Source organism: Marmota monax, unplaced genomic scaffold (assembly GCF_021218885.2).
Source record: "Marmota monax isolate L192 unplaced genomic scaffold, Marmota_monax_Labrador192_F-V1.1 WCK01_AAM20220418_F8-fsc00223, whole genome shotgun sequence".
Taxonomy (NCBI): Eukaryota; Metazoa; Chordata; class Mammalia; order Rodentia; family Sciuridae; genus Marmota; species Marmota monax.
Window position 1 is genome coordinate 366333 of NW_026692990.1, and position 72089 is coordinate 438421.

General features: G+C 42.4%; 1 protein-coding gene and 1 long non-coding RNA gene across 5 annotated transcripts; one reads left to right on the forward strand and one right to left on the reverse strand.

The window, feature by feature from the left end:
* The first annotated feature begins 5958 nt into the window (after window positions 1–5958).
* On the forward strand, window positions 5959–16984 carry LOC124098051 (protein FAM104A). Of its 3 annotated transcripts, none has more exons than XM_046452609.2 (5): window positions 5959–6154; window positions 8019–8185; window positions 10050–10149; window positions 14840–14899; window positions 16580–16984. In XM_046452609.2, the coding sequence occupies exons 2-5, from the start codon at window positions 8028–8030 to the stop codon at window positions 16805–16807; spliced, it is 546 nt and encodes a 181-aa protein (XP_046308565.1). In that variant the 5' UTR covers window positions 5959–6154; window positions 8019–8027; the 3' UTR covers window positions 16808–16984. The 3 variants fall into 3 exon arrangements, with proteins under 3 accessions (XP_046308565.1, XP_046308567.1, XP_046308566.1); XM_046452611.2 differs by having other exon boundaries at window positions 14840–14892; window positions 16580–16793; XM_046452610.2 differs by lacking the exon at window positions 14840–14899.
* Window positions 16985–30743: 13759 nt separating this feature from the next.
* On the reverse strand, window positions 30744–54635 carry LOC124098023 (uncharacterized). 2 transcript variants are annotated; one of them, XR_006853420.1, is made up of 4 exons: window positions 54571–54635; window positions 53361–53437; window positions 32616–32737; window positions 30744–30844 (listed from the first exon to the last, which is right to left on the reverse strand). It is a non-coding gene; the product is annotated as an uncharacterized LOC124098023 (long non-coding RNA). The 2 variants fall into 2 exon arrangements; XR_009227546.1 differs by having other exon boundaries at window positions 32616–32794.
* Window positions 54636–72089: the final 17454 nt, after the last annotated feature.

Sequence of the window (72089 nt, forward strand, 5' to 3'; positions counted from 1 at the left end):
AGATGTTGTGTCCGCCAATAACTAAAAATAAATAAATATTAAAAATTCTCTCTCTCTCTCCCTCTCTCACTCTCTCTTTAAAAAGAAAAAAGAAAATGCACTCTCAATATTTGTCAGTCCTTTTTCTCTGGACTCATTTTAACATTATTTTCTCAATATGTACAGCTTTTCGCTGAGCTCTATGAGGTGCCACACCACCTCACCCAGTATAATACTAATTATTATAAGTTCAACTTGAGGTAATGGGGCTTGTTCTATCAAACTAGTCTCATTACTTTGCAAGTAATCACCAAGAGCAGTATCTTTTTGTGACCACAAGGTTACTTCTGGGGCAGCAAAGGGCTGCTCCACAAATTTCCCTTTTCTTAGGATATCATCACTGACAAGCTGTCCCAGAGCATGCAAACTAAGGGTATCGCCCCCACTGTGAAGCAAGAGCTCCATGGGCACCCCCTTATTATACTTTTAAGAGTTGCAGAATCAGGAGTGATATTCCTTGGCACTGGGGATTGGAACCATCTGTTTCATATATTTTTTTCCATCTTGCTAAAGGATTATCTGTTTAAGTTACAGTTTTGAAAATAACATTTGTTTCTTTGATTTTTCCCTATAGTTTCTATATCTTCAATTTGAAATCCTAATATTTATTATTACCATTCTTGTGACTTCTATTTCTTCTTCTTTTTCTAGTTTCTTAAGGTGGAAACTTAAGAATTACTAACTAATTAAGAATTAACTTAAGATTACTAACATAAGAACTTAAATTTATAAATTTCTCTTTCATCATTGCTTCAGCTATATCCCAAACATTTTGATGTGTTATAGTTTTATTTTAATTCTGTTTCTTTATTGTTTTATTTCCTTTGACATATTCTCCTTGAGCCATGGGTTATATATACATATGTTGTTTCATTTCTACGTGTTTAGATTTCTCACTTGGTTCTATTATGGTCAGAGAACATGATATCAAACTTTTTGTTGTGGTGATGGTGGTGGGAATTGAACCCAGGGCCTTTTGCATGCTAGTCAAGCACTCTGCTATTGAGTTGAATCCCTAACTCATGTTATTTATTTATTTTGAAACAGAGAATTTGTAAGTTGCCTGGGCTGGCCCAAACATATGATCCTCCTGTCTCAGCTTGTCAAATTGCTGGGATTACATGTGTGTACCACCTCACCCAGTATAATACTAATTATTTTCAAACTTGTTCAGGTTTGTTTTATAGCTCAGTATGAGTCTGTGTTAGTGAATCTTCCATGAATACATTAAAAATAAGTTTTTTGCTGTTACTGACTGGAATGTTCTATATATGTTGATTAGACTCAGATGTTCTATACATGGCATCTAGATCTTGTTGGTTGATTGTGTTTTTCAGAGCTTAAATATCGTCTTGATATTCTATTTAGTAGTTTTATAAGTTTCTCAGAAGGATTTGTTGAATCCTGTAATTATAATTGTGAATTTGTCTAATTCTCCATTGAGGACTTCACTTCCCTGCAACCCTTCTGGTGTGGGACAGTACTGCATGATTCTGAAGGGCTAAGGGTTAATTTGCTAAGGCCCTGGGTAAATACTCGCATTTTCCAAGATAGTGGATTCTACTCTTTAGAGTTTGCAGAAATATACTTCTTATCCTATGGATCTATGGAAGTAATGACATTTCCATCCATTCTTTATCTTGTAAGGAAAAGAAATAAGTTGCTATATGTGATTGAGGGTTTTCTGCTCCAAACTTCCCATGCTTTGTTCTGAGAGAATGCTAACCTTTCCTATTGTCTCTCTTGTTGTATTGTCTTATCTTTGTACTGCTGTTGAAGCAGTCTTTCTGGTAGTGGAGTGAAAAAATTGTTTACTCCTAGGACTAGGGTTGAAGTTATTATGGTCTGTCTTTTGCATTTTGGAAAATGATGTTTGGGAGTTTGATGTAACCCCTGGAATATTTCTTTACTTGAACTCAGGAAGGAACAAAAATTCAAATTTGTTGCAACTCTTTTTAAAATTTTTTAATTGTAGATGGACGTAATACCTTTATTTATTTATATGTGGTGCTGAGGATCAAACCCAATGTCTCACACGTGCAATGCCAGTGCTCTACCACTGAGCCACAACCCCAGCCCCTGTCGCAACTCTTTATGGTGGATCCATGGAGGTATAGTCTGAGCTAGAAGCTCACTGTGGATCTTTAGGGATAGCCACAAAATCAAAGCTCAAATTTTTCAAATTGCTTGAATTCATAACAATTTAATAACTGCCTTCTAAGATGTTTAGTTATTTATGGATCCACTCATAAACTGGTATGATTTGGATCTAGCACATCCCTGAGTGCTATCAAACTAAAGGAGATTTTCAGGGGTCCTGACATACTCCCCCTCCTCACTAATATGTAATTCACATAGGAAGGAGTTAATGGGTTCTCCTAGATCATAACTAAGCAGTTTGTATCATCAGATTTCCCATAGTGGGGAGAATAAGAGGAGTAGAGTTGTGCTACATGGCCCTATCATCTCAAAATATATGGCATACTAGGTGCTACGATAAAGTCCATGACCAGAATTCAAAACTTGTCTAGGACTCCTTATACTTCATGCCTCTCAAATAGGTATCATGAAACTAGTTTACTGAAAACTATAGTAACTTGTCTATGATCACATATTTTGTAAGGCTTAGAACTGTGATATTACTTCAGATCCACTTTTCCTCAAAGCCAGAGCTCTTAGCATCTGTGCAATGAGACCTATTGTAGAACAGGTAGGAAGCCCTATAAATCAAAACATTCTCCTGATTGGTCTGAGGCATGTTTGGAGTTTCAAGACAAGGAATGCTTCAGGTATAATTATATAGTTGTTATTGTGCAGAGAATATTTTTATATCAAATCTGCTAACTGCTTTACTTCTTTTTAAAATTTGTGTTAAATAAAATACATAAACCACAAAATTTTTGATATTGAAAAAATAATTTAATTAATCTAAACATATTATGACTGGTGAATATAGCTTTCTTTGTGTTTCACTTTTAACTTTTGTACTTGACTTCTTTATATTTTCCTAGTTTTGTTATACATAAAATAATTTACAATCTTACTTTTCTTCAACTTGTTGGAGGTAGACACCTTATTCTAATTCTATTTTGGATACTTCTTAATTTTAAAACAATGCAGAGGTGCTGGGGTTGAGGCTCAGTGGTAGTGCACTTGCCTGCCATGTGTGAGGCACTGGGTTCAATTCTCAGCACCACATATTAATAAATAAAATAAAGATATATCAACAACTAAAAATAATTTTTTTAATTTAAAAAAATAAAGCAGAACCCAGAGTATGAAGTCTTGCCTCATTGACTCCTCAAAGTGATATTAAAAAGTTATATGCGTTTACTTCTTTCATTTCCTTCCAAATCAAATTTAGGTGAGATCCCAGATGTCAAGGACTATGAGTCATTCTTATTTAATTTGCCATTTCCAGAATATTCCTTGAAACATGGTGGGCATCACTATATGCTTCCTGACTTAATTTATTCACCTTTTGTAATGATCCTGATAGAAATAAATAGTAATCCAGAGTTTATCTATTTAGGCATCAAATGTGAGAGGTTTTTTTTGTTTTTGTTTTTGTTTTTTGGTATCAGGCACTAGACAGACTTGCACTGAGTCATCAATATATTGCATGACCAAAACTTTGACTGACATATTTGCTTTGCCACCACACACAGAGGCAATCACAGTTTTCAGTACCAAAAATATATTTAGGGGAGCATATTCCAGCCTTTAATCATATAAAATCCATCTTCATTAATAAGTGACTAAAAATCCTCTGTACTCAATCTACTTAGTTTCAAGCAACGTACAAAATACATGATGTCATTATAGACTAATTACCAGCTTGTCTATAGTTCCCTTGAAGACATTGACCATGATGCATCTTTCTTATGTACCTTTGACATTCAGTAAAATGTCAAGCACCTTGTAGGTACTCAAGTAGCATTTGTTGACTCATTTAGTAGGGCTTTCTGTATGTCTTTAAAAATAGACCCTGTGGGATTATTCTTCCAGTAAGAGTAGTATGAAGAGTTTGGAAAATTCATTTCCACAGGACAAAAGTGGAAAATTGTACAAAATTATTGAAAATAATCATTTTATGGAACTGCAGACAATAACTTGCGAAGTATTTCCTTATGGAAAACTGCTACTCTGTTGGGTAAAAGGGTAGGTTTGTGGCCTTTTAAATGAGAATTGTTTTCATGTCCATTCTCCAGTTCATATGGTGAAAATTTACAGCATTACTATGTGGAGGCAGTGAACTAGGTATGGGGATGTTAGCAGGCCAGTTAGAAGTTTTACAGGAGAAGTATTGAAGTAGAGTGATAAAAAGTAAGCAGTAGTTGTTCAACTCTCTATACCTTACACTCTGATTGCTAAGCTACTCATGTATAGGGGACATAAATATTCCAGTGAGCCAGGAATAACTGAAAGTCTGGAAAGACTTACAAAGCTGTCACCTTTGAATGTGTTCTTCAATTTTCATACAGCTTGAGTTGGCAAGCCAGTAAGGCCACCAGATTTAGCAAAGAAGACACAGGATGTTCAATTAAATTTGAATTTAAGATGCACTAAAAAATCATTATCTGAAATTGAAATTTGATTGGGCTTCCAGTATTTTATCTGACAACCACAGGCTTTATGTATCTGAACACACACTCTACTCAAATTACTGGCTGATGAAAAAAATAGAAAGGTGAAGGCAAGATTCCAGTATTCCAGTATGCAAAATGGCTGAATAGAGATAATGTTGTCTAGATTATAGAAGAGTCTGTTTTCTTAGTTTGAATACAGTTGGGGCCACAGTAATTCCCATCTAAAATGAAACTTAAAAACCCAACATCAAGAAAAATAAAACTGGGGCTAAAGATGTAGCTCAGTGGTAAAGCACTTGCCTCGCAGGCCCAAGGCCCTGGGTTTAATCCCTAGCACCACAAAAAGAAAGAAACAAAGAAAGAAAAACAAAACTAAAATGGAATTGCTACAACATGATATCTATAAGGTTCATCTTTCAAAATAAAGTAGTTACTAGAATTTCACTCTATGTGAGAGTAGATGTTGAATTTAGAAGATAGAGATTTTAATGCAACAAATTTAAGAAATAAATATTTAGTAAATTAAAGGAAAATATGTTGGAAATTAGTTAAAACTGGGAAACCTCCACAAATAAATAAAACCAGTGCTCCCTGGCTGATTAAGCCTCAAGCTCATCTCTGCTGGTATCTGCAGACCCCTCTGAATCTGGGTCTCATACTCCATCCTACCCCTGTCTAGAGTTATCTGCTCCACAGCCTCAGCTGTAGGGTCACCTAGCCCCTAGCCATCCTTCATGATAGCTCCCCTGGCTCCAATGTAACCCCTTGGGGTCTCACTACACAGCAGGAACCAAGATCTGCTCCAAAAAGCTAAATTCCTAAACACCGAACTGCTGGCTTTACAGATAATAGAATAATCCAGTACAGATGGATAGAGAACATGATAACAATGGAGAAAATTATAACTGCAAAAGTCCATCCCTTAAGAAGATGGAAATGCACAGGATCCTGGTGAAGGGCTTGACCTCAAATAAGATCAGGTCACTTCTTCCAGAGATTACAAATGCAGATTCAGTATTGTTGGAAGGCGGTAAGAGTTCCTATCTGGTTTTGTTTTCTCAAGGAAATATCAGAGAATATCATGAGAAGGGTTGCTGTTGGTAAAGTAGACAATAGAGAAGACACAGGCATGGTTGAGGCAGCCTGGCAGCAGATTCAAAACACCACCAGTCCTTCCTTTAACTGACAGTTAAGGACAGCACTAGGAAAGAAAATGGAGGCCAACCCAAAGCGAGAGACTGGCAACGACCTCACTGGGTTCCTACGCGCAGGCCCAGAACCCGCCAATCCTAGACTAGCTTCCCACCCCCCAACTCCCCCCACCCCACCCCGCGCTCCTCAACCGCCTTTGAGCTGCGTCTTTTTCTTGATGGTGTTGGTGTGGATACGAGGGTGATACTAGAGATGGCTTCTGCGCTGGGGTCAGGTTGCCTGACCCACTTCTGGCGATACTGGACCATCCTTTGGTCTCGCTTGGCTTCTTCAGCCAATGTCTCCGAGTTCTCGGAAGATAAACAGCGGAATAGGTGGGTTTTTTTCCTCCAAAGTTGGTGATAATTTTTCTCGCCGGCCTGGAGATGGCAGTGTTGTGTCGTGCACTGGCCCTGAGCGGCTCTTCCCCCTCCCTTCGTGCTTGAAAAAAAACGCCACGGAGCCTTTTTCTGTGAACAGGCTGATTTTTCCACTGTCTTGAGTCACACAGGACCTGAAGCTGTGAGTTGGTTGTGGCTTCTACTAGAGTCCCTCAGGAAAACTCACCATTTGGGAACAAAATCCTTTTGATTTTCAAATTAGCAATTCTCTGGAGGTTCTGTCTAGATTGTATTTCTCCTTCTCGGGTCTTCTCTCTTTCCAGGTTGTCTTGGGGTTTTATGAACCTTTATCAACATATTTTTCATCCTTTATTTGAGTCATTAAATCTTACTCTAGAACATTTGTTAGGCGGATAAAGAGTGTTAAAGAAAGCTAACCTTGTCCATGACTTATCACTAAGCCATAACCATTAATAATATCTTCTGATAAATTTGTTTAGAGGTTTCACATTCAGGAAGATGTATTTAAAACAAATAAAATTAATATTACATCGTGATTTCAAAACTCCACTTTATATATTCAGTTTTACGTTTTGAAAAATCATTTTCATATTATTGGTCACTTTTTTTTTAAAGAAATGCAACCTATTGTAAAATGTTGAGAGTTTCAGTAAAAACGAGTTCAAAACATTAAAATACTCAAAATATTATTATCCAAACACAGTCATCACCAGACAGCCCTGTGAGGGCAGGAGCTGTTTTGTGCGTGTGTGTGTGTGTGTGTGTGTGTGTACGTGTGTGTTTTCACTTTTTTATGGGGGGGGAGTAACTAGTTAAGTTGGTGATCAACAAACCTTGTGAAAGAAAATAATTAGCATTTCTATCGTATCATGTATATACATATATATGCACCTACATACATTTGTATGCATATGCATATACATATGTTAAGTAGCTAATCAGTCCTGAATGGGGGAGAAGGTGAAGGATGGAGGAGGACAACTGAAAACAAGATTACCTTATCTGACAGGCAAGCACCTGGAAGGTGGGGGCCTGATGTGTGGAAACCTCCCCAACCATAATTACATCCCATTAAGAAAAACCTTTGTTCTAAGATCATGTCACACTCTACCAGATAGCCTAGACCCGCTCATCACAAAATCTATCTGGATCCCCAATCACCCTGGCAACCAAAATATCAAGACCCTCACAAAGAAAGCTTGCTGAGGGCGATTCAATGGGAAATAACCCAAATAAGAGTGCAGGACATTGAGGCAAAAACAGGGGAACTCAATTCCTTTAAAATTTCAAATCTGTGAGCAACAAATCATTTCTGTCTTGGAGGTGATCCATGAAGTTCTTAGTCAAAAGTCAAAATATGGATGTGGGTGTGACTTTATGGGAAAGTCCCTGGGACCCCCAATAAAACTAGAGGGCAAAAGGGCACACCATCCTTCACTATCCTTCGCTATGAGAAGACCCACTGTCTCCCTTGAGAGTGTCCCTTTTCCTATGTTTTCTAATAAACTCATGCCTACTATCTGAGAGACACATCTGAAATGTTTCTGGCCTGATCTCAAAGAACCAGTGAAGAGAGGGCCTCAGGAACTGCCTCAGCTTTGAAGCAGGGCTAGTGCCCTGTAACACATGTATTCACGTCGATACAAATATATATAAAAATCGATTTTACTGGATTTAGCTGGTTCATTTGTCTTAGTGAAGGCCATTTTTTGACCATCTCGATGAAGATTAAATGAATAAGATATGTAGTATGTAACCCCCTTTGTAGATATGATAGATTTTTTTATTATTGCTCCATGTTTTGATCAGCTGTTAATACTGCATGTCTTTCCACAAGGATCCTGCCATGGCTCAAGTTGAAAGACCCGCCGATTCCCTGTCCAAGAAAGACGCACGAGGCACTGGCTGCAAAAGCAAGAGGCGATTTATTGATACACAGGCGCCTGCGGGTGCTCAGCGAAACCTCAGCCGGAGCTTCGGTGAACTGGCACACCGGGCTTTGGGGTACAGATCTTTTATAGGGTACAGTGGTCAGTTTTCCTCCTAGCACAGTAACAGGTATCTCATTGGCTCTTTTGAATCCAGCATATAGGTCACTTAAAGGGTAAACTTGTTTTTCACTATAGGTTCCTGGAAAAACCACACAAAAACCATTTGTTATTCATTGTATGGTTTTTCATTGTATGATCCCGTTTGCCCAACCGTGCCGGCTCCTTTCCCAACCATCCTGTCCTTTCTTAATCGTTTACACTTAACTGATTTTCTGAAAAATACATCTGACGTCTGTGCAGGTGCGGAAGCAAGCCCTAGTGATTTATTACTGGGCCTAAAGTTATTGGGCTGGGGTCTTTCAAAGTGAATTCATAAAACTGAGATTCGGTAAGATATCCTAACATTATTTAGTACAGTGGTAAAAAGCTAATAAACCTGACCTGCTGCATTGGCTTGTGTCATGTAATGAAGACCTTGGGATATGAAGAATACAGTAATTATGAATTTAGGAGCCAAATTATGAACATATTGGAATTAAGAACATGGTAATTTGACAGCAGACAGTATGTGTGAAGCAAGTATGCTCTGGCTGCAAAGGACTTTCACTTCCCAAGTCTAGTTAAAAGTGCCAGAACATCCTTTAGCATGGGGTGGGAGGACCCATGTGTACTATAAAAAATTTCCTTGGAAATAACATTGTAGACAAGTAATCTGAATGCATTTATACTGACAACTTCTTTATCATGTTTGATTTGGACATGCAGTCTTTTACCATTTTTCACATCCTGAAGGCTCACATGGAGGGTGTTGGGACAGGACTCAAGAGAACTTTCCTTCCAGTTTCAGTTCTACCAGCCTTACTTATTTTTGCTATCTGAGTCACTTTGTTTCTCTGATCTTGCTATTTCCTCAACTATAAGACAATAGGTCAGGCTTAATAAATGGATGGCAGGGAGGCAGATTCAGGCACAGGAACTCCTATATTTCCTATTATACATTGCTTTTCTTAAAAAGAAAAGATAAAATAAATGAGTTTAATTTAAAAAAAAAAAAGTTGAGATCATTGGACTACCTGAAATATAGTTTTCCACAGATGACAGTTAGTTGAAGAGTAAAGAAGTTATGAAAATGAGTTGTCTCAGCCACCCTCAGGAGTACCAAACAGTAAAAAGAAATGTCAAAGTAGATGGTAGGACAGAATGTGTGATGAGTTACAGGGTATTTACCAGAATTATGATGTAAAACACTGCAATCTGATTACTTACTGAGACTTCAGGCTAAAGATGTAATCTTACCAACCATTAAAAACATGTTGAAAAATGAATGTTTTAAAGATGTCATTAGCCACAATCTCATGGTAACAGTCAGTTGAAGTAACCACTATGTCATAATAGTTGCTGATATAGCAACGGTAGTATCTTAACAGCGCAAAGGGAATGTCTCTTTAGTATCTCTACACCATTTCATAAGAGCTTTAATAGCAAATAGACACTAGAAGCTACACAGTCTTAAGAGTTATCATATGGAGGGGGTTAAAATCATGTAACCTGGAACTGTAATTTCAGAGAATAAAGACAATGAATGTGTTTAGGTAAATTTTGAAAACTTGGCCATAAAACTCTTTGTGTGTTTATTTGCAAGCATCAGTGACTTCTGAAACTCATCTAGGGAAACTAAGAGCTTGAATATGCGTAATGTTCCTGTTTTGGGTTTTTCTTCTGTTTGCCTTGGGATCTATCTACAGCTGTAAATCTATTTAAGCAGCAGATACATAATTTCTCAGTCATGATGTAAAAAATATGTATTAGCAAAGGCTTACAATTTAGGTGTTCAAAAGATCAATATATTTTCCTCACCCTTTGCAATCTCTTTGCAGGAAAAGGAAAAGAGATGGAAACCAAGAAGACAACCATCACTGCTTCCATTCCAAAAGGACTCGGAGAAACCTTCTCTTTCAGGATTCTCAAGATAAAGAGGTAGGAAGTATGGTCAGATAGCCTCTCTCTATTTCATTCATTTCCTAAACTAAATGATTCAGTTTGATCTCTGCAATGAGAATATTATTTTTCCAAGAAAGCATTTTAGAAACATTGTTTCTTCAATGCAGAGGTTTCTGAGCCTCAGATTTTCAGCAATGATTATCAGTGTCCTACAGAAGGATGGAGAGGAAAAACAGATTTTGCTAAACGCAATCAGTAGGAATTAAGCCCTAGACATTTTTTCTACTCATATAAGACATAAAAATTTTACTGCCCTTATGTTAGATGGAAAATATATTTTCAAGCACATATGTTATTAAATAAAATATAATTCTTGATTCCTCCTAGGAAAAAAGTGAAAATGAAGTTGAGGGGTGGTTGTAGTGATTTTGCAAAATTTGAACAGTGCTGGAATTGAAGAGTTTGAATTTTAATTTCAGGAGACTTAACCTTAATGACTTGTGTTCATTAGTAAGGTTTTCCTTCAGTTGAGATATAGCTTACCAGTAAAGTATTAAAAGAGAATTTTAAAGATTTTCTCAATGAATCCTGTTAGTTTGTGACTAAGTATTGCTTACTTTTAGTGTTCATGAGAAAGAGATGAAAGGATTACTAATTCATGCCCTCCTCCTGGGACTTAGACACAGGTAGAGATATTTCCAGATCCTGGGCAGCCACTGGATGGGTAAAATTACATAAATCATGTGATTTATTCTCTTGGCTGATGGACTTATTACATATAGTGACGTGTATGAACAGTCCATTTTATTTTTAATGTTTACACCTTCAAACTTATAGCACCACTTTTTCAATAAATCTGTCTCTGAGGAGATCAGTATAAGATTTCTAGTAGTGCAAACAGGAAGACCCAAGTGTTTCTATATATTTCTGTCTTTCTTTCCAGGAATATTGATTTCATAGTGTTTTTCTGATTACTGAGTGGTACAAAACATTGAGAGTGAAAAATTATGTAGATATAAAAACCAGTGACTTACTGAACAGAGTGCCACCAAAAATGTTTGTCTCCTGCTGATATAGAAAAGGATTTGGTGTCCTAATGGGGGAATTCCAAGGAAGCAGCACAAATGAGAGAAAAATGAAAACAGGGCCCTGCACACAAAATAGAATCAGAGTTCTAGGAATCCTTGATTTTTCACAACTAGTAAACTGACTCCTGGTCAGTTCATTATTTAAGGTAGTATAAATTCAGAAGATAATAGAAACATTTGATGGGTTTTTGAAATCACTTTTCTATTGGATTTTTAGTAGTCATTCTCATCACCCTTGACTACATGCATTCCAAGAGAAAGAAGTGCTCTGGGAGATTTTGGGGATGGAGCTTTTGTTCAGTCAAAAAATGGGCTTTGATGAGCTGGTAAACACTTGGAATTCAATGTCTGGTCCAACATCTTCTTGTGAGAGAAACTAAACCACTGAAAGCATAGTTAATTTAATCCATCAGTACAGAGATGCTAAAACATGAATATCACTGCCTTGTTGATTTGGAAAGTGGTTGTAATTTACTGGCCTAACTAATTTGGAATCTCAAGCTTCATAGGATTCCACAGTTTCAGTGGTATTATGGAGCAGGAGCCTGTTAGTTTAACTGTGTTGGAACTTTGGAGCACATACTTCAAGTGTTCTAATGAATTTGTGGGATTATTGGTTTCAGCTAAGGTCTAGTTTCTTCAGATGCCTTTGAATAAGACTCATATTACAATTACAGAGATGCAGTATGTACTGAGTGGATTTTGTTTTTCTGTTGGGGTTCATAAAAATAAATAGCTCTGAGGTATAGGGAATGGAGAGAGGAGCAAGGACCTGAAAGAAAGCAAAATCCTGGGTTCACCTGCTTTTACAATTAGGAGGCATTATGCATCATAATGTATCATAAATATGAACGTGAATTCCTATTCTGTTTTATGAAGATATTCTATAATCGGTATTCTTACTTATTGCTTCAGTTGATCACAAAGTTTCTCCCACTAGCCTGCTAAGGTGCTCACTCCACTTTCAAGCTAACCTTGTGTCTCTCTTGTGTCTTTTCTCTCACCTTTATTCCAAGCTGAAATCTGCATTCACTTTCTCTTACTTCACTGTCTTCTCAATGTTGATCTGAGCTGATCTCTGAATCGCAAATAGCTATCCCTGCAGACTTCTTAGCATGGCATCCAAGGACCCTGATGACATATCCATTTCTTCTCCTGCATATTTTGTCTCCCAGTCTCTCTTCTCTGGGAGGCACCGGCCACAACATGGTACTAAATTTGTCTCCTCAAGAAATCTTCTTCTAGCTTGTGGTCTTCTTCTCCCCATTGGTCTCCACCCTACAAGGCCTATTTCAGGTGCCTTTCATTTTAAGAAACCTCCCCTTTCTCTAGAATGCAATGCATTCTTTGCTGCATTCTGCATTTGCTGCATTCCCCTCATTGGAAATAAACACAGTGCTGTCATTTTCTAAGCATTCTCCTTGATTTGACTCAGGAACTACCTATTGAATCCCTACATAGTCCTGGCAAAGTTCATCCTTGCACATAGATATGCAAGTACCTGTTCAGACAATGGTTGGAGATCAGAATGAATTGTACTTACTCAAGAGCCTTTCAGAAGTGGGGCCCTGACATGTAACTATGAGTCCAACTGACAAAAAGCCCCACATGTGATTCTGCTACTTATCCCAAATAGAATATGGCAAATCTCTGCTGGACTCAAAGCATCTCTGCTGATGGGGTAAACATGGAGATTTCATTACGGCCCAAATACACCTAAAATCCCGACTTTGCACACAGACCTGGGCCCCAGGATTTCTGTGATGTGCCTTTGTGAATTTTGCTTGTTGAGCTATCCTTCAGAGTCTTCACGGATGTGATAATATTTTGCCACATACAAGAATTTGTGAGGACTTCTATACTATATTTGCCTGGCACAGAGATAAGCATTAAGTGTATATTTAAAATCAGAGAAAAAAGCAGTGATCTTTGTAGCTGTCCAGTCGGATAGGCATTCTGATGAGAAGTTTCTATGAGCACTTAAGAGAAGTATGAGAAGGATTCCTATTTTATGAGTCTTTCTCCATCATGAAGCCTTTAGTATCTCATTCATCCTGGTAAAAAAATGTTTCCTTTCTTAAATCAAGCTTAGCAAGGTTAAATGATTCTTAATAAAGACTGAAGTTGTAACAGTTAAAACCATATACTGTTAAGGAGCAGATATTTTCTCCCAGTGAATCTGAGAATAAAACAATTCATGCAGCTGGATATCTCTCATGAAGAACATTCACAAAGGTAAAGTGCAACAAAGCACAGATTATCTGGTATGGGCTATGTTTATTACTTAGATTGCACTCTTGGACTAGATGATGTTATTGTATATGAGCTTTTAAACATTCCTTAGTAGTTTAAAGAAGAATAAACCTTCTTCCTAAAAATCCCGTTTATAGCATAACAGTTCATTATAATTCTTGGCACCGATTTCAGAAGTGACTGAATTATAAAGCAGATTTTCCTTGGTGTTATAGTAGCATACTGTAGTTTACTTATGAATAAAATCTTATTCTTCCCCAAAGTAATATATCTGTTGTACATGAGTTAGAATTTGAGGATACCCCAAAAACAAAACTAAAAAATATTTGAAATCTTTAACTATATTGATGTTGTTAAGATTTGCACATTCACCAGAATTTATTTTTATTGGTTCTGGGGATTGATCCCAGGGCCACTGAGCCACATCCCCAGTTTTTCTTTTTTTAAAAAAAAATATTATTTAATTTTTGAGACAGGGTCTCACTATGTTGCTGAGGCTTGCTTTGAATTTGTGATCCTTGTGCCTCAGCCTCCTGACCTTTTGGAATTACATATGTGAACCACCATGTCCAGCCAGAAGAAATGTTTTAAAACTACATGAAAAACTACATGCACTGATTTCCATCTTCCCCAATGATGTTGGAGACATCTTTTCATGTCAGGAAAATACAACTACATCATCATTTTAAAATGCTTTGAAAATTCTATTGTATGAGAGTCTCAGTACAGTTTAACTACTGTACTGTTTTTGAAGCTTTACTGATTCTTATTTTCATTTATTAAAAAAAAATTATGTGGGCTGGGGTGTAGCTCAGTGGTAGAGATTTGCCTAGCATATGCAAGGCCTTGCATTCCATCCCCAGTAGCACAAAAAAAACTGCTGATGTTACAGTAATATGTCAATGAACAGTTGTAGTTATGTCTACACAAATAAGGTAAAAAGAAAACTGTTTAAGTCGCACAGATATTGGAGAGATCCAGTTTTTCTTCACAATGATTCTAAAGAATTCTATTCTCCCTATGAATTTTGGTGTATTATTCACCTTTCTCATCATGGTGTCACCTTAATGACACAGTAAACTGGATGTTTGTAATGTGAGATAAAAATTGAAGCTAGATGCAGTGGCGCACACCTGTAATCCCAGTAGGTCTGGAAGCTGAGGCAGGAGGATCAAGAGTTCAAAACCAGCCTCAGCAAATTATACAGGCACTTAGCAACTCAGCAAGACCCTGTATTTAAGTAAAATATTAAAATGGGCTAGAGATGTGGCTCAGTGGTTAAGCACCCCTGGGTTCAATCCTGAGTACCAAAAAAAAAAAAAAAAAAAAAAAAAAAAACCTTGAATTCATTGGAAATGATTTCTAGTTCTTATCTTATTTTTCAGACAATACTTGAAAGAAAAAGCAATTCAGAAAGCCAACTGAGTGGAACCCAGATGTATGTGGTGGGTTGTTTATCCAATATATTAGCTTACTTAATTTTTGAAAATTTATAATTAAACCACGTTGTTACAATGGAGTTCCAGATTTTTACTTTCATGTTTAGGAAAATAATTGGTTAATATTCTTTTGGAACTGTTTTGACAACTAGTCCTTATGTCTATTTTAAAGCCCTTGCTAACAATTTTCACATGTGGCTTCATTTACCCTTCTTAACATAGGAATCTACTTGCATAAAGAGCAACATAGGATGCCAATCAAATCTGGGCAATGTAGTGTATAACTTAAGATGAGTAGCTCTAAATGACCTATGGCTTTTGACGATTCTTGGTATAAAATTTGTTACTGCTAACTTTGGAAAGGATGACCTTGTGAGAAGTACAACACTAACATTGTTAAATATCATAATTCAGATTGGCGTTGCCATGAATTATTCCCTTGGGAATCCTAACATTGAAAGGCAAAAAATTATTGACTATAATTGGGTTCAGGGATCCCTGAGTAGCTTCTGTGAGAAAACAAAGACTGTGAGTGATATTATTTCAATGTACAACAACATTTCTTTCTTTTTTGTAATTCAACCCAGGACATTTAACCAGTGAATCACATCTTCAGTCCGTTTTATTTTTATGTTTTTAATTTTGAGACAAGGTCATATTAAGTTGCTAAAGGCTGCACTCACTAAGTTGGTGAAGCTAGCTTTCAACTTATGATCCTCCTGCCTCAGCTTCTCATGCAGCTGGTATTATAGGCATGTACCACCATGCCCAGCTATGAAAAAACAATATTAAGAGCAAAGAGACACAAACAAAACCAAGTCCACAGATAGAAAATCTACGAATGCAGAGTACCACAAAGGCCAACTGTAAACCTAAATTTCATTTTAAAAAAATGTCCACTGCCTGTCAGCACACGTGTGGATCTTGACTTGATAAAGGAAGAATGTATATATCCACCATCAGGAGACGTGTGCAGAGTCATCACATATTTGCATGTACATGTGGATGTATGAATGTGAATGAATATATGTATCAAACAATTTATGTCTTGCATCTTAACCCACAGTCTGTCTTACTTTTTATGGCCTTAATTTTGCTTTCTTTCTTTCTTTTTTTTTTTTGGTGGGTGGGGCGGGATTGAACTCAGGGGTACTTGACCACTGGCCCACATTGTGAGGGCTATTTTGTATTTTATTTAAAGACAGAGTCTCACTCAGTAGCTTAGCACCTCACTTTTGCTGAGGCTGGCTTTGAAGTTGCAATTCTCCTGCCTCAGCCTCCCATGCCGCTGGGATTACAGGCATGTGTCATCATGCCCAGCCAATTGGTGATTTCCCTTGGAGGAGGAGAAAGTACTTCTCTGATGTTTGGAATGAATGGTACAAGCAGGAGCTGAGGATATATGGAAGGATTTGGAACTAGAAGGCCTTTGTCCTCACCCTAACATTTTCTAGCTATGGGACTTGGGCATATCAGAGATCTGTTTCCTCGTCTGTAACATGGGAGTGTTAACCCTAGCTTTATTCATAAGGTTGATGTGAGGGTGGAATTAACTACCTTCAGGGACTGTACTTTCTAAACCTTTAAGCCTTGTATAGACTTTGATGCTGCAATTCTCCAAGCTGAATGTAAAACAAATGTGACTGTGGCATAATGGTGAACCTATTTCTACCTTTCTATTTACAGTATTCAAGCAGTGTTACTGAAAGGAACATCAGCAGCATTCATAGCCCAGAGAGAGCAGGTGGACCAGAAAGCAACATAAATCGGATTGCTGCTGAACACGACCTGAGCACCTGTCAGTTCTTGCATGAGGAGAATATGCTGTCCCAAGGTCCTTACTGCCAAATTAATCAGATCTTGAAGGAAGCTCACTTCTACAGCTTACAGCAGCGAGGACAGCCCCCAACCTGATGAACTAGGAGCCCCTTATTCCAACTTAAAATGTGTTTATAAAAGCAATTGCATACGCACGAAAAAGATCTTTTGAGGTTTCTGTCTATATTTTAATGACAGGCTTATGGGCCAATTTTGTTGCACCCATGCAATTTCAAAAAGGCTTTAATAAAATGCTTATGATATTCTTTTCAAGTTGGGTATCAAATTCACATTAAAGTGACAATATGAGGAATCCTCACCTATGCATTAAATCCATTCTATGTCCATTCAGACTGGTATCCACACCTGTCAGTGAGACTCTCCATGTCAAATGTCTTTTTTTTTTAAGTATGACTTTTTATTTTTAAAAATTCAGTAGCCCAGTAAAGTATATGTAGTTTTCATTTAAATACTAATAGCCCCCAAAATGTAATTTATATTGCAAAATTTAGAAAACTTCATTCATTGTTGCACTGAAATGAACTGCCATGCTGCCCTTCACAAGATAGATGTTGAACTGAAATTTCTTTTCTTAAGTAATGCCAACAAATAGACACAGTGTAAGCCACAAAAGTGAAAAGTTCTGACTCCACTGTTCCTAATTCCAGGGAGAGTGTTTCTAAGGGTCTACTATATTCAGATAGCATAGTATCATTAATCCTGCAGAGTGTGCATATCAGGCTTGCTAGAAAACACTGCTCAAGGTTGTCACAGAAGTGCTTAATAATGTTTGGCTTAAACAAATGAGATTAGGAGCTCATGTGATCTCCTTTACAATTCCCCTGATTATAGATAGATTTCACATTGATAAAGTGTAAGCTATTTGAACTGTTAACTAATGGATCAATAATTATGAAACTATTCATTTTATGTTATAAGAACCCTTTCAAAATGATTATGGGGCCAGTTGCCATCACTAAAATGGACACAATAATGTGGCTTAGAAACAGTGCCCCATGAGCTGAAGTGCCACCAGAAGAAAAAGGCAGTATTCTTTATATACAGAGGGATATGTCCCCATGTTTTGGTCATTTTAAAGAATGAGTAGTGACTTTATAGCAGTGTTGGCTTCCATGGTGAGGTGTGGAAATAAAGATGCCTCAGGTTATCTGGCTGAGATGCCAGGGTAAAATTTGTCACCAGATTGAAAGGAAAGTGATTTAAGGTCCAACAAGGCTCTCTTGCTATTTGGAGGTGAACAAAGCAGAAACTAGCAGACATAAGAACTATGGAGAGGCCGAGAGAGGAGTCTTTGTCATCAGGCCAGATTTGAAAAAGACAGAAAGAGATAAGAATGAGATTTTTTAAATGACAGGACAAATGTTTGAAAATGAAAACAGTTCTAGAAAAAGGATGTATGATGTGGCATGTGCATACACACTCACACATTTTCCAAATTTCCATGGTTGTTTCATTTAGTGTGGATAAGACTTTAAGGTCAGACACTTGTAGTGGAATTTTAATGTCATGGGGGAACATTGGCAACACTAGTGGCCTCAAATGGAGGAGTAGGCATTGGTTCATCTCTTCTTTCTCAATGAGATGTTTTGTATAAAAGCATTGTTTTCTATTGCTCATGTTTCTATAGGTGGAAAACCAGAAGATAGACAGGAAGAAATTTGAATCCTAACAATTTCCTGGCAGAGAATAGAGAAATAACATGTGGCTACGTTTTCCTTTGTAAAAATAATGTGAACAACATATGAAAGAAGACAGGGTGTTTGAACACTGAATTCACAGGTACACAACATGATTCAGGAAGTCTTGCAGGCTAGGAAGGATAATAGAATGAATCAGACATAATTACCCTATGCTCATATGTAACTATACAACCAGTGTGACTCCACATCATGTACAACCAGAAGAATGATAAATTATATATATATATATATATATATATATATATCTGCATATATATGATATATAAAAGTGCATTCTACTGTCATATATAACTAATTAAAACAACAAAATAGTATCCTGTTTAGAATGCATAAGAAACACATTGTCATTGAAAACCTAAGGATGTAAATTTTCTTTCATTCTCCATTAATTTCAAGATTTGAAATATGAAACTATAAACATGAAGAAGCACAATATTAGGCTGGAGTTGTGCCTCAGTGGAAGAGCACTTGACTAAAATGTGTGAATCACTAGATTTGATTCCAAGCACCAAAAAAATAAATGAAGTATTGTGTCCATCTACAACTGAAAAAAAGAATCACAGTATTTTCCAATGTGGGTTCAATCATGGTCAAAGCACTTCAGCGAAAACCTTTTATCCTACAAATTGTATATGCCATTTCCAACATAACTTTTTGAAATGTTTATACCTGTTTACATATAAACCAGAGTAGATGTTTTGGCCTTAAAACTCATATGTATAAGTATGAGCAGCATATTTAGGTTTTGGAGTACAAGTGTTTTCTATGAATAACACAAGAAAAAAATGGACATTGATAGATATTTCCAAGATTAGGAATTTGAAGAAGGGGAGGAAGGTTAAGTGAAGAGGTAAAGCTGGACATTGTCTTAAAAGGACATGAGAGTATGAAGCAATGGCAGAACGCTTTGTTACAATCTGGCACCTTCTAGCTGCACACTTTCCTACTTGCCTCCTAGCAATTGGAAAACCCCCAGCTTCACCCTCAAGGCTAGACACCAGAACAAGACACAGCTTTTAGCTCTGACTCAATCCCCGTGGATCCACTTCATAAATGGAATCCAGCATTGGTTTCAGGATCTTCTCAGGTGACCATTGCAGAGTCCTCCAAGGAGGGCATGGCAGCTCCTCAGCGTTCTTCCACAGAACAGCTAATGAAGGGCTTCAGAAGTCTGAATCCCATTCTGACTCCAGCCTCCTTGCCCTCTGACAGATGGGCAGCTCCAGCAGCAATACAGGGAGGAGAAGACCCTGTGGGAGCGGTAGGAGGAGCTGCTGGGCCTCCCTCAGAGGAAGAAAGCATTCCTGGGGCACCAGAGATGCAGGTACTGCCATGATGTGGCAGCTTACCCAGTGGAAAGGGAGACAGAGTCTACTCCACAAGCAACAGAGCTCAGAATCGGTTCCCATGTGCATGTGGCTGTTTCCAGGGCCAAAGGCTGAGCATTTCTGCCCTCCACTCTGTATCCTGGGAAATGCTAGTGCAGGGTCTCATCAGCTTGATCTTCAGTCTGGGCACCACCCACTCTGGCCTTTGCCTGAAAGGGTGCACCAGCAGCAGCAGCAGGAGCAAAAGGAGATGTGCCAACTGGAGAAGCAGCTGCTCAAGCAGTGGTTGAAAGAAATCTGAGAGTCCTGCCCTCATGGGGTGGAGGCATGGAGGAATTCAGACAATGCCGTGCTGCCAGATTCAGAAAGTGGGCTCCTTTGGGGCAACAAACAGTGAGCTGTCCTCCAGTAATCCCAAGACCTGGGTTATGATTGGAATCCCACTAGCATGAGATTCCTTCCACTCCTAGGATGGGCCTCATCTCCCTGCTTGGGCTGTTAGCATGCCTGTGGGGTGTTGGGGGAGTGTTAGTCTATACAAAGGATGACTTGCTAGCAAGGATTCTTTGTCCACCCAATGTGACTTGTCATTATCCTTCTGGAAACTCATTTTCCCTATCCTGTTGTCAAAAGTGGACAAAGAATAGAGAGTGCAGGTGCCTTCCTAGATCCCATGCACTTTTGATCATCTCATTGACTGTAGCAAGGAGAAACACCAGGTGTGATGGAACATGTGTGTCAGGGAGTTGGATTATCGAGAGGAAGTGAGGAGAAGAGGAGTTGCAATCAGCAGCCCTTGAAAAGGGGGATGCCTACAGTACCTGCAAGGGGATGCCAAAATATTGTACATTTGGAGTTAAGCATTCAATGACGGTGACGTACATGTGAGTCAAGAAGTTTTTCCCCTTAGCAAGGAAGGTCATCCTATGGTCCCTTGAAGAAATGTATGATGGGCTAACTCAATGGTGAATTCTGAATGGACATGTGCAGCAAATGAACCTCATATTTACCTATAGGTTAGTTTGGTCCTGCCACTGACAGCCAAGTGGTGTCAATGACAATGGTGGGCTGAGTGATCCCACTTTCTCAGGGGAGCTTCCAAAGGTGAAGATGCTGAGTGATAAAGGAAGGAGAAGGCTGGGAGAGTTGGATCACCATTGTGGTGCCTTAGTCACAATGCCATTGGAAGAGCTTGGCAGGAAAAGTGTCCTTCTTGCTCGTGGGCAGTGGGAGGCAGAATCCCCTGCCTAGGAGAGCCCTATACAGGCACCTGAGACTTGCTGTCCCTGTCACTCCTCATTCCCAGGTACCCCACATGAGGTCACCGTGCTGGGGACACACATCTCTGATTGGAGAAATGTGTCAGGGTTCAGGAACATATGCTAATTTTTGCAGCATTTCATACATTACCTTTCCCAGTCTTCCCTCTGGAGTCCCATGATTGTACCAGACTGGGTGAAACAGCCTCTTCCACAAGTGAAAATGGTTTCTCTGCTGGAAGCACCTGGTTTCTGATCTAGTTACTATGAACAGGACTCTCATCCTCTGCTCTCTTCAGAGATTTAAGAGGCAAAGAAATCCCAACAACCTCCCCACAAATCCCAGGACAAACACTTTGACGCTTGAGGTTGCTGTGCTTTTAGAGAAGCCACAACACCAGCCATGGAGAGAATTATACTTGCTTTGAAGCTAAGCACAACCGTGTTCTCTTATAGTAATTTTGCCTCTGTGCAGACTGCAGTGCTTCTTCTTTTCCTCATTCCCTGTGTTTTCACATTGCCCCTCCACTTTTATGAGAGCTGTACTTCTCTTCTGTACTTTCTTCCTCATTCTACCTGATGTTCCTCTTCATTTCTTTGCCTGGCTGGTGGCCTTCCTGCTTTTCTCTTGGTACATGCATATATGGTTGCTGGGTGTGACTCTTCTATGGGCACAATGGAAAAGTTTTGTAGGTGGACAACAGACTGACTCGGAGGAGGTGCTTGGAACCATTTGCCCACAGCTCTGTTTCCCTGGATAATCAGATAAGCCACATCTATGAACAACATGAGCCCTTTCTGTGCCTGCTTTCCTGTTGGCTGGATGGCAGGGACTCAGCTTCCAGTTTCGACCACTCATCACCAATTAACGTGGTGGAAAGCTTCATCCTTTAGGTAACCAAACCAACTGCTCAGCCAAGTCCATTGTGACGGGGTTTGGAATGAAATGTCCTGAGTGTTTGCGCCAACCCTCACCTTCAACTCTCACTTCCCTTAGTACGGTTTAGATTTGGAATGGCCCCCCAGAGCTCATGAGCCAATGCAGGAATGTGCAGAGATTAAATTATGAGACCGACAACCTCAAGAGTGGAATAATCCATTTGATGGATTACCAATTTAAGTGAATTACTGATGGTAACTTAAGGAAGGTAGAGCATGGATTCAGGAAGTAGGTGACTGACAAAATGACCTTGGGAATTATAATGTTGTAGGCAGAGTATACTGGGTGATTCAGGTGGAAGTTCAGAAGCTCAGAATTCAGATAGGACTGCATAGAGACATGGCTATGTTCACGAGCTTTAGCAGGGCATGAGGGTTGGTGGACCAGGGACATTCAAGTTATACCCTGGCAAAGAACTTTTCTGAATTTTGTCCTGTCCTGAGGTTTTCTGTAAGGATCAATGATAACTTGATAGACTAATTAATTTATCAGAGGGGATTTCAAGGAAGCAAAGCATTCTGGTGGTGGCACGGGTATTGCTGGGGCAATAGCCATCAGACAGTGCAGACAGACTGAAGCCTCTTCTCATTGAGAAAGCAAGGGGGAGGCCTGTGTGTAGGTCCTGGTGCCTCTGGCCTCAGTGTTGCAGGTGACGTGCTTAGTTTACTGGCACCCCAATAGAGGTGCCCAAGATGGACCCTTTCCAATTTGCTGTGTGGGAACCAGAGCATTGCAGTATGGTTTCAATATTTGACAAGCAGTTATGTTGCTACCCTAGTCGTGAGGCCAAAATATTCATCTTTCACACTAGAGCCCCTCTTGGATATGGCCAAAGAGATTATAGCATTCTTTGGAAGGGAAATTCAGTTCAGCTGTACGGCATCCTGTGCATATTGATGTCTCCAGAGGTTGTTATAGCAACAAGCAGACAAAGTGTTGGGAGCCCTGGAGAGAGTGCAGAACACATTAATCGAGGTGAATTGAATGTCAAAGTGATTTCAGCAGAGAACTGAAGATGTGAAACAATTTGGAAGGATTTGCATACCCTTCCCTGTGAAAGGTTTCTTTACAAACTCTAAGGTTTCGGCTCAATTCTAAGCACAGATGTAGGACTGCACCGTCCACCTTTGTGTGGGTCTAGGGAGACATTCCCCAAATGAGTTCAATTTCTGCCTGTGGCAGCAACACATTGTTATCTATGGTCAGTTGGAGGGCCATAGAGAATGAGTGAGTGTGACATTCAGCCAGTGTAGGTGAGGGCAATGCCCTTCGTGCACTACCTCCAATCCTCCAACTTTTGCTAGCATACCCGTGGGTTCTTCTAAGGAACGTTGGCAGGAGACAACAAAATTTCATGATTGCTTTGGTCGGGGCTTGCACCACATTCAACAAGGCTCAACCTCAGCCTTTCCAGGTCACCTGAACCTTTTGCTGAGTCTCTACAACCTCCCTCTGTCTAGCTTCAGTAATATAATAGTCACCTGTCTGTCACTGTGAAAAATGCCAGAGAAAAGCAACCTATAGGAGGAAGGCTTTATTTCAGTTCCCTGTTTCTAAAGTTTCAGTCCAATACTGTCAGCCACAAAATCATGACGGGGATGATGTGTTGGAATTCAGCTGCTCACCTCCTGTGGCCAAAAACCAGAGAGAGAGAGAGAGAGAGAGAGAGAGAGAGAGAGAGAGAGAGAGAGAAAGATGATGGCTCATGTGAGAGCCAAAATATATACTCACCCAGGACGGGCCCTAGTGACCTTTTCTTCCACTTAGTCCCTACCTCCTAAAGTTCCTATCACCTCCCAAGAGTCCTTTCTATTACAATTCCATCGATGCAATGCTGGGATCCAATGGGATCAGAGACTTCATGGTCAAAAGAGACCCCAAAATCCCCAACCTGAATGTAGGAACATTAGGGATCAAGCTTTCAACACACGAGTTGACATGTGTGAACCTCGGGGCCTCCTCATGGCCTTTGTCCTGACAGCTGTTTCCTACATCACAGGTTATAGGGACACGATTTTTCAATGGACATTCCAGATGCAAACCATAAGAAATACTCATTTCTGTTATGCATCTGGCATGGACACATGAGCACTGAAAGCTATACCAGTTCTAGTAGATACACTTGGCCATCTAAGGAAACATAAAAATCAGAAGAGGGACCCATTCAGTAAGGCCACAGTTCCCTGTTGACAACCCACACAATGCTCCAGGCACTGTGCCACCTCTGGCTTCACAACAGTGAACACAAAAGGCTGACGACTCCAGATTTGAGGAGATGACATCTATCACGAGCAGCTTTGGGAGCCTCGTAGGCAATGAGCAAGCACAGAAGTAAATTAATACATGGTGGCTCTTCTGATGCATAGGTGGGTTCTGCCTGTGTCCATCAAGAGCTTTGGAGGAAGTCTCATGAGCTACAGATTCCCCATCATACAAAATATTCCCATCATTCCTTCCCTCACATGCCCACAGCAGAGGCGTTCAGATAGGTGGGACACTACAGAATTCAATTGTCATTATGTATGCACTAGAGGACACACCTGTTACAGCAAGGAACAGAAGAGCTCTGTACACTTCCTGAGATGCGGAAGAGTCAGGGGGAATTGACCCGGGGGAGACCTTGGGGAGACTTCACCCAGGGGGCCACAAAACCCCACTGCTATCCCTGAGCTGAGCTGGCTGGTCTCCCTCCACCCTTGAATTCCCATTTCTTTTTGAAAACCACACTAAAGTTTTCTTCTTTCGCATGTACCTCTCTGTTGTAGTTGGAGAGCAGGAGACTGACAGCAATAATGTCAGCATTTTAAGAAGCCCACATAGCTGAAATTTTAGAGAAAGCAGGAAGTGTATCTCAAATGGAAGCATGTACTTCCTGACAATTAGGGAATGCCTGACCAAGGGTGACATCTGAAGAGGAAAGCTACAGGTAGGACAATCCAGCACCGAAGATGCCATGAGAGGTGATCTGCCCACCATGGGAGTTCCAGGGTTTGCAGTCACTGCTCCAAGTCCTGGATAGAGTAGCACAAGGGTGAGGTCCTGGCTTAGCAACCTGGAGAGGCAACCAGCCATGCAAGGAAGTGTAGCAAGCTGATGCACCCTTCTTTGCACACCAGGGAATGAAGGTGAACCTGGAGAGGATTTGGCAGGGAAACAGGGCCTTAGGGAGTGGGGAGTCAGCCAAGGCTTGCCTGAGGAAGTGCTCTGCAGGCAGAAATGACAAGACATGCCCACAAAACAGCAGGGCGTGCCTTGGGGGCAGTACTAAAATGAGCCAGAAGGACATGAGTGAAGTTCTGTGAGCTGAGGAGGACAGAGGGCCTGGTGGCTTCGCTGGTCTCAAGCCCAACATTACAGTGATGATGCTTTCATTCCTGGATATGATGTAAAGACCTCGAGGCCTGCCCGGAATGTGGGATACATTCCCATATGTGGACGTGGCTCAAGGTACTTTCATTCTTTCTGAGGGGCCTTTAGGTAGCTTTCTGTTTTCTGTCCTTGCCAAGAGAGCTAAGGTCATAACATTGTCCACAGATCCCTGTCTACCTGTCCAGTTCTGTAGTTTCTAGGAATAAGTAATTCAAAGGGAAGCTGCTGTGTCTGAGCGCTGCCTATTTACATCTGTTGGTGTTCATTCCCAGTCTATACAGTCCTATGGGTTCACCAAAGCCCCATGGTGCTAGGACTCCTCTAAACATGGCCTTTGTCAATAACTTCTTTCCCTCCCTCCATAAAAGTGTTCAGCCTCATACCATGAGAATGGAACAAACTCCTACTGCTGAAAACGGGTTTTGCTGGGGCAAGAGAATGTGACAGTAGTGAGGTACACATGTGTCCTCCTAGTGGAAGTGGAATGAATAAGACTTCATTCCATGGGTGTCTCCTGAAACTCTCATCCTTGGGTGCTCAAGTTGGGATCACAAACACCACCATGCTGTAATGACCTCAAGAGACGGGGGGAGGCTGCCGGAGCTCAAAAGTCCATGTGCCTCAAAGATCTGGCACTTAGCAAGAAAAGCCAGGCAGCTGAGTGAGTCTACCTGGCAGCCAGGCCAGGAGAGCCTTCAGGTCACTTCTGCTCCTGCTCACATCTGACTAGAACCACACCTCAGACCACAAGTGAAAACCACCCAGCTGATATCACCAAGTGTCTCTTGGACATGGTGACAAATGCGTGGATCGCTCACTAGCTCTGTTTGTCTTTCATTTAATATTTTGTCCCCATGGAGTAGGCATGAGAAAGAGGAAGATCATCATTCCATCCTTATGTGTGTAGGATATCTTTTGTGTCCTAATTTATAAAAGAATGAACTCAGGCAGGACTCCTGATTAGATCTCAGTTGATAGGCCTAATGAAATAGGAAAAGCTGTCCTCATCCAGATCCCCAAGAACAGGCACCAGAATCTTCTGCCATAGTTTACCTTTCCTGGAAGTGAGACCACTGGTTTTAATAGGAGGGAGATGTGAGTTAGGATATGAGATTTAGTAATTAGAAGGTGTGTGGACACAGGCAAGTGACTACCTATGTGAACCTTCATTTCCTGTTCAGTAGGTTGGGGATGGTGGCAGCAGATGTTTTACACATTGAAAGATGAGGGGCCATCCATACTCTGAACTGTATCAGGGACATGGCAGTAAGGCAATGAAAACTATGGCCATTGTTATGACTTTAATATCCATGGTGGTAGTAACGGAGCAGCAGCTGAGGCACCAGAAGGAGACGTCCCATCATTTAGGAACAGGCCAATATACTCTACATATTGTGATCATTACATTACAGATTTTGAGTGGAAAGCAAAAGAAGTGTCCTTTAGGATACTTGAGGTATGTCATGGGTGAGATCCACATCACGCTATTCCATGCTTCCTAGACCAGGGATTTCAGGGGTCTTCTCTGAAGAATACATTTGGGGCTCCTGTCCTGGATGTAGCCAGTGATCACTTGGCCGTGTCTGGGTGAGGACCAGAGGATTAATTACATTCTTCCGTCTCTCTCTGTGGAGGGAAACATGGAGATGCACACATCCCCGCCATTCTCTGGGGCAATCTAGCTCTTAGTTTGGAGGAGAAGGTGGCCAGATCCCCTGGGGATCCAGACCTACCTGCCCTGGGCAGAGCAATATGTAAGGATGAAGGTGCATTGTTTGTGCCATTTCTATAATCTTGATTTCTCTCTACAACATGTCATTCTTAGGTGTGCTGTGCAGAGAGGCATTCAATTAAATGACAGAGGTCAAGAGAAGCCCTCACAGGCGGGTTTCACATGTCCTACTGCAGGAACTGGCACCACACCCCCGATGCCTTTGTGATACCTTCTGTGGGGACTCTTGTGGTGGGTCAGGTCTGAGTAGGAGTCAAGTGGCTAGCAGGCATCTGATTCCTGCCTTCCCAGTAGCCCACAGTGAACTGATAGACCCACCCCAACACCCCTACCAGTCCTGGCTCAGTGGGAATTTTCAGATGTGCCACTTTGTTTTGCCAATAATGACCATCTTGAGTAGCCCATCGTAATCATGATGGGCAATCGTTATGTCTTGTAACAAAATGTCCATGGGAAGATTGTCGTGTAGACCATTCAAATCAAAGTCGTGTTGACATCATAAAGCACCCAGAGTTTCTGCGGCTAGCTACTATACTTCATTGCACAGTCAGTCCCCAGGGACATTGTCAGGAATGGTAACGTGATGTGGAAAAGGCTGCACAGACCCCAGCCGTGTGTTTCCTTTTGAGTCCAAAGAACCCTTTCCTAGAAACAAGCAGACTGAGCCTATTCTGAGAAGGAGCCATGTGTCAGTCCAGTGGGGGGCGTGTACAAAGAGCTTCCATCACACTCCATTAAGCAGCAGTTTCGCATTGTTCCCCCTCTGACTTTCATCCGGCAATGACCTTCATGGAAGTTTACCTCTTTTCATCCCTGCCCGCCGTACCATCTCATCATCTGATTTTCAAACGTGATGGAGTTTATTCAGAATCGGGTGCCAGTAACTGTGATTCTCGTGAAATGGGGGGCTCCCATGCTCTCAGAGCTCTCAGGCTGCTTGTGGGGGAATATAAAACTTCCATAACAGTGCCAAAGGCAACTGCCCAAGAAGTCTTCTATCACGGGACAGCGTTGTGGCTAAAGTACAAACCTAGGTTTGTGCCTAGGTTCCAATACTCCTTCCATCTGTTACTTGGTGGAGCATAATGAAGCACTCTGAGACTCATTTTCATAATCTAAAGTAGGAGGATAGTGAAAGTAATCTGCTTTCATGAGGCAGTCCTGCTGTGATCATTCCATGGAAAGTAATGTTCCACTTTGAACATTACCAATGGCTCTTTAATTGTGAGGTAGGCCGTTGGCAAAAGGGGAAGCCCTGGGTTTATATCTCTTGAGAGTGCATACAGGATGTATTCAGAAGTCTCCTAGGCCTCTCTGTTCCTGTGAGAAACAGATGTGAACGAAGGGAGGCAAATGCTATTCTTTGAGGTGCGCTCTGAAAGAGCTACGTTCCGCAGCCAGGCTGTCACCCAGACGTGCCCAGCTCCTTTTCAGTGCCTCTGACCCACGGCCTGTTCCTTCCTGGACACACCCCTGATCCCCACTCTTGCCCCTCCCCACCAGAAGGATGGAATTTATAACCAGTTTTCCCATCAGTCCACTGTTACATCACCTGCAGTACCTTGGTAACAATTCTTTGGTCATCAGGAGTCCCAGCTAACCATCACCACCTGGGGAAGGTCCCCTCCAGTGCTGCCACACTGTCCAGAGGGGGTGGGGGGTGGGGGTGTGTTGGATCAGGGAGCAGTGCTTGATTTCACATGAAAAGAAAGAAAGAATTCAACTGGTTTGTCACACTAAGAACCTGATCACCATTAAGGCCCTGGACTTCCTCCTCCCATCACTCCAGGCCTAGAGGGTGAGAGTTGAGGACACTGTGTATCATCTAACTTGGCCCACCGCCCACAGGGAAAGATCCTCTCTGCCAAAGACTTCTACCTTCCCCGAAGAATCTCTTGCCACATCCAACCACCACTTTGTGAGTGATGGTGGCAGAAGGATCCAGCTCCCCTAAGAGATCGGCAGGACTTCTAATCAGGAAGATCGGACGGCTGTACGCTCACACGGCGCACTTGATATTATAGTGAGAAGAACTGAAGCATCATTATTGGTAAGGTTGACACGGGTGTGATCCTGAGAGACACAGAAAGACCATCTCCTAAGAACTGGACAGGTGAGTGTGGGTGTTTCCACAAGACCATGCGCACACTTGATGTCTCAAGCTAACTTGTGGGGATTCCTGTGGGAGAAATCGTATTCCCCATATGGAGGAATCCTATTCCCCATATAGCCCATCATCAGTCTCACAGCTGCCGTTTCACTCCCCGAGTCCGGAACGTTTAGGATTTTCTTGGTTGGGAATACAGGATCTTTGGACTGTGTGTGGCACTCCATAGCCAACTGGTCCTGAATCAGTGTCAGAGAGCGTGGTCTCCTTGGTGTCTGCCACATGACTCACAATCACCCTTGGAAAAGATAAGATAATGGGAGGGTGTCCATGTGAGGAAGGCAGAAGGGTATGCCCCCAAGACTCTGGTACACTGGATATGCTTCCCGACACATATCTCTGTAGGGACTCCAAAAGTGCACATGAGTGACCTTAAGATAGGGAAATTGTGCTGGATTATCAGAATGGGACTCTGGAGGAGGCCACAGGGAGAGCAGAAGAACAAACTGGGGGGCCTCTAGGAGCAAAAGTGGCCATCAGGCGACGGGCATCCAGGGAAGGGGAACCTGACTTCCAGGGCTGCAAAGAACTAAACTCCACCCTCAGGCTGGGTGAGCCTGGGAGTGCGTTCTCACTCAGAGCCTCCACTGGGGGACAGGGGCCCTGGGGCATCTTGAGTTGGGGGTTGTGAGACCCAAAACCAAGGATACTGCCAATTTCACCTGGCCTCCGGACACACAGACACTGGAAGAGAGTAAATTTCTGTCATCTGCTTCCAGGGCTTTTGTGGTCAATCTTTATGACAGTGGCAGGAAAGGCACACTTTCAGTGTGGAAAGGCACACTGCCACCCTGGAAGACATCAGAGAATCTCATTCTGGAACATGCAAAGTGTCATTAGGCAGTTTTAACAGTGATGTTCTTGGTTCCTGTGTTCAATTATACTTATTTGAACAAGCTTGTCAGGAATCTCTAGTGAGACCATCAGAATTGCAGAATTGCACCTTGATTAAAAATTTGGACATAAAACAGATAGGTCAAAATGATCATGTGTTCAGGGCCATGCTTAGCTTCATCACTCTGTTATTAGTGATGGAGAGAGAAAAAGTAAGAACGGTCACCATGGTCACAGGCTGTATTTCTCACTCATCCTAATGACTGGCATGCATGAATATGGAAATTCTTAGAGGTATCCTCTCCTGCATCTCTTCACGGGAACGCCTGGCATTTGATGAACAACATTCTCGTAGGATGTTGTGACTAGATTTACAGAGGAGTGGTGGCTTTCCAGTTGGCAACTGCATGTGGATAGAGCCTTGGGGGTGTGTTTGATATTCACTTTGGCCATATTGTGGTGTAGGGCAAGGCAACAGTCCACACTGGAAAGGCCCCAATGGAATCAAAAGTGGTCTCAGATAGAGAGCGGGTCCAAAGATGAAAGGACTAAAGCAGAAGAGGGAAAGGAATGGATGGGTGGCGCACGTGAACAAAGGCAGAAGACAGAATCAAGATGGGGAGACTGGAGCATTCACAGAGTGAAGACTTTGCATTTCATTTTATTATTATTATTATTAGTTGTTCAAAACAGTACATAGCTCTTGACATTTCAACATACTTTCAAAACGGGTTCCACCACTCCTGTGAAGTGCTTTATCTCTCTGATCTTTGTTTGCCTCATCTGAAAGTGGGGAAAAGAGAAGGTCAGGGATCAAATGCTCTCTCTCCTGTGCAGAAGCTAGAGAGGAAAAGGTAATAAAAAGGGATCCTCGGGGAAACAGGGGGCAGAAGAGTAGGGGAAGAGGATGGAGGGGGAGACAGGAGGGGAGAGAAAGGGGCCATACTGGGAAGTGAAATCAACCAAACTGTGCTATGTGCATGTAGGAACTTATCACAGTGAATCCCACATTCCTGTCTAATTATGATACATCAACTGCCACAAAGGGGAAGGGGCAACAGTCAAATACAGCAAAGGGTTCTGAGGGGAGGCAGGAAGTGATGGAAAAGATGAGTCCCTAGAAATGAAAATGATCCAATTGTTTTGAGCTTGTTTGAAGATGTCACATGGACCCCATGGTCGTGTTATGACTGTACCACACCAATGAAAACATTTTAAAAATTATCTTTGAGAGTTGCCCTGGGAGAATCCACCCAAGCCACCGGGACCAAGAAGCTCTCCTCCATGTTCCCAGGCTCCCTTGCCTAGGGCCTGCTGTCTTTCATGGCTGCTTTTAGTAGCATCTTGGGTACTGCTTCCTTCCCCATGCACTGTGAGCCCCTGGCTGGCTCTCAGCCTGCAGGAGACATTCCCAGGTGTACAAAGTATGCCAGAGTCTCGATGCTCAGTCTGGTGCTCAGCTAGTGCTCAGACACCTCACTCCTGAGAGTGGCAAGGCCTCTGCTGCCTGCTCTGGGCAGAGCCACGATGCTGATGCTTTCAGTTTACTTATGGGAAGTCATATCTAGCAGGGGAGTCACCTGGGAAAATATCTTGCCTTAATTTTCTGAGAATCCAGATTTGTAGCCGTCATCCCCACACTGTGTACAAGCCTATCACACCAGTGTCAGCATGCTCATTCCCCCATTTGTGATGTATCTTTATCAATGCAGTTTGGGTCTGTAGTGAGCAGTCCAGTAAGCCGTCCCATCTGCAGGGGATTCATGTAGCAGAGTGGGCCCCCAGGGAATATTATTTGAAGAACACAGCCTTACGAAACAGGTTGGTTTATGGTATGCATGGGGGGTGGGGGACATGGATGCCACATGGGCCTATCTCTTCAGGTTCAAGGAGGTGAGCCTGGGACGTCCAGATGACCTCTGTCTGCCACTTCTACAACAAGGTCTCTCTCCTTGTTCTGATCCTGTTCCTTAGGGGACTCTTCATCTGTTTCACCAGCTCCTCTTCCTGCCCTTAGGTTCTTGTGACATTGGCTGTGGCAGCAGTCCCTAGAGGTCTTCCCACCCAGTGTGGCAATCAGTAGTGCTGCTATCAGGGATACCCAAACTTCCCCAAACCCACTTGCTCACCAAAGCTAAGATTTTCAGAAAACTCCTGTTCTCAACCTACCTGGTTTTGGTACTCAAATGGTGATCAGAGAAGAGACTCTATCCTTTCACTCTCCCCCAAAGAATCAAACTGTTGTGACATTCATCAAATGATGTTATGTGCATGTGCAAATATGGAGAGATGAATCCCCCGTATTATCAAAAATTATAACACGCCAAGAAAACGTTGTAAAAAATGAAATGAAAAAAAGTGATAAGGGGAGGAGATTGTTTCAGAGAGTCCCAAACAATCAATGAAGGGGCACAGCAGAGGAGAGCTGCAGAAGAGTACGCAATGGTACAAGGGGGAGCTCTAAGGGTGAGCGGGGTTCACGGCCCGTTCAGAAATGAGGGGAATGAAGTAGGAACAGCGTGGGGGCAGCCAGGCCATGGCAGCCCACTCCCACCTTGGTAAGCAGTTGGAAGTAGAGGCTCCGGCCTGCAGGTGTGAGCATCTCCATCTTCTTGGGGGTGCTCTTGTCTCTTGGGTAGGGCCCCTTGATCCATCTGTTCTTCTACAGTGCCTTCTCTGCAAAGAATATGAATGGTGCTGTCACGCCTCCAGCAGGGGACCCAGAGCATCTCTCTGTGATTTCCAAATGGTATCAAGGTTAACATGTGGGTCCTTTTTGTCATGACCTATAAAGCATTCAATCTGCTTTCCCCACACAGTCCCCGGAAAACTGCTTAACAGTCCCCATAATAGTCACCCAGTGAGAGCAGACCATTACGAGAACAACTGCTTGCCTAGACAAATCCAGAGCTCCCTTGCAGCGAAAGTCACTGACTTCTGCCTGGTGGGAAAGGACTTCTGACCAGGTAAGTTCATGTGAACTGGCTTCTGCCCCCTTGGATCTCAATGGAGATCTTGAGAATTAAAGTGATCCTGGAATAGTCCTTCCCTTATCTCTGGGATGGTGTGTGTGTGTGTTGGGGGTGGGGGTGGGGGGCTGGAATTTTACCCCTGAGTCATGGCCGTAAATTGGCACACAGGACTCAGGCTGTGTGCATGACGTTAGACATGTTATTGAACATGATGACCGAGCTGAGGTGTCGTGGTTGCGTCCCATGTACCAAGCATTCTGCAGAGCATTTCCCCTATTGAATCTCATTTGATCACATCCAGTATCTCCATAAGGGACAATTATTATGAGATTACAAGGTCTGCAGAGGTCACACATCTTGCCTAAGGGCACAAGGTGTAAATGGGCAAGCCAAGATACCAACACAGGCTTGATGGCCCCTTACACCCAGTGACTCTCAAAGAAATGGACATTAATACCATAAGCTGTGGTTACACTGGAACACTTGCATTGACATTCCTCGTCTCATAAAATCCTCAACTGCACACTAGAGCTGTGAGTGTATAAGTGTGCTCCCTTTTTCAGAGAAGTCTCAGGATAGAAAGGTGGGGGAACTGAGGCTGAAGCTCTGGGTCCTGTGAGTGTTTCCGCCAGTATCAGGCAGCTCTGTGGGGTTCCAAGGGGTTGTCCTGGAAGCCCCAAGGTGTCAGCCAGTCCACCTTCTTTTATTCCTCCTCCTCCTGCTCAGTGCACTCAAACATTCGGTAGCTTTTCCGCCAGATACCTGTTAGGGCAACGTCATACCCAGAAGACAACATGGCCAGTGGGCACACAGACATTCAATTCTGAGGCAGAAGATGAGCAAACACAAGGATTAGGAATCACTTATTGGTCTTTTATGATTTGCATTCCTGTAAATCAGAGAAGGCACGTGAAGTGCTCACAATAGTGCCCATCGTCAGCTGTGCTCTTGCTTCCGCAGTTGTGCTTTCTCACAGTTGTTGCTTAGCAACAAGTTTCCTTGGTACCATTCTCCCCACATTGCTGCTACTATCACCTCTGCCCTAATAATAACTGAAGTACTTACTTAAATACACATCTCCAATATTGGTTTCATCAGACACCTTTCTCCTGCTATTTCCTAGAATGTGTGTGAATCTGTGTGTGTGTCCACATTCTCGTGTATGTGTGTGTCTGTGTGTGTGCGTGTGCACGTAAGACAGAACATTCAATGTGAGACTCATAATTCCATCCAATTTAGTACACTGTTTTCAGCACTATTAGGCATTCATCTACCCAGATTTGTTAAAACATGCCAACAGGCAGCAGTGGATATGTTATTTAGAGAGCTGGTTTATCCTTGGAAGACAATTTTATGTAAAAGAGCCCATACCATACTGCAACCATACACTGAGTAGAAATTAGTTCATGTCATCAATGGCTGATTTGTAGCCAGTAGTGGGATGGCTGGATTACCTGGAAGTTGTAGTTTCAACTTTCTGAGGGACCTCAATCTGTTTTCCTTGATGGCTGTCCTAACTTCCATTACCACCAACAGCATACCAGGGTTCTCTTTTCTGCACATCCGTCCCGACATCTCTTATTCAGGGTCCTTTTGATAACAGTCATGCTGACCGTTGTGAGATGATGTCTCTTTGGAGTTTTCATTTGCCATTCTCTGATGATTCCTGATGTGGAGCATTTCACCAGATACCTGTGGGCCGTTGGTACATCTTTTATTTTTGTCAGCCAACTACTCATATACGTTGCCCAATTTCTAATCTTGTTATTTGCTTCCTTACAATTGAGTCGAGTCCATTATGTGATTGGAAATGAACCCCCTCATCACAGGTCAGGATTGCAAAGTAGTTATCCCATTCTGTCGGCTGTGCCTTCTGATGGCTGGTTGCTTCCACGTCTGTGCACTAGTTTTTAGCTTTGATGCATCCACCACATACGTCTACTTTCAATGTTGTTACCCGCTTTCAGAGACATATCCAAACAATCGTTGCCCACACTGATGTCATGGAGCTTTACCCTTGTGTTTACTTTCAGTAGATTTATATATATATATATATATATATATATATATATATATATATATATATATATATATATATATATCACGTTTATGTCTTTTATCCATTTGGAGTTGATTTTTGCATAGGTTGTTAGGTGAGGCTTTATCCATGTAGTTGTCCTGACATATTGATGAGACTGTGCATGATGAGACTGTGCAGAATGTTTATGTATTTCGTTTCCTTTATTATTATTAACAGACATTTAATAAATCCTGCATTTGAAAACCATTAAGTAATACATGTGTATTCAACCTAAAGATTCAGACACTAGGAGACTGCACTAGGAGTTCATTAGCCTCTGGAATGAGACTCCATTAGCATAGACTGGAATGTCGTGTAGACCAGAATCTTTACACACCTATACCTTTTCTCTTTTCTCTTTTATTCGGGGGTTATGGACATTGAACCCAGAGGCACTTTGGCAGTGAGCTACATCCCCAACTCTTTGGGGTTTTCGTTTGAGATGAGGTAGGGTTTCACTAAGTTGATTAGGGTCTGGCTAAGTTGCTGAGGCTGGCCTTAGGCTTGCAATCCTCCTGTCTCAGGCTCCCAGGCAGATGGGATTACAGGCATGCACCAACACACCTGGCAACATACTTATACCTTTAATGTACATCATTCCTTCTCTCATTTGTTGCTACCAACTCTCCTGAGAGAAGATGGATTCTACTGAATTCCAGACAAAAAAGAGTTAGAAATTCCAAATTCATGAGATGTTACAGTTCTTATGGACCACCAAAGCTTAAAGTACTATTTCCTGCAGCCACTTGTTTCCTAATCATATAGGGATACAAAATAAGTCAGGTTGTGTGGCTTTTTATGATCGAAGTTTAAACCAACAACGTTCTGTGACTGGCACACAGAGTTGCTGGCACACATAGACGTGTCCCGTGGCTGTTTTAAGCGTAGAGACCTGTCAATTTTCCTGCCTTCAACAGCCAATAGACAAGCATCATAATGGGAGAGAAACACTGGGAACTGAAGTGAAGGCGGTTATCTCCCTTATTTTGCGAAGATGCCCATTTAATTATAAATTGAGAAATTAAGAGATACGGTTTGAATCCCATGTTCTGACCTTGTCACTTAGAATCCCATGTTCTGACCTTGTCACTCTCGAAGGATGCCAAAGAAAAATTGGGGGATAACTCAGAGAGAAGTGACAACCCTTCCAGATAGCCTGAAAATGAACCGATTTGTCTGCCACAATTCTGAGTTGATATTTCTGAATTGACCAGTTTCTAAATCTGGCCTTCAGCAGAGGTGTGAAAACTATCCAAATAACAACTAGGAAATGGGTGAACAAGCCCAAGAAGGTACTTCAGAGAGACTTAGAGTTGATTTTCAACCAGAGGAAAGCAATAGAATCCATTAAATCTGGAAGTCAGGCATGAAAAAGGGCTGGGTACACCAGGTGATCCTAGGACAATGGTGCTAGGATGATGCTGCATTGTACCAGGGAGCATTAAAAAGGTTCGTCCTGTGGGGAAATAATGGCTGTTCTCAGCTGATGACATCATCGCCCACTGTCCTTTACTACACATGCCAAGATGGGGGTGAGGATAGGAAGTACATTTTTACTAACATAGTACCCATAGGTTCCATTTAAATGTCCTGCCTCTTCATTTCTTAATAAAGAAAGTCAGATAGTCTTCATTTAAGAGAAAGTGGAAATTGTTTAAAATATGAGGGCTGGGTCCAGTATGAGCTATACATCCAAGGCAAGGTACATTGAAATCCAAGTAAATTATAAGAGAGAAGGGAAGTTTAAATCCAAGTAAATTATAAGAGAGAAGGGAAGTCCCCAAGGGAGCTCGATGTTTATTGTTCCCCTTCCAAGAAGAGGAAATTTACCCTGAAGGTTAGATGCCTACATGAACTGAGACACATTGTCACTCAGCTATATGCAACTAAATATAGGAACCATGCAGTCTACATGGTAGGGATTAGATGGTGAGAAACGTACAGTTCTGCTTTCATGGCCAGGTCAAGCACTTGAGAAAAGCTGGCAGGATCATATGAACTGCTTGCCTGCACCCTCAGTGGGACTTTATCCTTCTCTCCACCTTCTTTGCATATGGGAAGCATGTCATTGGACGTCCTGATTGCCACGGTCAATGCAACCAGGTTTAGGTGAATGGTGGCACATTGCAGAGTTCAGTGGCATTATGGGGGAGACTGGGTTCCACACTCTCCTCTGTCTTGAGTGTCTTCCTTCTCCAGCTCGTCCCCCTCCCCTCTGGCTAATGAAAGTGCATGGCTGAGAACAGTCCTCTCTCTCTCGGGCTTGGCAGGCTTCTCTGCTTTCATCACCATCTCCCTCAATATACGAGTCTTCAATAATTCACTGTGGTCTATTTGCCATCAGCACACCCAAGTCCTCTTGTGCTGTTTTCCTCTTTGGAGTTCTCAGGGCTTTTCCCTTCATCTTCGGGGAGCAAGTTCTAACAAAGGGCCCCACATGTGTTGAAATGTGGTGGAAGGGGAGGAAATTCATTCCCATGGGTCAGCTATGGGAGTCTCAGGATCTTCTTCCAATGGCTCTGCATTGGTCTCCCCTCCCTGAGACACAATACCCTGATGAAACTCATCTTCTTTCATCTGACATTTCCCATCCTGGTTGGAATCCAGAGACTCCACTTCAGATTCTACATTAATTGATCTGAAGTGGAATCCTGATCCAACAAATCACCTGTTTGTTTAGGCCATCATCAAGAGCCCAGATCTGATGGAGTCTCTGTCCATTCATGTCTCTCACAGCACACGGATCTCCCTTATTACACACAGAGCCAGTCATTCCCCAGAGAAAAGGGATGCGTTATCAGATTTGTGGTGCTTTCTTTGCCCATAGCCAGATATTTCTTGTGTGTTTTCTTCTATCTCACTAGTTGCTCTTCTTCTCGCTGAGCTCCAGGGATTAGGAAAGACACCAGACAATGGAGGTTTCCCTTTCCCTTTTCTGGTTTAGGGTCCTTTGGGTCACTCTCACCTTCAAGGCAAATCCTGTTCCGCCTCACATCTATTCCTGAGTCTGATGGTTCCTGTGGATATACTCCCACCAACTTTAGGTACATCTTTCCATATATTTTCCTGTACTCTTTCACACAGAGGAGCCTGGCACACCAAACAAATTGGGCACAAGCTCATTGGGATGAGGAAATAATCATAGGCAGGTTTAGTCATGATAACTCTCTAAAGATACAATGTAACCTCTTTCCCCAAAATGTGAGGAAGGTTTGTTCTACTCATGAATCTCTAGTGCAGAAATTCTTACCCTAGGATCCAGGAATGCCTGAAAAGATCCCTTTCCTAGTGAGTCCTCTTGGGGAACGACAGCCTTGAACACCCTCAACAGCAAAGGTTTGTTCTCACCAAGGTGAGAGGCGGGAATGTGTGAGGTGCTCCCAGCACCGTCACTAGACAGAGACCCGTTGGACTGCACAACTGCCACTTGCCCCCGGGCCAATATCTTCTCCTCAACACGAGGGGATTTTGAAGCTGGGAGTGGAAGACAGTCCTTCAAATCTCCCCAGTTCCTGTCTCGTGGCACGTGAAAGCCCACCACTGTGGGGCTCAGTGACCCTTCCGCACATGTGGACCAGGGCACAGGGGTGTCTGACGCACAAAGACCGGAGAGGAAGGAGGCTCCTGGCAGCAAAAGAAGCAGAACCTAGGTCAGAGAGCTAAGGGCCACACGTAGGTCTGAGCTCTTGCTCCGTCTTCCCTCCAGTTGCACTGGGCTACACAAGGCCCCAGAGGCGCTGGGCTCACTGAGGTTCTGTGAGCTGCGCACAGAATTTTATTTCGAGCATTATTAGTGCTCTGCTTAGCTGTACTTCTCAGGGCAGTAGTATTTAGAGAAAGTTGAAGTGAAACTTCATAGCACCTTCAAAGCTTCAAAATAATATATCCCTCCCCAGATGTGCTCTGTTGCATTCCGCCAGGTACTTGAGAGAGGCAGAATTCCATGAAATCTCTGGAGTGAGGAAACCAAACTTTCTTTCAGTAAAAGAATATTATCACTCTTCAGTGAGTATGGGAGGTCTGAGGAGTGCCATTTGAGACAGCGACAGCAGGGGCCAGAGAGGAGAAAACACCAGAGATCAGGGATGGGTGGAGGTGATAAGGAGAAGCTCTGGTCTTACTGTGTGAGGAGTTGATCGAGTTTGGGTTAGCCATTGGTCAGGCACAGTTGAAAAGTCGTGCATGTTGGGAAATGACTCTCCAATTGTCTACTGCCTGGTGGATCTCACCTTTATCTTCCCCTTCTCTGCCTCTCTGCCTCTCCAGGCCTCTGTCCTCAGTGCATGCCCTAAGGCCATGTTAGGTCATGCCTCCTTTTAGGGTCTTCTCCTAGTCACAGAGCTGTGAAAGGTAGTACTTGGCCTTCACCGTCCTGTCCCCTCAACTCCCAGCACAGTCACATGGTAACCATCAAGAGTTTGCTGACGAGAATGAATGCAACCTTAACCTGCTTCTCTGAGATATCTTGACAAAATTGAGGAGAAAAAGTGGACTCCCCTTGCTCAGGATGGAGAAAGTTTTGAAAGGCTTTCATATCTTTCCTTTCCCTTTGATTCTAGGAAATATGAAAGGCCAACCTCTCTGCACACTCCTTCTACTGTGAAACCAAATGACTTCCTTCTCTCTCCCTCTCTCTTTTTGACACTAGGAGAACAGTGGGGGATGTTCAAAAGGATCCTCCAACACAAGACATTGGCTCTGTCGATGCCCACCTCGTGGCACATGCAGATTGCAGAAACCCATGCCCTTGCACGTTGCTCAACCTATTTTTAAATGGCGGGGGGGAGGGGGGTTGGGGACCATCCAAGGAGTTTAGCAATTCTTCCATCAGGACTTTGAACATGAATATTGCAATCATTTTCTTCAAGTTCTGAAAGGGAAGCCGTTTGACATTCTGATTACAATTGTGCTGAATGTGAACATTACAGATGCACTGGTTTGGAAACAAGGCTGCATCTACCACCGTGCTGGTGACTGGCCTTCGACATATGCCCCCTCACATGCTGTAATACCATTTACCTTCCTGCACATACCACCTCCACCTCCACCACCGCATTCAATCTCCCTGTCCTGAGTCCCTGTGGTTAGAAGGACATGGGACCTGTTGCTAGAGAACCACTGCATGGAGCGGCACCCCTAATGGGGCCAAGGGGCCACTGCATTGTGGTCATGAGGTAGATCTGTGATGTGGCTTGGGTCTCCTGTGGCAGTTAAGGTAAAGTCGTCTTCCCCACAGCAGCCACCACACCCACCATCCTCCAAGTGGACTTGAGTCTCTCCAATCCTAGAAATCTACTCCCGAGCTGCTCACGAGACATCTACCATTTTCTTTTGCCCAGGCTTTCAGAATTTCCATTACGGTCCCTCAATTGTTCCTCATAGAGTTCTTCTCACTGGTTCTCTTGCCTCTCCCAGGTAAACCACCAAACCAAGTATCATTCCCAACAGTATTCGTCTAGACAGTAACAGCAGTTCTCATGGTGTGCTTTTAGATTAGCTCAGGGTTTGTCTTCTTACTTACATTTTCTTTAAAACAATTCTCGTTTAGGTCCTTTGTTTTTGTCATTGATGCATGTTATTTCACCAAGAGGCCAAACGGAAACATTAAAACTGGCATCTATTTGCAATATTGTTATATGCATGTTTATACACAATATACAAAACTGTACTTGACCTCAGCAACTTAAATGAGACACATGCCTCCACCCTCACACACAGATGTAGAAGAGTTGGCAAGATATATGGTTACCTGTGGGTTATTTCTTTTCCTCTCTTTACAGTTTAATCAATCTAAATGTTTGGATTTTGTGAACACGGACCATCTTTAGTTTTCATGTGACCCTACTTTGGAACAATCCTAAAACTTTTTCAATCAAGACAAAATGTTGTAGAAATATGCACTCTCACCCTCAGAGATATCAAGTATGATAAAGCAGCTTATCCCTTCAGCACCCTTTCCTGAGCCAGAATTAGATCTTGTTCCTTCCAGAAACTTTAATCTTTTTTTTTCCCTGAGAGAGAGAGAGAGAGAGAGAGAGAGAATTTTTTAACATTTATTTTTCAGTTTTTGGTGGACACAACATCTTTATGTTATTTTTATGTGGTGCTGAGGATCTAACCCAGCACCCCACGCATGACAGGGGAGCGCGCTACCGCTTGAGCCACATCCCCAGCCCTCCTTCCAGAAACTTTAAAATCAGATTCCTGCACTCTCCCTCTAGAAAACGCTAGGAATTTTGCTGTGATTGTTTTTTTTTTTTTTTTTTTTTAAACCAGGAAACTGGGAAAGCCTTCAAATCTGCCTATCGCCCCCACTCCAGCCCCCAACCTTTCACTCTGATGCAGCTTTCCCCAGCATCGGCAATATTTTTATTTGAATCTTGTGATGGGAAGTTCACAGGGGCTAGAGCCAGAAGTACCACGATTCCTGTCAATGTTCTCCTGCTCACTGGCTCTATCAACCTTAGTCCTGTCACTACTTCTTCAGACCTTCCTTTTCCTCCTCTATGCAAAGGGCTTAGCAGTTTTTATTCCAGTGTTGACATGTTTGACACACAGTGATTGGAAATCATCACTGTCATTATCGTCCATTGCAATGTAGAAGGAAAATATGTGATTGCAGTGAAAGAAACAATAGTTCATGGAGTCGTACATGCATTGTTAATGCTCACCACTGAACACAGAGAGAGTGGGAGTTTGAAACACTTGCAGAGTGAACTTGGGACTTGGAGAGGGGTCACGGAGCTACAGAGGAATCCAGATCCTCCTTTCTGCCTCAGGGCTCCTCCTCAGCCCGGCTGTAGTGTGGACCTTCTGTTTAATATGGTGGCACCTCTCTGGAGAGTGGGAGGCACCTGCTCAGCCGAGAAGGCCTGGCGGAGGCCTGGTCTGAGTGGCTAGGTGGGTGTTGGGGACCACATCCAGGTGGAGTTCTCCCTGTGTGCTTAAGCGGGGTGCACTGTTCCCTCATTGATTCTCTCCTCCCTGGCGTGGCTCACCTAGGAAAGCAGCAATAACTCTCTGAGCCCCTTGTCTGTGCTGGGCACTTCATTCACTCTCAGTACAAACACCCATGGAGGGTCATCTGTGAGGCAGGCAGTGTCCTAGGGGCTAAGGACACTCCAGGCCACTAAGTGGTCTGAAACGCCTGCCCTTGTTGAGTTTATATTCAAGCATGGGAGAGACAGAAATAAGCACTGCACATGACCGAACAGCAGATTATGAAGTGCAGTAGAAGGCAACGTGTGCCATTACAAAAGGAGAGTAGGAAAGGGGGTTTGGCTGGGCCAGTGGAGAGGTAAAACACCTAACTCCCATGCAGCTCTAATCAGGGTGTTCTACTGAGGAGGGGACAGATGAGCAGATACTGGAGGATGGTAGGGGATGGAGGCCCAGAGGTATCCAGAGGAATATTTGGAACAGCCGAGGCAAACACGCAAGGTAGGGGCATGCCTGGGGTCTGTGCCACGACACACAAACAACGTGGTGTGAGGCACGCGTCTCTATATCACCTGGAACAAGGAAGGTCATGAGACAGGCACTCAGCAAATATGTTTAGGATTGGATTAAAGGGAGAGGTTGCCAAAAGGGTGGAACAGTGAGGCATGGGAAATCACTTGCCCAATGGAATCTGTGGATATTTCTCTCTCTTTAGGTTCATCTGCCTCTTCTAAGGTCTTTGACTAATATTACCAAGAGGGGCAAGAGGTTGAAGCACACCCTTGGTAGTGGGCAATGTGAGCACCTATTTGTTCCAAGGCAGCTCGGCCATCCATCATAGTGGGGCGAGGGACTGTTGCTGAGCGAAAGAGGAATTGTGAAGAGCTGAACTAGGGGAGGGAGGGCACCTTTATAGCTTCTGTTCTTCTGCCTACCCAAGTGGCCATGCAAACACATCATTGTCCTTGATGCCCCACCTCCTTGTATCAGGGGTATATTTAGTCCCTGAGCCTGAGAATCTCAAGGTGCCCACAGAGATAGGATTGCCTCCTGTTACATTACATGGAAGTGACGGAGGGAACACGGCTTTAAAAAAAGAGTCTAGGAAGGGGCTTTGTGTGGAGGGGTGCCCCAAAGACATGGGTGTTCACTCAGTGTGACATGGTGAACTATGCACTCCACTGAAGGAGTGGGATCCTGAGTGTCCTGCGGCATGTATAATCCAGTAGTGAGCACATTGGTTTCGAGCCAATGTTCCAAGTGTGCAGGCTACACTGTTTCCTTATGTTGGTGCCCGCGACAGGAAATGACTGAACAGGTTACCTTGCAGTATAGATTTCAGTGGCTAAAATCATCAGGGGCTCTTTCTGGAAGGTGTGCGGGTGTGTTAGTAGGTGTTACAGGAGTGCTGAGCTTTGTGTTTGTAATATATGCCTTTTTCTTTGAGAGGATGGAAGAGGAGCAGCAATGGGGAAGTTCAAGATTACCTCAGAAGAAAACAAAGTGGAACGCAGGAGACAGCAATGCGTCAAACCCAGAGCACCTTATCAGGTGGAGAGGAAAGCAAAATCCACGTCTTCACATGATACAGATCAGAAGAGATTCAAATGCGAATGTCCCTACTGCCAGAAGTGTATGGGGAACACTTCCGGGATCTCCACAGGAAAGAAAGCAACCTCTTGTTCTTCCCCTGGGATAAGCTAATGCAAGACCTCAACAACCTGACCCTCAACCCTGGTACCACCCAGCCCCCTCTTGTCCAAGGAAGGTTACAGGAAAGGGAGGAGAAGAGCCAAAAGCAGGTGCGGTGGAAAAGCAAAAGGAAGTTTCAGAAGCTCCTCCAAGAATAGATAGAATATCTCTGAGACTGTCACCCTCAGGGGAAGGCAGATCAGAACAGATGAGACCAGGGGTGTCAACATCACCAAATCCTAGGAACCTTTTGGACACATGGTCAGGAGGAGTAACAGCATGCAGCCCGATGACCAACAATCCCAGCAGCCAGCGATTCAATCCAGCTCCAGAAGTGTAGCAGCCTTTCCCCCAGCGGTTTTAACATGCCCCCTGAGGCATGCTGGGAGGAGTTGCTCCTTGGCAAGTGCAACCAGACAGCAATGTTTCTACACTGTCCTTAGCAATGTTTCTACACTGTCCTTAGCATTGCTCCCATGGTGTCAGCTGCCACTTGCCCTCCTTGGGTTTCAGTGGTTTCTCCCCACTTTTCCTGGCTGCTAATATGGTACACAGCATCTATGTGGTGTCTCTGACTTGTTTTGAAAATGTGCTCTTTCCATTTTAGCCATGAGAGCCCAGTGGGAGCGTAAGGTCTGATAGAATGTGAGTGTGTGTGTGTGTGTGTGTGTGTGTGTGCATGTAGTTTTTAGTTTGAAATCATCATAGATGCAGAGGAAGTTGCAAATGTAGTACACTCTTCACCTAGTTTCCCCCAAGAAAGTTGCATCTGACATCACTATGGAATGACGTTAGAACCAGGACATTGATACTGGTGCCTCGGGACTGTCAATCATGATAAGTGTACATTTGCGTAGCCGCCACTACAATCAAGTTTCAAACCGGTCTTATCACCACAAAGATCTTTCTTGTGCTACTCCTTTGTAGTCACACCCACCACCTGGCCCATCACAATCCCTAAGCACAGGCAAGCACTTAATTGTTCTCCCTTTGCTACAACTGTTTGTTTTGAGGGTGTTACACAAAACACAATCACTCACTATGGTGACCTTTTGGGGTTGGTCTTTTCTACCGACCTCCATGCCCTCAGTTCTGTACAATCTGTTCTGTGTATCCAAAGTCTGTTCCTTTGGGATGTAGCTCAGTGGTAGAGCCCAGCATGCACAAGACCCTGAGTTGGATCCCCAGCACTGCCAAAAGAAAATCTATTCATTTTTATGGCTGTGTGGCATTCCCTGGTTTGGATGTACCTGCTGTAGGGCATTTTGGTTTCCAGTTTTTGGGTGATATGCTACTTATGTTTTGAAAGAAAAGAAAATTTGGCCTTGTCTTGCAGTTACTGGGCCAGCGCCAGTGCAGGAGGCTTGAGGGTGGTGCAGGACAGGTCTAGTCCAGAGGGAAGTGGGGGTGTCTGCTGTGCTTTGCTGTGCTTGTGGGGTGAGGTCCTCTCAGTGTTCCACACTTGGTGTCTCATTCTGCTGTGTGCTTGCCTGTTTAGTTGGAAGACCAGCTAATACCTAGCAGAGAAAGCAGTGAAATGGTCACAGCAGGTTGAACAGCATAGAGAGCATCTCATTACCTGTGTTAAACTTTGGAGAATAACACCATCTCTGACCAATTGGTTTATTAATATTGCATCTCCTGTGATAAACATGCCAGTGGAAGGTTTCTTTATTGGCCCTTTTCTAGACATCACTCCTCCCTCTGTCGTGGCCATTAAAGCAGGAACACTGTGCCAGCTTATAACAACAGGGGCGTCTATTTCCTGGAATTCAGTATTTATTGTGATGATTTGTGTTGTTCTTTCTACTCTGCCAGCCATCTTCCAGGAAAACACTAATGCAGAAATTTGAGTGAAAGATCATCTGGGTTTTAGTTTCCCTATCATCCTCATCATCTCAGGATTAGCGGGTGCTTTATTTCTGATTTTAGATCTCCTCAGTAATGGAAACAAGGAATTTGTCAAACAGAATTTCCCGTCAGACCATAAAATATTGCAGAGAAGTGGCAAGGGGGAGGAGGAAAGCAGAAACGGAACCTGGTGTACTCTGAGAAGGCTTGCCATCAATATTTACCCCAGACGTCAATTACTCTGTTGTGGTTACCTATAGTTAATTAATAGTAGCTTGGTAGGAAATGTTGGGACAACTGATTCACCCAATTAATATTATTCTTTCTCTCGTGTCTAACTAATAATTAGATAGTGGCACGGTCCTTGCTAACATTAGCCTTCTTTCAGAGAATGAACTAGATAACTAAAGCTTAAAAGAGATTTACGTTTTCTTTCTCTTTTTACCTTTCAGGTAACAAATTTGTTTCAAATTCGCATCTTTGTAGACCACCAACTATGGAAAGGGTATCAAGTTATCTATGTTGCCAATTTTCTTTTTATTTCTCTTCTAGATTATTCCCTAGATTAGTCTGGCCATTCAAATTTTGGCCAGTCTGTTTTTATCTCTTTTTCTAGCTTCTACAATATCTCCACCCTCATATATATAGTGAGAATGGTGTGAGGACTGCGCCATATTGATGTTGATAAGTTCTATTCAGATAACATTTTTGTTACAGTGACTCTTTGGTATCTCAAAAGGGGCTCAAAAAAGCAAACACTGAAAGCCTATAGTTCTTAGACATCGAATGATGATTTTACATTGTGAAACAAACAATGGCAACACCGGCACTAGTGGTTAAATGCAGTTTATTTGTTCCAATGACTGTAAAACTTACCTCACTTTTTTATCAGTCTGGCCATTAATGAATGCATTATGTGATCAGCCTTTTTATGCACGACACACCTATGAGAATGTCTTGTTTTCTTTTTATCAATGGCTCTTCAATCTTTAAATAAAGACAATCTTTGTTTCATTTGGTTTTTGATTAATGCCGTTTCCTAATTTAGGGTTTTCACTTTCCTAACTCACCAAGTAAAGTTGACCTCACATGTGTGTTGTAACTCTTCTATTTAAACAGTTCTGGGCAAACATAACCATTTCTTGCTGCTTGGTTAGTGGTAATGCCTTTGGTTCCTTGATTCCAGGACACAACCAATCTAAAGTACTCCGTAAGTATTAGCTTCACCCCAGGGCCACTTTTTTTGTATCACTTTTTTTTTTTTAATGTTGAAAAGTGTGTTAGCTGTGTGAAAATTCCTTGTATGTTCTCACTGTGAGAGGATCATCCTCAAAGCCTGTTTCTATTACATAATGTGAACAGATTTTTTTTTTCTATCACAGTATTAGCAAATAGATTTATTGGAAATGCCAAGAAAATACACTGATCAATAATAATAGTCTTATGTCACCTGGCTTTTAGTGAAAAATAATTGTAATTTTCAGCAGGGGTTTCTTTCTTATTCACCAGAGACTGAGCAGTGAATCTTCTGCTGTTTTTACAAATGAATTTCAAACACAGCCTTATGAGACAAATTTCACTTAATGTTACTGAATAAAGTGGAATTGAGTAAATTTTATCAGACTTTAAAAAAATCAAAGAGGTTGGACTCAAAAATAAATGAATGATTTTTTAAAAAAATTTAGAACTAATTTCCAGAAAGGCACTTCCAATTGTTACACATCCACCGTCAATGCATGTGGCATGTGTTGGATCTGAATCTTCTCCTGCATTTTGTATTGTCATTTATTAATAAGTTAGCTTTTTCAATAATCAACTACTAACATCTTGTGACTGTAATGTGCATGTCCCTCATGACCTGTTTTGTGAAATCCCCTTTCTTATTCTTCAGGTCTAATGCAGTTGATCTGTATTCTTTCTTGCATATTATTTTATTTTTTCCCAATTTTCTTTTCTAATCCTTGTCTACTGTCTTACTAAAATTCTTTGTAGAACCTTCCTAATCCGTGTCAAACACACCTTTTTTTTTCAACCTTTTTTTCCTTGTTATTTTTAGGAACTGCTATTTTTTTAGAATCTATTTTAGTAGCAATTTTTATTACTTTCATTTAGAAAGATCAGTACTGTTGAAATTTGTGATGTAGATTTTTTTTTTTGTAAAAAAAAGAGATCCATTGTGTTATACTCTGGAACAACCCTCAATGTATTCTGGTCCTTGGCTGCTATTTTAAAACCTTGTAATCATTTGGATATTACACAAATTGTTACTTTTTTTTTTTTACTTTTCAACTGTGAATGGGAAATATTAATATTACCTTGCTCAAAAGTCTGTAATTGTAAGAACTAATTGCAATTATTTCAATCTAGTTCAATTGCATTGGTCAACATGGCATATACCTGTAATCTCAGTAATTTGGTAGGCTGAGTCAGAAGTATTGCAAGTTCCACGTTTGCTTACTTAGTGATTTCCTAAGCAACTTAGTGAGACTCTGTCTCAATAAAAGAAGATAAGGATGTAGCTTGATAACAAAACACCCCTGGGTTCAGTTCCCAGTACTAAAACAAACAAACAGATAATTTCAAGAATTATTTACCAGAATATTAGTGTGGTTGGTTGTATATCTCTCCAACATCTACTTAAAGATATCATATATACAGGAATGATATGTTTTTATTTGTTCTTATTAGTTAATCATGATAGTAGAATGAATTTTGACATATTATACATATATGGAGTATAACTTCCTATTCCTCTGGTTGTAATTGATGTAGTATTACATTAGTCATGTAATTATATATGCAAATAGGGCAATAATGTCCAATTCATTCTACTATTTTTCCTACATTGGCTGTAATGATGGAATGAGACAAAATATATGGAGCTCTTAGAATAGTATAAAGCATTAGTCACACCATTGTTAATATCTACTGTGGTATTTAATTTAAAATATCCTATTGTACATGAATAGATAAAGAAACCGTGAAACTGTGTTGTATATACACAATGGAGCATTACTTAGCAATAAAAGAAAATAAAATTATGGCATTTGCAGGTAAATGGAGAATATTATGTCAAGCATAGTAAGCCAGTTCCAAAAAACCAAAGGCTGGATATTTTCTCTGATAAGTGGATGCTAATCCTTAATGGGGGAGGCACAGAATGAGTGGGGGAATTTTGGATGGGACAAAGGGGAGTGGGGGAGGTGGTATCGGTATAGGAAATTTGGTGGAATGAGACTGTCATCATTACCCTAGTTACCTGTATGATTGCACGAATGGTGTGACCCTACTTTGGGTACACCAGACAAGTGAAAAATTCTTCTCCATTTGTTTACAATGAATTGAAAAGCATTCTTCTGTCATGTATAATTGATTAGAATAAATAAATAAAAGAAAATCTGATTACAAATAAAATATCCTATGTTATATTTACATACTAGTTTATTTTATCATTGCATTGGTCAGGTGATATTTTTAATTTAAAATTATATTTTCTAAAGCACAGTTGGGTGAATTAGTTGATAGTAACTATATATATATATATATATATATATATATATATATATATATATATATAAAATTAATAACTAGAAAAGAGAAAGAGCAGTTTGGGGACTCCAAACATATAGTAATGATAAAGACAAAAAGTGTTAATTATCCTGATTTTATCAGTGCATATTGTATGTATGTATTGATATATCACACTGTACTCCATCAGTATGTACAACTACTATGTGCTAATCAAAATTTTTGAAATATTAAGGAGATGGAAATGCTAACACATTGTGTACATGTATTATCATGCTTTATCCCATAAATATGTATAATTATAATAAACAAGAAAAATAAGAAAAATAAATGGATATATTAAATAAAAATATTTCTTGCAAGCATCAGAAGCATAAATTCTAAAGGTGACATTGTTGAGGTTTGAAAATTTGTTGCCTTAAATTCTTCACAACATTGAGAACTCTTCCAGCTACTATGTGGAATTTCATAGAAAAATTATTCATATTATAGCCACTGAAGATCTCACAAATAACTTCACAGATTTGCAAGAAACCTAATAAAAATCCACATATATTGTGCCTACAAAAACATATTCCATTTCATCTCTTGATGGGAATGGATATCCCTTTTAATTTTACTTCCAAAGTATCAGTTTAATAAACATTTATTGATGTCTGCTTGCTTGTAAGCAATGTTTTGGATGTTGAAAATGTTGGTATTTTATTAAAGAATGTAAACTATTAATATGATATTAATAAATATTATAAATATATACTTAATATAAATAACATAGTAAAAATGTAAAATATATGATACTTGTAAATAAGAGTATATTAGAATGTGTTAAGTGCTATGGGAAAGGATGGGAAAAGAGTACAGAATGACAAAGGAAATTTATAGTTTGGCAAGGAACTGGATGAGTTGCAGGATAGAATATAAAACAGATTGACCAGGGTGTGTCACATGGAGGAGGTGACATTTTGACATAGACTTGAAAGGGGAGCAAAGTCAAATAGAGTCCTGGAGTCAGGACTTCTCACAGCAAGAGAAAAGCTGGAAAGAGTCAGAGCCTGGCAGACACAGTGCAGATAGCATGAAAATGCCAGTATAGCTTGGAGCCCAGAGAGTGCTGAGTGTCAAGCTGTAGGTATGAGTGCCAGAGAGCCAGGCTGCTGTCAGGCAGGAAAGATTCTGCTCTGTTGGATGGATAGAAAAAGACAATGGAGGTTCACAGATGCTGCAGGCAAGTCTATATGGAGCACAGGTTGTGGGTAAAGGAAGGACATGGGGCAAGAAGAGTCAGAAAAGAGGACATAGAAATGTGTGTGTGTGTTTGTGTGTGTGTGTGTGTAATGCTCAGGATTTTTCACAAAGTTCTAGGGGTAAATAATAAGTGATATCAGCTATATGTTAGGAAAAACAAAGATATTTAACTATCCTCAATTTTCAATTAATCCAATGATTATCTGAATCAGATATGAGAATGTTCTTCATACTCCCACATGAAGGACACCAGAGAACAAGGAAAAGCTCCTATAGCCCATAAGCTAAGGACTAGCACCAATGTTACTGACAGGCCCATTTTTCCCACCACACAGTATGATGATCACAGAAATGAGTTTTGCAAAAGAGAAAATATTTACTTACAAGGCAACTGGGCATGTGGAGATGGGAAGCAAGTCTCAAATTGCCTTCCCAAGGATAGGGTTCAGGAATATTTATGGACTGGGCCATGGGGAAAGGGGATTAGATCAACCTCAACTGTTGCCATCATGACCTACATGACAGATGTTTCATGTGTAGTCAACTAAAAGCAAGTAAGAGTAGACAAATTCTAGAGGGTTTATTCAGGAACTAAGAGCATGTGGCAGAGGGATAAATTGCAAGGTATAAGATTATAAAGTGAAAGACTTAATGTGTGCTATGTATTCCCACATTTACAGATAAAGAAACTGGGGTTCAGATTTTAAGTGAATAACACTATATAATATCAGTCTTCTAGGTGGAAGATCCAGGTAGACTGCTGTATAATCAGGAGTCTGATGCTGGGCCTGCCCTACTAGTTTCCAAATTTTATAGGCTCTGTAGGCTGAGACATTTTCTCCCTTAACCACTCTGAGCCTGATTCCTCATCTGTATAATAGAGATAAGAATACGACCTGGATATTGTGAGGTTTAAATAAAATAAGGTGCATGAAACATTTGGGTAAATGGCAGTTCTTGCCATCACTGCTTTTGTTATAGGATGCACATCACCAAAATGACACACACTTGCCCAGGTGAGCAAGCAATTACTGAAAGCTGAGGTAAGCTCATTTGGAAGCCATTTCTGAAACTGTCTTGAAAATCAGGTCCTCATTTTCCTAGTCCTGAAGATTAAACACCTGAGAAATGCTGAGACAAGAACAAAAAGTAAATTTAATTTAAAAGAGAGAGAGAGAGAGAGAGAGAGAGAGAGAGAGAGAGAGAGAATCCTCAGAAGAGGAGGAGGTCCAGAGATGAGAGACTCCTCAGAAGAGGAGGAGGTCCAGAGATGGTGCCCCCCAGGAAATGGAGGTGTCTTGCCCCTTTGATAGATTTCAGGTATCCTTTCTTCTCATGCCCCTTCTCCCATCCTGCCTATCAGAAGACCAAAAGGCAGGAAGAGAGCCTCAGGGGGCAATCCTTCCCCTTCCCAGGAGGCTGATAGTAACCAGATGATGAAGGGGTTATGTATCCATTTCCTTTTTTGTTGTGGTTAATTTTTTGTAGTTGTAGATGGACAGAATGCCTTTATTTTATTTATTTTTATGTGGTGCTAAGGATTGAACCCAGTGCCCTAGTCTCATTATTATGACAAAAAAAAGAGCCATGATATTACAGAACTCCAAGATAAAGAAGTCACAAAATCTCCTGTGAACACCTCTACCATTTCCTCAGGCTGCTGCACAGTCTCTCTCCCTCTTAATATTTCCTTCAGCAGCTTCCTCCTTTCAGTTTCAAGTCAACAGATCTCACCTCTTCAGCTGCCTGGTTCCATCCTCAACCACAAACCCCATTTAAAAGTGTAACAAGATAGCTCATCAGTTAATTATGGAATGTAGTCCCATCCTGATGGCATATTTAAAGTTGAGGGAATAAGAGTGTATCAAATATTTGTTATGAATGAATGACATGTGTAGAATGCACAACTACTTGTATGCCTCTGGTCAAACTGTGCGATGACAGAAACTCTACATAAATGGAAATTAGAAAGGGGGATTTGCTCTGATCATTCATTGTACCTTATCTCTAAGAATCAATAACAGATATATATTATCGAGTAGCAAATATTATTATTACCCTGACAACAAGTGGGCTCCAGGCATTGTATGAAGTAGAACATAGAAATGATGCTTATGAAAAATAAAATATTTTTAAGAATTATTTCAGAACTACTATCTTGCTTCAGATTCTAAAACTTTTTATTTCATCTTATCGTTGGCTTCAGAAATATTAAATATATGTAGGGGACTTATGTTTCCAGAAAGATGAATAGATGTAATTTTCCCTGTTCCTCCTGCAAATTGTTGATAAAAATCCTAAACATTTTATATAAATATATGAAGACTCTAGAAGGAGAAGAGAAAGCAAACTCTGGTAACTGAGAAAGAACACAGCAGTGAGTTCTTGGACTTCCTATCAGTTCCTTACAAAATGTTATCTGGGTTTAATGAAATTCCAATCAAAATCATAGAAAGAAATTTTATAGATACAGTATTTACAATATATTCTAAATTTTCATATTGAAAGGCAATTTAACTTTAATGACTGAAATGATTTCAATGAACATAATGACATGGAAAAAAATCACACTACTGGATTTCAAGACTTATTACATAAGTGCAATAATCACAATTGTAGAACGGGCAGCAAGAAAGATATACAGATCAATAAAACACTATGAAAAATTCAGAAAAAGCTCAAGACAAGTGCAACTAACTGAGGTTTAAAAAAAGTGAAAAAGCAATTAAAAAGAGGTTTAGTGAAAGAAAGTCTAAAACAAATCATGTGGAGCAACAATAATTCCATGGACAGGGAGAACCATGAAACATACTCTTAACTAAATACCACACTGCTTAAGAAAGTAACAAAAAAATGGATCACAGATTGAAATGCAAAAAGTCCTATGACTTCAGAAGGAAACACACACACACAAACCATTTGGACTTCGGACTTAGTGAATTTTTCTTAGAAATGAAAAAAAAATTCATAGGTGGGGCATGGTGGTGCATACCTCTAATGGTAGAGACCCCGAAGGATGAGGCAGCAGGACTGAAAGTTCAAAGACAGCCTGGGAAACACAGCTAGACCCTGTATTCAAATAAAAAATGAAAGAGCTGGGGATAAAGCTCAGTGTTAAAGCAACACTAATTTCAATAGCCAGTACCAAAACTGCAAATTATAAAACAAACACTAACAAAATCCCTGTTAATGGTCAAAAAAAAAAAAAAACCTTAAACTACATGTTGAGAGAACAGACATGATAAGAACTCTACTAAAAAGAACTCATGATGAGGACTGGGATTGTGGCTCAGTAGTAGCGTGCTCACCTAAAACACGTGAGGCACTGGGTTCGATCCTCACCAACACATAAAAAAATGAAATAAAGATTGTCTACCTAAAAGTAAAAAATAAATTAAAACAAGAAGAACCCATGATGAGATTTTTTAAAGTTTCAACATCTAAGAGTTAAAAGTACATCAAAGTGGTAAACCCAAGAAGAGTCAAGAGGAGACATCACAAAAGAAGACATAACTATGCCAAAATCGCACGAGAAAGAATGTTGCACAAAACAGGTCATGAGGGACATGCACATTACAGTCACAAGATGTTAGTAGTTGATTATTGAAAAAGCTAACTTATTAATAAATGACAATACAAAATGCAGGAGAAGATTCAGATCCAACACATGCCACATGCATTGACGGTGGATGTGTAACAATTGGAAGTGCCTTTCTGGAAATTAGTTCTAAATTTTTTTAAAAAATCATTCATTTATTTTTGAGTCCAACCTCTTTGATTTTTTTAAAGTCTGATAAAATTTACTCAATTCCACTTTATTCAGTAACATTAAGTGAAATTTGTCTCATAAGGCTGTGTTTGAAATTCATTTGTAAAAACAGCAGAAGATTCACTGCTCAGTCTCTGGTGAATAAGAAAGAAACCCCTGCTGAAAATTACAATTATTTTTCACTAAAAGCCAGGTGACATAAGACTATTATTATTGATCAGTGTATTTTCTTGGCATTTCCAATAAATCTATTTGCTAATACTGTGATAGAAAAAAAAAATCTGTTCACATTATGTAATAGAAACAGGCTTTGAGGATGATCCTCTCACAGTGAGAACATACAAGGAATTTTCACACAGCTAACACACTTTTCAACATTAAAAAAAAAAAAGTGATACAAAAAAAGTGGCCCTGGGGTGAAGCTAATACTTACGGAGTACTTTAGATTGGTTGTGTCCTGGAATCAAGGAACCAAAGGCATTACCACTAACCAAGCAGCAAGAAATGGTTATGTTTGCCCAGAACTGTTTAAATAGAAGAGTTACAACACACATGTGAGGTCAACTTTACTTGGTGAGTTAGGAAAGTGAAAACCCTAAATTAGGAAACGGCATTAATCAAAAACCAAATGAAACAAAGATTGTCTTTATTTAAAGATTGAAGAGCCATTGATAAAAAGAAAACAAGACATTCTCATAGGTGTGTCGTGCATAAAAAGGCTGATCACATAATGCATTCATTAATGGCCAGACTGATAAAAAAGTGAGGTAAGTTTTACAGTCATTGGAACAAATAAACTGCATTTAACCACTAGTGCCGGTGTTGCCATTGTTTGTTTCACAATGTAAAATCATCATTCGATGTCTAAGAACTATAGGCTTTCAGTGTTTGCTTTTTTGAGCCCCTTTTGAGATACCAAAGAGTCACTGTAACAAAAATGTTATCTGAATAGAACTTATCAACATCAATATGGCGCAGTCCTCACACCATTCTCACTATATATATGAGGGTGGAGATATTGTAGAAGCTAGAAAAAGAGATAAAAACAGACTGGCCAAAATTTGAATGGCCAGACTAATCTAGGGAATAATCTAGAAGAGAAATAAAAAGAAAATTGGCAACATAGATAACTTGATACCCTTTCCATAGTTGGTGGTCTACAAAGATGCGAATTTGAAACAAATTTGTTACCTGAAAGGTAAAAAGAGAAAGAAAACGTAAATCTCTTTTAAGCTTTAGTTATCTAGTTCATTCTCTGAAAGAAGGCTAATGTTAGCAAGGACCGTGCCACTATCTAATTATTAGTTAGACACGAGAGAAAGAATAATATTAATTGGGTGAATCAGTTGTCCCAACATTTCCTACCAAGCTACTATTAATTAACTATAGGTAACCACAACAGAGTAATTGACGTCTGGGGTAAATATTGATGGCAAGCCTTCTCAGAGTACACCAGGTTCCGTTTCTGCTTTCCTCCTCCCCCTTGCCACTTCTCTGCAATATTTTATGGTCTGACGGGAAATTCTGTTTGACAAATTCCTTGTTTCCATTACTGAGGAGATCTAAAATCAGAAATAAAGCACCCGCTAATCCTGAGATGATGAGGATGATAGGGAAACTAAAACCCAGATGATCTTTCACTCAAATTTCTGCATTAGTGTTTTCCTGGAAGATGGCTGGCAGAGTAGAAAGAACAACACAAATCATCACAATAAATACTGAATTCCAGGAAATAGACGCCCCTGTTGTTATAAGCTGGCACAGTGTTCCTGCTTTAATGGCCACGACAGAGGGAGGAGTGATGTCTAGAAAAGGGCCAATAAAGAAACCTTCCACTGGCATGTTTATCACAGGAGATGCAATATTAATAAACCAATTGGTCAGAGATGGTGTTATTCTCCAAAGTTTAACACAGGTAATGAGATGCTCTCTATGCTGTTCAACCTGCTGTGACCATTTCACTGCTTTCTCTGCTAGGTATTAGCTGGTCTTCCAACTAAACAGGCAAGCACACAGCAGAATGAGACACCAAGTGTGGAACACTGAGAGGACCTCACCCCACAAGCACAGCAAAGCACAGCAGACACCCCCACTTCCCTCTGGACTAGACCTGTCCTGCACCACCCTCAAGCCTCCTGCACTGGCGCTGGCCCAGTAACTGCAAGACAAGGCCAAATTTTCTTTTCTTTCAAAACATAAGTAGCATATCACCCAAAAACTGGAAACCAAAATGCCCTACAGCAGGTACATCCAAACCAGGGAATGCCACACAGCCATAAAAATGAATAGATTTTCTTTTGGCAGTGCTGGGGATCCAACTCAGGGTCTTGTGCATGCTGGGCTCTACCACTGAGCTACATCCCAAAGGAACAGACTTTGGATACACAGAACAGATTGTACAGAACTGAGGGCATGGAGGTCGGTAGAAAAGACCAACCCCAAAAGGTCACCATAGTGAGTGATTGTGTTTTGTGTAACACCCTCAAAACAAACAGTTGTAGCAAAGGGAGAACAATTAAGTGCTTGCCTGTGCTTAGGGATTGTGATGGGCCAGGTGGTGGGTGTGACTACAAAGGAGTAGCACAAGAAAGATCTTTGTGGTGATAAGACCGGTTTGAAACTTGATTGTAGTGGCGGCTACGCAAATGTACACTTATCATGATTGACAGTCCCGAGGCACCAGTATCAATGTCCTGGTTCTAACGTCATTCCATAGTGATGTCAGATGCAACTTTCTTGGGGGAAACTAGGTGAAGAGTGTACTACATTTGCAACTTCCTCTGCATCTATGATGATTTCAAACTAAAAACTACATGCACACACACACACACACACACACACACACTCACATTCTATCAGACCTTACGCTCCCACTGGGCTCTCATGGCTAAAATGGAAAGAGCACATTTTCAAAACAAGTCAGAGACACCACATAGATGCTGTGTACCATATTAGCAGCCAGGAAAAGTGGGGAGAAACCACTGAAACCCAAGGAGGGCAAGTGGCAGCTGACACCATGGGAGCAATGCTAAGGACAGTGTAGAAACATTGCTAAGGACAGTGTAGAAACATTGCTGTCTGGTTGCACTTGCCAAGGAGCAACTCCTCCCAGCATGCCTCAGGGGGCATGTTAAAACCGCTGGGGGAAAGGCTGCTACACTTCTGGAGCTGGATTGAATCGCTGGCTGCTGGGATTGTTGGTCATCGGGCTGCATGCTGTTACTCCTCCTGACCATGTGTCCAAAAGGTTCCTAGGATTTGGTGATGTTGACACCCCTGGTCTCATCTGTTCTGATCTGCCTTCCCCTGAGGGTGACAGTCTCAGAGATATTCTATCTATTCTTGGAGGAGCTTCTGAAACTTCCTTTTGCTTTTCCACCGCACCTGCTTTTGGCTCTTCTCCTCCCTTTCCTGTAACCTTCCTTGGACAAGAGGGGGCTGGGTGGTACCAGGGTTGAGGGTCAGGTTGTTGAGGTCTTGCATTAGCTTATCCCAGGGGAAGAACAAGAGGTTGCTTTCTTTCCTGTGGAGATCCCGGAAGTGTTCCCCATACACTTCTGGCAGTAGGGACATTCGCATTTGAATCTCTTCTGATCTGTATCATGTGAAGACGTGGATTTTGCTTTCCTCTCCACCTGATAAGGTGCTCTGGGTTTGACGCATTGCTGTCTCCTGCGTTCCACTTTGTTTTCTTCTGAGGTAATCTTGAACTTCCCCATTGCTGCTCCTCTTCCATCCTCTCAAAGAAAAAGGCATATATTACAAACACAAAGCTCAGCACTCCTGTAACACCTACTAACACACCCGCACACCTTCCAGAAAGAGCCCCTGATGATTTTAGCCACTGAAATCTATACTGCAAGGTAACCTGTTCAGTCATTTCCTGTCGCGGGCACCAACATAAGGAAACAGTGTAGCCTGCACACTTGGAACATTGGCTCGAAACCAATGTGCTCACTACTGGATTATACATGCCGCAGGACACTCAGGATCCCACTCCTTCAGTGGAGTGCATAGTTCACCATGTCACACTGAGTGAACACCCATGTCTTTGGGGCACCCCTCCACACAAAGCCCCTTCCTAGACTCTTTTTTTAAAGCCGTGTTCCCTCCGTCACTTCCATGTAATGTAACAGGAGGCAATCCTATCTCTGTGGGCACCTTGAGATTCTCAGGCTCAGGGACTAAATATACCCCTGATACAAGGAGGTGGGGCATCAAGGACAATGATGTGTTTGCATGGCCACTTGGGTAGGCAGAAGAACAGAAGCTATAAAGGTGCCCTCCCTCCCCTAGTTCAGCTCTTCACAATTCCTCTTTCGCTCAGCAACAGTCCCTCGCCCCACTATGATGGATGGCCGAGCTGCCTTGGAACAAATAGGTGCTCACATTGCCCACTACCAAGGGTGTGCTTCAACCTCTTGCCCCTCTTGGTAATATTAGTCAAAGACCTTAGAAGAGGCAGATGAACCTAAAGAGAGAGAAATATCCACAGATTCCATTGGGCAAGTGATTTCCCATGCCTCACTGTTCCACCCTTTTGGCAACCTCTCCCTTTAATCCAATCCTAAACATATTTGCTGAGTGCCTGTCTCATGACCTTCCTTGTTCCAGGTGATATAGAGACGCGTGCCTCACACCACGTTGTTTGTGTGTCGTGGCACAGACCCCAGGCATGCCCCTACCTTGCGTGTTTGCCTCGGCTGTTCCAAATATTCCTCTGGATACCTCTGGGCCTCCATCCCCTACCATCCTCCAGTATCTGCTCATCTGTCCCCTCCTCAGTAGAACACCCTGATTAGAGCTGCATGGGAGTTAGGTGTTTTACCTCTCCACTGGCCCAGCCAAACCCCCTTTCCTACTCTCCTTTTGTAATGGCACACGTTGCCTTCTACTGCACTTCATAATCTGCTGTTCGGTCATGTGCAGTGCTTATTTCTGTCTCTCCCATGCTTGAATATAAACTCAACAAGGGCAGGCGTTTCAGACCACTTAGTGGCCTGGAGTGTCCTTAGCCCCTAGGACACTGCCTGCCTCACAGATGACCCTCCATGGGTGTTTGTACTGAGAGTGAATGAAGTGCCCAGCACAGACAAGGGGCTCAGAGAGTTATTGCTGCTTTCCTAGGTGAGCCACGCCAGGGAGGAGAGAATCAATGAGGGAACAGTGCACCCCGCTTAAGCACACAGGGAGAACTCCACCTGGATGTGGTCCCCAACACCCACCTAGCCACTCAGACCAGGCCTCCGCCAGGCCTTCTCGGCTGAGCAGGTGCCTCCCACTCTCCAGAGAGGTGCCACCATATTAAACAGAAGGTCCACACTACAGCCGGGCTGAGGAGGAGCCCTGAGGCAGAAAGGAGGATCTGGATTCCTCTGTAGCTCCGTGACCCCTCTCCAAGTCCCAAGTTCACTCTGCAAGTGTTTCAAACTCCCACTCTCTCTGTGTTCAGTGGTGAGCATTAACAATGCATATACGACTCCATGAACTATTGTTTCTTTCACTGCAATCACATATTTTCCTTCTACATTGCAATGGACGATAATGACAGTGATGATTTCCAATCACTGTGTGTCAAACATGTCAACACTGGAATAAAAACTGCTAAGCCCTTTGCATAGAGGAGGAAAAGGAAGGTCTGAAGAAGTAGTGACAGGACTAAGGTTGATAGAGCCAGTGAGCAGGAGAACATTGACAGGAATCGTGGTACTTCTGGCTCTAGCCCCTGTGAACTTCCCATCACAAGATTCAAATAAAAATATTGCCGATGCTGGGGAAAGCTGCATCAGAGTGAAAGGTTGGGGGCTGGAGTGGGGGCGATAGGCAGATTTGAAGGCTTTCCCAGTTTCCTGGTTTAAAAAAAAAAAAAAAAAACAATCACAGCAAAATTCCTAGCGTTTTCTAGAGGGAGAGTGCAGGAATCTGATTTTAAAGTTTCTGGAAGGAGGGCTGGGGATGTGGCTCAAGCGGTAGCGCGCTCCCCTGTCATGCGTGGGGTGCTGGGTTAGATCCTCAGCACCACATAAAAATAACATAAAGATGTTGTGTCCACCAAAAACTGAAAAATAAATGTTAAAAAATTCTCTCTCTCTCTCTCTCTCTCTCTCTCTCTCAGGGAAAAAAAAAGATTAAAGTTTCTGGAAGGAACAAGATCTAATTCTGGCTCAGGAAAGGGTGCTGAAGGGATAAGCTGCTTTATCATACTTGATATCTCTGAGGGTGAGAGTGCATATTTCTACAACATTTTGTCTTGATTGAAAAAGTTTTAGGATTGTTCCAAAGTAGGGTCACATGAAAACTAAAGATGGTCCGTGTTCACAAAATCCAAACATTTAGATTGATTAAACTGTAAAGAGAGGAAAAGAAATAACCCACAGGTAACCATATATCTTGCCAACTCTTCTACATCTGTGTGTGAGGGTGGAGGCATGTGTCTCATTTAAGTTGCTGAGGTCAAGTACAGTTTTGTATATTGTGTATAAACATGCATATAACAATATTGCAAATAGATGCCAGTTTTAATGTTTCCGTTTGGCCTCTTGGTGAAATAACATGCATCAATGACAAAAACAAAGGACCTAAACGAGAATTGTTTTAAAGAAAATGTAAGTAAGAAGACAAACCCTGAGCTAATCTAAAAGCACACCATGAGAACTGCTGTTACTGTCTAGACGAATACTGTTGGGAATGATACTTGGTTTGGTGGTTTACCTGGGAGAGGCAAGAGAACCAGTGAGAAGAACTCTATGAGGAACAATTGAGGGACCGTAATGGAAATTCTGAAAGCCTGGGCAAAAGAAAATGGTAGATGTCTCGTGAGCAGCTCGGGAGTAGATTTCTAGGATTGGAGAGACTCAAGTCCACTTGGAGGATGGTGGGTGTGGTGGCTGCTGTGGGGAAGACGACTTTACCTTAACTGCCACAGGAGACCCAAGCCACATCACAGATCTACCTCATGACCACAATGCAGTGGCCCCTTGGCCCCATTAGGGGTGCCGCTCCATGCAGTGGTTCTCTAGCAACAGGTCCCATGTCCTTCTAACCACAGGGACTCAGGACAGGGAGATTGAATGCGGTGGTGGAGGTGGAGGTGGTATGTGCAGGAAGGTAAATGGTATTACAGCATGTGAGGGGGCATATGTCGAAGGCCAGTCACCAGCACGGTGGTAGATGCAGCCTTGTTTCCAAACCAGTGCATCTGTAATGTTCACATTCAGCACAATTGTAATCAGAATGTCAAACGGCTTCCCTTTCAGAACTTGAAGAAAATGATTGCAATATTCATGTTCAAAGTCCTGATGGAAGAATTGCTAAACTCCTTGGATGGTCCCCAACCCCCCTCCCCCCCGCCATTTAAAAATAGGTTGAGCAACGTGCAAGGGCATGGGTTTCTGCAATCTGCATGTGCCACGAGGTGGGCATCGACAGAGCCAATGTCTTGTGTTGGAGGATCCTTTTGAACATCCCCCACTGTTCTCCTAGTGTCAAAAAGAGAGAGGGAGAGAGAAGGAAGTCATTTGGTTTCACAGTAGAAGGAGTGTGCAGAGAGGTTGGCCTTTCATATTTCCTAGAATCAAAGGGAAAGGAAAGATATGAAAGCCTTTCAAAACTTTCTCCATCCTGAGCAAGGGGAGTCCACTTTTTCTCCTCAATTTTGTCAAGATATCTCAGAGAAGCAGGTTAAGGTTGCATTCATTCTCGTCAGCAAACTCTTGATGGTTACCATGTGACTGTGCTGGGAGTTGAGGGGACAGGACGGTGAAGGCCAAGTACTACCTTTCACAGCTCTGTGACTAGGAGAAGACCCTAAAAGGAGGCATGACCTAACATGGCCTTAGGGCATGCACTGAGGACAGAGGCCTGGAGAGGCAGAGAGGCAGAGAAGGGGAAGATAAAGGTGAGATCCACCAGGCAGTAGACAATTGGAGAGTCATTTCCCAACATGCACGACTTTTCAACTGTGCCTGACCAATGGCTAACCCAAACTCGATCAACTCCTCACACAGTAAGACCAGAGCTTCTCCTTATCACCTCCACCCATCCCTGATCTCTGGTGTTTTCTCCTCTCTGGCCCCTGCTGTCGCTGTCTCAAATGGCACTCCTCAGACCTCCCATACTCACTGAAGAGTGATAATATTCTTTTACTGAAAGAAAGTTTGGTTTCCTCACTCCAGAGATTTCATGGAATTCTGCCTCTCTCAAGTACCTGGCGGAATGCAACAGAGCACATCTGGGGAGGGATATATTATTTTGAAGCTTTGAAGGTGCTATGAAGTTTCACTTCAACTTTCTCTAAATACTACTGCCCTGAGAAGTACAGCTAAGCAGAGCACTAATAATGCTCGAAATAAAATTCTGTGCGCAGCTCACAGAACCTCAGTGAGCCCAGCGCCTCTGGGGCCTTGTGTAGCCCAGTGCAACTGGAGGGAAGACGGAGCAAGAGCTCAGACCTACGTGTGGCCCTTAGCTCTCTGACCTAGGTTCTGCTTCTTTTGCTGCCAGGAGCCTCCTTCCTCTCCGGTCTTTGTGCGTCAGACACCCCTGTGCCCTGGTCCACATGTGCGGAAGGGTCACTGAGCCCCACAGTGGTGGGCTTTCACGTGCCACGAGACAGGAACTGGGGAGATTTGAAGGACTGTCTTCCACTCCCAGCTTCAAAATCCCCTCGTGTTGAGGAGAAGATATTGGCCCGGGGGCAAGTGGCAGTTGTGCAGTCCAACGGGTCTCTGTCTAGTGACGGTGCTGGGAGCACCTCACACATTCCCGCCTCTCACCTTGGTGAGAACAAACCTTTGCTGTTGAGGGTGTTCAAGGCTGTCGTTCCCCAAGAGGACTCACTAGGAAAGGGATCTTTTCAGGCATTCCTGGATCCTAGGGTAAGAATTTCTGCACTAGAGATTCATGAGTAGAACAAACCTTCCTCACATTTTGGGGAAAGAGGTTACATTGTATCTTTAGAGAGTTATCATGACTAAACCTGCCTATGATTATTTCCTCATCCCAATGAGCTTGTGCCCAATTTGTTTGGTGTGCCAGGCTCCTCTGTGTGAAAGAGTACAGGAAAATATATGGAAAGATGTACCTAAAGTTGGTGGGAGTATATCCACAGGAACCATCAGACTCAGGAATAGATGTGAGGCGGAACAGGATTTGCCTTGAAGGTGAGAGTGACCCAAAGGACCCTAAACCAGAAAAGGGAAAGGGAAACCTCCATTGTCTGGTGTCTTTCCTAATCCCTGGAGCTCAGCGAGAAGAAGAGCAACTAGTGAGATAGAAGAAAACACACAAGAAATATCTGGCTATGGGCAAAGAAAGCACCACAAATCTGATAACGCATCCCTTTTCTCTGGGGAATGACTGGCTCTGTGTGTAATAAGGGAGATCCGTGTGCTGTGAGAGACATGAATGGACAGAGACTCCATCAGATCTGGGCTCTTGATGATGGCCTAAACAAACAGGTGATTTGTTGGATCAGGATTCCACTTCAGATCAATTAATGTAGAATCTGAAGTGGAGTCTCTGGATTCCAACCAGGATGGGAAATGTCAGATGAAAGAAGATGAGTTTCATCAGGGTATTGTGTCTCAGGGAGGGGAGACCAATGCAGAGCCATTGGAAGAAGATCCTGAGACTCCCATAGCTGACCCATGGGAATGAATTTCCTCCCCTTCCACCACATTTCAACACATGTGGGGCCCTTTGTTAGAACTTGCTCCCCGAAGATGAAGGGAAAAGCCCTGAGAACTCCAAAGAGGAAAACAGCACAAGAGGACTTGGGTGTGCTGATGGCAAATAGACCACAGTGAATTATTGAAGACTCGTATATTGAGGGAGATGGTGATGAAAGCAGAGAAGCCTGCCAAGCCCGAGAGAGAGAGGACTGTTCTCAGCCATGCACTTTCATTAGCCAGAGGGGAGGGGGACGAGCTGGAGAAGGAAGACACTCAAGACAGAGGAGAGTGTGGAACCCAGTCTCCCCCATAATGCCACTGAACTCTGCAATGTGCCACCATTCACCTAAACCTGGTTGCATTGACCGTGGCAATCAGGACGTCCAATGACATGCTTCCCATATGCAAAGAAGGTGGAGAGAAGGATAAAGTCCCACTGAGGGTGCAGGCAAGCAGTTCATATGATCCTGCCAGCTTTTCTCAAGTGCTTGACCTGGCCATGAAAGCAGAACTGTACGTTTCTCACCATCTAATCCCTACCATGTAGACTGCATGGTTCCTATATTTAGTTGCATATAGCTGAGTGACAATGTGTCTCAGTTCATGTAGGCATCTAACCTTCAGGGTAAATTTCCTCTTCTTGGAAGGGGAACAATAAACATCGAGCTCCCTTGGGGACTTCCCTTCTCTCTTATAATTTACTTGGATTTAAACTTCCCTTCTCTCTTATAATTTACTTGGATTTCAATGTACCTTGCCTTGGATGTATAGCTCATACTGGACCCAGCCCTCATATTTTAAACAATTTCCACTTTCTCTTAAATGAAGACTATCTGACTTTCTTTATTAAGAAATGAAGAGGCAGGACATTTAAATGGAACCTATGGGTACTATGTTAGTAAAAATGTACTTCCTATCCTCACCCCCATCTTGGCATGTGTAGTAAAGGACAGTGGGCGATGATGTCATCAGCTGAGAACAGCCATTATTTCCCCACAGGACGAACCTTTTTAATGCTCCCTGGTACAATGCAGCATCATCCTAGCACCATTGTCCTAGGATCACCTGGTGTACCCAGCCCTTTTTCATGCCTGACTTCCAGATTTAATGGATTCTATTGCTTTCCTCTGGTTGAAAATCAACTCTAAGTCTCTCTGAAGTACCTTCTTGGGCTTGTTCACCCATTTCCTAGTTGTTATTTGGATAGTTTTCACACCTCTGCTGAAGGCCAGATTTAGAAACTGGTCAATTCAGAAATATCAACTCAGAATTGTGGCAGACAAATCGGTTCATTTTCAGGCTATCTGGAAGGGTTGTCACTTCTCTCTGAGTTATCCCCCAATTTTTCTTTGGCATCCTTCGAGAGTGACAAGGTCAGAACATGGGATTCTAAGTGACAAGGTCAGAACATGGGATTCAAACCGTATCTCTTAATTTCTCAATTTATAATTAAATGGGCATCTTCGCAAAATAAGGGAGATAACCGCCTTCACTTCAGTTCCCAGTGTTTCTCTCCCATTATGATGCTTGTCTATTGGCTGTTGAAGGCAGGAAAATTGACAGGTCTCTACGCTTAAAACAGCCACGGGACACGTCTATGTGTGCCAGCAACTCTGTGTGCCAGTCACAGAACGTTGTTGGTTTAAACTTCGATCATAAAAAGCCACACAACCTGACTTATTTTGTATCCCTATATGATTAGGAAACAAGTGGCTGCAGGAAATAGTACTTTAAGCTTTGGTGGTCCATAAGAACTGTAACATCTCATGAATTTGGAATTTCTAACTCTTTTTTGTCTGGAATTCAGTAGAATCCATCTTCTCTCAGGAGAGTTGGTAGCAACAAATGAGAGAAGGAATGATGTACATTAAAGGTATAAGTATGTTGCCAGGTGTGTTGGTGCATGCCTGTAATCCCATCTGCCTGGGAGCCTGAGACAGGAGGATTGCAAGCCTAAGGCCAGCCTCAGCAACTTAGCCAGACCCTAATCAACTTAGTGAAACCCTACCTCATCTCAAACGAAAACCCCAAAGAGTTGGGGATGTAGCTCACTGCCAAAGTGCCTCTGGGTTCAATGTCCATAACCCCCGAATAAAAGAGAAAAGAGAAAAGGTATAGGTGTGTAAAGATTCTGGTCTACACGACATTCCAGTCTATGCTAATGGAGTCTCATTCCAGAGGCTAATGAACTCCTAGTGCAGTCTCCTAGTGTCTGAATCTTTAGGTTGAATACACATGTATTACTTAATGGTTTTCAAATGCAGGATTTATTAAATGTCTGTTAATAATAATAAAGGAAACGAAATACATAAACATTCTGCACAGTCTCATCATGCACAGTCTCATCAATATGTCAGGACAACTACATGGATAAAGCCTCACCTAACAACCTATGCAAAAATCAACTCCAAATGGATAAAAGACATAAACGTGATATATATATATATATATATATATATATATATATATAAATCTACTGAAAGTAAACACAAGGGTAAAGCTCCATGACATCAGTGTGGGCAACGATTGTTTGGATATGTCTCTGAAAGCGGGTAACAACATTGAAAGTAGACGTATGTGGTGGATGCATCAAAGCTAAAAACTAGTGCACAGACGTGGAAGCAACCAGCCATCAGAAGGCACAGCCGACAGAATGGGATAACTACTTTGCAATCCTGACCTGTGATGAGGGGGTTCATTTCCAATCACATAATGGACTCGACTCAATTGTAAGGAAGCAAATAACAAGATTAGAAATTGGGCAACGTATATGAGTAGTTGGCTGACAAAAATAAAAGATGTACCAACGGCCCACAGGTATCTGGTGAAATGCTCCACATCAGGAATCATCAGAGAATGGCAAATGAAAACTCCAAAGAGACATCATCTCACAACGGTCAGCATGACTGTTATCAAAAGGACCCTGAATAAGAGATGTCGGGACGGATGTGCAGAAAAGAGAACCCTGGTATGCTGTTGGTGGTAATGGAAGTTAGGACAGCCATCAAGGAAAACAGATTGAGGTCCCTCAGAAAGTTGAAACTACAACTTCCAGGTAATCCAGCCATCCCACTACTGGCTACAAATCAGCCATTGATGACATGAACTAATTTCTACTCAGTGTATGGTTGCAGTATGGTATGGGCTCTTTTACATAAAATTGTCTTCCAAGGATAAACCAGCTCTCTAAATAACATATCCACTGCTGCCTGTTGGCATGTTTTAACAAATCTGGGTAGATGAATGCCTAATAGTGCTGAAAACAGTGTACTAAATTGGATGGAATTATGAGTCTCACATTGAATGTTCTGTCTTACGTGCACACGCACACACACAGACACACACATACACGAGAATGTGGACACACACACAGATTCACACACATTCTAGGAAATAGCAGGAGAAAGGTGTCTGATGAAACCAATATTGGAGATGTGTATTTAAGTAAGTACTTCAGTTATTATTAGGGCAGAGGTGATAGTAGCAGCAATGTGGGGAGAATGGTACCAAGGAAACTTGTTGCTAAGCAACAACTGTGAGAAAGCACAACTGCGGAAGCAAGAGCACAGCTGACGATGGGCACTATTGTGAGCACTTCACGTGCCTTCTCTGATTTACAGGAATGCAAATCATAAAAGACCAATAAGTGATTCCTAATCCTTGTGTTTGCTCATCTTCTGCCTCAGAATTGAATGTCTGTGTGCCCACTGGCCATGTTGTCTTCTGGGTATGACGTTGCCCTAACAGGTATCTGGCGGAAAAGCTACCGAATGTTTGAGTGCACTGAGCAGGAGGAGGAGGAATAAAAGAAGGTGGACTGGCTGACACCTTGGGGCTTCCAGGACAACCCCTTGGAACCCCACAGAGCTGCCTGATACTGGCGGAAACACTCACAGGACCCAGAGCTTCAGCCTCAGTTCCCCCACCTTTCTATCCTGAGACTTCTCTGAAAAAGGGAGCACACTTATACACTCACAGCTCTAGTGTGCAGTTGAGGATTTTATGAGACGAGGAATGTCAATGCAAGTGTTCCAGTGTAACCACAGCTTATGGTATTAATGTCCATTTCTTTGAGAGTCACTGGGTGTAAGGGGCCATCAAGCCTGTGTTGGTATCTTGGCTTGCCCATTTACACCTTGTGCCCTTAGGCAAGATGTGTGACCTCTGCAGACCTTGTAATCTCATAATAATTGTCCCTTATGGAGATACTGGATGTGATCAAATGAGATTCAATAGGGGAAATGCTCTGCAGAATGCTTGGTACATGGGACGCAACCACGACACCTCAGCTCGGTCATCATGTTCAATAACATGTCTAACGTCATGCACACAGCCTGAGTCCTGTGTGCCAATTTACGGCCATGACTCAGGGGTAAAATTCCAGCCCCCCACCCCCACCCCCAACACACACACACACCATCCCAGAGATAAGGGAAGGACTATTCCAGGATCACTTTAATTCTCAAGATCTCCATTGAGATCCAAGGGGGCAGAAGCCAGTTCACATGAACTTACCTGGTCAGAAGTCCTTTCCCACCAGGCAGAAGTCAGTGACTTTCGCTGCAAGGGAGCTCTGGATTTGTCTAGGCAAGCAGTTGTTCTCGTAATGGTCTGCTCTCACTGGGTGACTATTATGGGGACTGTTAAGCAGTTTTCCGGGGACTGTGTGGGGAAAGCAGATTGAATGCTTTATAGGTCATGACAAAAAGGACCCACATGTTAACCTTGATACCATTTGGAAATCACAGAGAGATGCTCTGGGTCCCCTGCTGGAGGCGTGACAGCACCATTCATATTCTTTGCAGAGAAGGCACTGTAGAAGAACAGATGGATCAAGGGGCCCTACCCAAGAGACAAGAGCACCCCCAAGAAGATGGAGATGCTCACACCTGCAGGCCGGAGCCTCTACTTCCAACTGCTTACCAAGGTGGGAGTGGGCTGCCATGGCCTGGCTGCCCCCACGCTGTTCCTACTTCATTCCCCTCATTTCTGAACGGGCCGTGAACCCCGCTCACCCTTAGAGCTCCCCCTTGTACCATTGCGTACTCTTCTGCAGCTCTCCTCTGCTGTGCCCCTTCATTGATTGTTTGGGACTCTCTGAAACAATCTCCTCCCCTTATCACTTTTTTTCATTTCATTTTTTACAACGTTTTCTTGGCGTGTTATAATTTTTGATAATACGGGGGATTCATCTCTCCATATTTGCACATGCACATAACATCATTTGATGAATGTCACAACAGTTTGATTCTTTGGGGGAGAGTGAAAGGATAGAGTCTCTTCTCTGATCACCATTTGAGTACCAAAACCAGGTAGGTTGAGAACAGGAGTTTTCTGAAAATCTTAGCTTTGGTGAGCAAGTGGGTTTGGGGAAGTTTGGGTATCCCTGATAGCAGCACTACTGATTGCCACACTGGGTGGGAAGACCTCTAGGGACTGCTGCCACAGCCAATGTCACAAGAACCTAAGGGCAGGAAGAGGAGCTGGTGAAACAGATGAAGAGTCCCCTAAGGAACAGGATCAGAACAAGGAGAGAGACCTTGTTGTAGAAGTGGCAGACAGAGGTCATCTGGACGTCCCAGGCTCACCTCCTTGAACCTGAAGAGATAGGCCCATGTGGCATCCATGTCCCCCACCCCCCATGCATACCATAAACCAACCTGTTTCGTAAGGCTGTGTTCTTCAAATAATATTCCCTGGGGGCCCACTCTGCTACATGAATCCCCTGCAGATGGGACGGCTTACTGGACTGCTCACTACAGACCCAAACTGCATTGATAAAGATACATCACAAATGGGGGAATGAGCATGCTGACACTGGTGTGATAGGCTTGTACACAGTGTGGGGATGACGGCTACAAATCTGGATTCTCAGAAAATTAAGGCAAGATATTTTCCCAGGTGACTCCCCTGCTAGATATGACTTCCCATAAGTAAACTGAAAGCATCAGCATCGTGGCTCTGCCCAGAGCAGGCAGCAGAGGCCTTGCCACTCTCAGGAGTGAGGTGTCTGAGCACTAGCTGAGCACCAGACTGAGCATCGAGACTCTGGCATACTTTGTACACCTGGGAATGTCTCCTGCAGGCTGAGAGCCAGCCAGGGGCTCACAGTGCATGGGGAAGGAAGCAGTACCCAAGATGCTACTAAAAGCAGCCATGAAAGACAGCAGGCCCTAGGCAAGGGAGCCTGGGAACATGGAGGAGAGCTTCTTGGTCCCGGTGGCTTGGGTGGATTCTCCCAGGGCAACTCTCAAAGATAATTTTTAAAATGTTTTCATTGGTGTGGTACAGTCATAACACGACCATGGGGTCCATGTGACATCTTCAAACAAGCTCAAAACAATTGGATCATTTTCATTTCTAGGGACTCATCTTTTCCATCACTTCCTGCCTCCCCTCAGAACCCTTTGCTGTATTTGACTGTTGCCCCTTCCCCTTTGTGGCAGTTGATGTATCATAATTAGACAGGAATGTGGGATTCACTGTGATAAGTTCCTACATGCACATAGCACAGTTTGGTTGATTTCACTTCCCAGTATGGCCCCTTTCTCTCCCCTCCTGTCTCCCCCTCCATCCTCTTCCCCTACTCTTCTGCCCCCTGTTTCCCCGAGGATCCCTTTTTATTACCTTTTCCTCTCTAGCTTCTGCACAGGAGAGAGAGCATTTGATCCCTGACCTTCTCTTTTCCCCACTTTCAGATGAGGCAAACAAAGATCAGAGAGATAAAGCACTTCACAGGAGTGGTGGAACCCGTTTTGAAAGTATGTTGAAATGTCAAGAGCTATGTACTGTTTTGAACAACTAATAATAATAATAATAAAATGAAATGCAAAGTCTTCACTCTGTGAATGCTCCAGTCTCCCCATCTTGATTCTGTCTTCTGCCTTTGTTCACGTGCGCCACCCATCCATTCCTTTCCCTCTTCTGCTTTAGTCCTTTCATCTTTGGACCCGCTCTCTATCTGAGACCACTTTTGATTCCATTGGGGCCTTTCCAGTGTGGACTGTTGCCTTGCCCTACACCACAATATGGCCAAAGTGAATATCAAACACACCCCCAAGGCTCTATCCACATGCAGTTGCCAACTGGAAAGCCACCACTCCTCTGTAAATCTAGTCACAACATCCTACGAGAATGTTGTTCATCAAATGCCAGGCGTTCCCGTGAAGAGATGCAGGAGAGGATACCTCTAAGAATTTCCATATTCATGCATGCCAGTCATTAGGATGAGTGAGAAATACAGCCTGTGACCATGGTGACCGTTCTTACTTTTTCTCTCTCCATCACTAATAACAGAGTGATGAAGCTAAGCATGGCCCTGAACACATGATCATTTTGACCTATCTGTTTTATGTCCAAATTTTTAATCAAGGTGCAATTCTGCAATTCTGATGGTCTCACTAGAGATTCCTGACAAGCTTGTTCAAATAAGTATAATTGAACACAGGAACCAAGAACATCACTGTTAAAACTGCCTAATGACACTTTGCATGTTCCAGAATGAGATTCTCTGATGTCTTCCAGGGTGGCAGTGTGCCTTTCCACACTGAAAGTGTGCCTTTCCTGCCACTGTCATAAAGATTGACCACAAAAGCCCTGGAAGCAGATGACAGAAATTTACTCTCTTCCAGTGTCTGTGTGTCCGGAGGCCAGGTGAAATTGGCAGTATCCTTGGTTTTGGGTCTCACAACCCCCAACTCAAGATGCCCCAGGGCCCCTGTCCCCCAGTGGAGGCTCTGAGTGAGAACGCACTCCCAGGCTCACCCAGCCTGAGGGTGGAGTTTAGTTCTTTGCAGCCCTGGAAGTCAGGTTCCCCTTCCCTGGATGCCCGTCGCCTGATGGCCACTTTTGCTCCTAGAGGCCCCCCAGTTTGTTCTTCTGCTCTCCCTGTGGCCTCCTCCAGAGTCCCATTCTGATAATCCAGCACAATTTCCCTATCTTAAGGTCACTCATGTGCACTTTTGGAGTCCCTACAGAGATATGTGTCGGGAAGCATATCCAGTGTACCAGAGTCTTGGGGGCATACCCTTCTGCCTTCCTCACATGGACACCCTCCCATTATCTTATCTTTTCCAAGGGTGATTGTGAGTCATGTGGCAGACACCAAGGAGACCACGCTCTCTGACACTGATTCAGGACCAGTTGGCTATGGAGTGCCACACACAGTCCAAAGATCCTGTATTCCCAACCAAGAAAATCCTAAACGTTCCGGACTCGGGGAGTGAAACGGCAGCTGTGAGACTGATGATGGGCTATATGGGGAATAGGATTCCTCCATATG

Bases quoted from the DNA above. Each gene is read 5' to 3' on its own strand.
- LOC124098051 (XM_046452609.2), top strand. From the start codon at position 8,028: ATGGCTCAAGTTGAAAGACCCGCCGATTCCCTGTCCAAGAAAGACGCA. The intron at 8,186-10,049 runs GTACAGATCTTT...ATCTCTTTGCAG, and splicing joins CTGGCACACCGGGCTTTGGG to GAAAAGGAAAAGAGATGGAA. The intron at 14,900-16,579 runs GTGGGTTGTTTA...TTCTATTTACAG, and splicing joins GTGGAACCCAGATGTATGTG to TATTCAAGCAGTGTTACTGA.